Below are 66,786 nucleotides of genomic sequence, written 5' to 3'. Positions count from 1 at the left end.
TTGCATTTCAGATTTTCCCTTCCCCAGTCCCTGGACCGAGCAGTGTAAAAAGGACTATGGCAGATCTCTGTATCTCTGTTTGTGGCCAGCACCCAAAGAGGTGTACGAGAATCTGTGGGAAGCAGACCTGAGGGCAAATTCCTCTCAGTCACACCTCTTTCTCTGCGTGATTGGTGTACATAGTGTGAGGCTTTATACCTCATTGAACAGAGATGTGTGGGCACCTCTACAGGACATGCTCAGATTCTCAGAGTCCTGTCTTAACATGATTTATTCATTGACTCTATCAACTTATCAGTAGGTTTCAACTGAAGTTTCATTTGTGGTAAGTGCTGATGACAAAGCCTAGGATAGTTCATCTAGTTGTTTCCAGAAGATGGGGCATACCCACCACTGACCAGTGGAAAACCCATAGCCAGGAAACAGTTCTTTATAAAGTATGTGGTTCTAAAGTAACCAACTAGCTGACTAAATCTTCATCTGTCTAGCTAGATGACTAATAAATAAACCACCTATGATAGCCAGAATAAGCTGTAGATGGTAACAATTTAGACATACATATATGAATGTTATTAACCCAAGAACCATATACAAACTAATCCCTGATTATCTCTGCAGCCCTATTTCCCTCTAGTCCCTAGATCACTAGCAGCACACACACACAGCAGTCTGTTTCTGCCTTTCATTGTTTTAACTTCTGCTTCAAATGCCTTCTTTTCCTGTCAGCCTATCTAACAATGCTTGATATTTTTATGACCTAGCTTAATCTCTCCCTGACACATGGTTTCATTCTGGTAACTCTGGTTTCTCATACCTCACCTTCCTCTGAACAACACTTATGCCCACATCCCAGAATCTTAAGCTCAACGGTCTTGCCCTGCTTCAGGTTTGTAGTGATGGTGTGATGACTGTCTAGCACTATGATGTTGGACAGGTCACAGAACCTCTCTTGGTTGCTTTTTTTCTTCTTTATTTCTCCTCCTTGGTGCCAGTTTCCTCCATTTCAGTCCTATACTAGAATAATTCTGCTGAAAAAATAAAAGTGATCATGTCATTCCTTATCTTAAATAGCTTCTGTTTTCCCCCTATTGCCTCTGGGATAGAATCCAAACAAGTTTTAGCTTAGCAGTCCGGACTCTTCAAAATCTCATCCCAACCCACCTTTTCATTTTCCCCCCTGATAGCCTGTCTTTATATTTTGCTCTTTGAAATACCACTTTGTTCTTTGCAATTCCTTCTCCCTGTGATATCCTAACCACCCCCTCCCCGTCTTTATTCATCTTTTAGAACTCCAATTCAAAGGTTGCCTTCTCAATATTTATACCATTTTGTTCATATTACTACAATATCTAACAGCATTTAACTCATAACATTCATTAATTTATCAGACATTTACTGGACATTTGTTATGTTTCAGAGATCAGTGCTGAATACTGAAGACACTGATATGAAAAGTATCTCAAAAACTCAAGGAACTTTCAGTCTAGTGGAGAACAGTGACAAATAATGAATAATCACAATGCCATGAGATAAAATCAATGCTATACATATGTATAGGTTGCTATAGGAACATTGAGGAAATCTGCAAGCCTATTTTGAATGCAAAGTGAGGAAGTTAGGAAAGTTTTCAGGGCTGAAATGATAATTATTAACATGTCTATTTCCCAATTCAATAAGGGCAAGTATTATATCTTCATCATTTTGTGTCCCTTGTGACTAGCAGAGTACCTGAAACACAGCTGATTGAATGAATAAATGAATGGATTAATTGTAAATAAAGGAGGTTGGGCCAAAGGAACTTGAAGTAACTTTCAAAATCTAAAACTATGAAAGCCATCTTTGTGGAAGTTACTAATATATTACAAAGATAATGTTTTGCCCAGAAATGGACCCTCAACTCTATGGTCAACTCATCTTCGACAAAGCAGGAAAGAATATCCAATGGAAAAAAGATAGTCTCTTCAACAAATGTTGTTGGGAAGATGGGACAGACACATGCAGAAGAATGAAACTGGACCATTGCCTTACACCACACAATAATAGACTCAAAATGGATGAAACACCTCAATGTGAGACAGGAATCCATCAAAATCCTTGAGGAGAACACAGGCAGCAACCTCTTTGACCTCAGCCGCAGCAACTTTTTCCTAGAAACATTGCAAAGGCAAGGGAAGCAAATGCAAAAATGAACTATTGGGACTTCAAGTTAAAAAGCTTTTGCACAGCAAAAGAAACAGTCAACAAAACCAAAAGACAACTGACAGAATGGGAGAAGATATTTGCAAATGACATATCAGATAAAGGGCTAGTATCCAAAATCTATAAAGAACTCATGAAACTCAACAGCCAAAGAACACATGATCCAATCAAGAAATGGCCAGAAGACATGAACAGACATTTCTGCAAAGAAGACATCCAAATGGACAACAGACACATGAAAAAGTGCTCAACATCACTTGGCATCAGGGAAATCCAAATCAAAACCTCAATGAGATACCACCTCACACCAGTCAGAATGGCTAAAATTAACAAGTCAGGAAATGACAGATGTTGGCGGGGATGCGGAGAAAGGGGAACCCTCCTACACTGTTGGTGGGAATGCAAGCTGGTGCAGCCACTCTGGAAAACAGTATAGAGGTTCTTCAAAAAGTTGAAAATAGAGCTACCATACAACCCAGCAATTGCACTACTGGGTATTTACCCCAAGGATACAAATGTAGTGATCTGAAGGGATATGTGCACCCCAATGTTTATAGCAGCAATGTCCACAATAGCCAAACTGTGGAAAGAGCCTAGATGTCCATCAACAGATGAATGGATAAAGAATAAGTGGTATATATATATATACAATGGAATATTACACAACCATCAAAAGATGAAATCTTGCCATTTGCAATGATGTGGATGGAACTAGAGGGTATTATGCTAAGCAAAATAAGTCAATCAGAGAAAGACAAGTATCATATGATCTCACTGATGTGTGGAATTTAAGAAACAAGGCAGAGGATCATAGGTGAAGGGAGGTAAAAATCAAACAAGACGAAACCAGAGAGGGACCAAACCATAAGAGACTCTTAATCTCAGGAAAAAACTGAGGAGTGGGGGAGGTGGGAGGGATGGGGTGTCTGGGTGATGGACATTGAGGAGGGTATGTGCTATGGTGAATGCTATGAATTGTGTAAGATTGATGAATCACAGACCTGTATCCCTGAGACAAATAATACATTATATGTTAATAAAAAACAACAACAACAAACAAGGATAATGTTTCAAGCTTTAAGGATTAAAATCAAATACAACTTGTTAACAAAAGCTTTTTCGCAACTGGTTTGCCACCAGAACACAGGTGTTGTGAGAATCACTGCTCAACCAAACCAAAATTGGAAAGGAAAAGACTCACATCAACATCGTTGTCATTGGACACATGGATATGGGCAAGTCTACCACTACTGGTCATCTGATCTACAAATGTGGTGGGATCGACAAAAGAACTATCGAAAAATTTGAGGAGGCTGCTGAGATGGGAAAGGGCTCCTTCAAGTATGCATAGGTCTTGGATAAACTGAAAGCTGAACATGAACGTGGTATCACCATTGATATCTCCCTGTGGAAATTCGAGACCAGCAAGTATTATGTAACCATCACTGATGCCCCAGGACACAGAGACTTTATCAAAAACATGATTACAGGCACATCTCAGGCTGACTGTGCCGTCCTGATTGTTGCTGCTGGTGTTGGTGAATTTGAAGCTGGTATCTTCAAGAATGGGCAGATCCGTGAGCATGCCCTTCTGGCTTACACACTGGGTGTAAAACGACTAATTGTTTGTGTTAACAAGATGGATTCCACTGAGCCACCCTACAGCCAGGAGAGATACGAGGAAATTTTAAGGAAGTCAGCACCTACATTAAGAAAATTGGCTACAACCCTGACACAGTAGCATTTGTGCCAATTTCTGGTTGGAATGGTGACAATATGCTGGAGCCAAGCGCTAACATGCCTTGGTTCAAGGGATGGAAAGTCACCCGTAAAGATGGGAATGCCAGTGGAACCACACTGCTTGAAGCTCTGGACTGCATTCTGCCACCAACTCGTCCAACTGACAAGCCCTTGCGTCTGCCTCTCCAGGACGTCTACAGAATTGGTGGTATTGGTATTGTCCCTGTGGGCCGAGTGGAGACTGGTGTTCTTAAACCTGGCATGGTGGTCACCTTTGCTCCAGTCAATGTTGCAACTGAAGTAAAGTCTGTTGAAATGCACCATGAAGTTTTGAGTGAGATTCTTTCTGAGGACAATGCCAGCTTCAATGTCAAGAACGTATCTGTCAGAGATGTTCGTCGTGGGCCATGTGGCTGGTGACAGCAAAAATGACCCACCAATGGAAGCAGCTGGCTTCATGGCTCAGGTGATTATCCTGAACCATCCAGGCCAAATCAGTGCTGGATATGCCCCTGTGCTGGATTGTCACACAGCTCACATTGCTTCAAGTTTGCTGAGCTGAAGGAGAAGATAGATCGTCCTTCTGGAAAAAAGCTGGAAGATGGTCTCAAGTTCTTGAAATCTGGTGATGCTGCCCTTGTTGATATGGTTCCTGGCAAGCCTATGTGTGTTGAGAGCTTCTCTGACTATCCTCCTCTGGGCCATTTTGCTGTTTGTGACATGAGACAGATGGTTGCTGTGGATGTCATCAGAGCAATGGACAAGAAGGCAGCTGGAGCTGGCAAGGTCACCAGGTCTGCCCAGAAAGCTCAGAAGGCTAAATTAATATTATCCCCAATACCTGCCACCCCAGTCTTAATCAGTGGTGGAAGAATGGTCTCAGAACTGTTTGTGTCAATTGACCATTTAAGTTACATAGTAAAAGACTGGTTAATGATAACAATGCATCGTAAAACCTTCAGAAGGAAAGGAGAATGTTTTGTGGACCATTTGTTTTTTCTTTTGTGTGTGTGTGTATGTGTGTGTGTGGCAGTTTTAAGTTATTTTTTTTTTAATATTTTATTTATTTATTTGACAGAGAGAGATACAGCGAGAGAGGGTATGTAAGCAGAGGGAGTGGGAGAGGGAGAAGCAGGCTTCCCGCCGAGCAGGAAGCCCGATGTGGGGCTTGATCCCAGGACCCTGGGATCATGACCTGAGCCGAAGGCAGACGCCTAACGACTGAGCCACCCAGGCACCCTTAAGTTATTTTTAAAATCAGTACTTTTTAATGGAAACAACTTGACCAAAAATCTGTCACAGAATTTTGAGACCCATTAAAACAAAAGTTTAATGAGAAAAAAAAAAATCAAATACAACTAGTTAACAAAAATGAGGGTTCTAGAACACATTTTCCCCTCCAACTTCAAAGCAAGCCTGAAAATAAGGGTAGTATGGCTTTAACCCAGTGCTGGAGAACTGCAAGGCAGAACAGACCAGGAGGAGACCAGTGGGCTTGGAAGTAACTTGATAAAAAAAAAAGGTAAAGGAGAGAGAGAGGAAAAAAGATGCCATCTAGTGAAACTTACTAAGTTCTCTGCTTCTTTTAAGGACACAGGGTGACATGAGACCTTGGGTTATATAGACCTAACTTTCAGCTTACCAGAAATACAGGATTAGAGCAACAAATTGAAACATCACCCAAGGAAACACAGACAAATCCAGAATGTAGGACATTCTGTAAATCAATTTATGTCATCCCATCTGAAAGTCAATTTCAGAAAAACAAAACCACACTACAATGGTGTGGGACTTTTCTAAATTTGAAGAGATTAAATCCTGGTCAAAGGAAATTTAGAAACAACTGGGCAGTTTGGATATTGATGAGAAAGAAGACACTAAGGAATTACAGCTAATGTTTTAGGTGTGCTCATGCTGTTATGTAGGAAAATGTTCTTGTTTTTAGGAAATACCAGCAGAATATGTTAGGATGAAGTGTTAAGATAGATTTACTTTCAGATGGATTCAGGAGAGAGACAGAGATGGAGAGAGATGGAGAAAAATAAAAACAGACAAGCAAGTTTTCCAAAATGTGAACCATTGTTGCATCTGACAGTGTTTACTGAACTAGTTTATCATTTCATTGGCATATTTGAAAATTTATCATAATTAAAATAGGTAAAAAGAAAAAAATTAATAAGGGGAATTTCTTAATGCCAAAAAAAAAAAAAAAAGAAAAAGAAAAGAAAATAAATCAAGTCATCAGCCCATATCCCCAGACTAATCCATTGAGGTTTAGAGCATAGTAACTCTACTAGCCAAAGTTCAAGCCTCTGGGGCTCCTTCTGGCACTAAGTAGGAATGACAGTTTTGTGATAGGGACTTCATTGAGAAAGTTCTGTGGAATTTCAAAGATAAATTGTGAGTCCTGAATTACAAAAATACATACATCTCTGACTGACTTATGGCAAATATAAACAGGTTTTGTAGGCTAAGGTTAATGAGGGAATGTGAAGTATGTATGTGCAGTTTTGCACAAACTGCATGTCGGATATATGGATTATACAGGATTTTCTATTAATTAAACTTGCTAATACAACTCTGGTGAAAGAGTGCTTATCCTAAAGTTTAGAAATTCCTAGGAGTCCTGAAAAATCAGAGAGGCAAGATAAACCAGCCAGCAGTATTCTTGAAAAACAATTACCTTGAAAAAGTTATAGAAATGTATTTGAAAGCGATTTAATGGGTACTCCCAGAACCTAAGAAAAATTAAGTACATGAATTGGAATTAAGTGGTGGGCCCTAAAATTTTTTTTCTATGTTCTTTCATTTGTTTCTTGTTTTCCCTTGAGAAGGCTAACTGCGTGTGTTGGCAAAGCATGTGTACCCTCGTGGTTTCTTATCCTGGAAATGAAGAGTTATGAGTATGAACTTCCCATTGCTCCCTGTTGCATGCTAGAAGATGCTCCACCCTGGAATACTCCCTCATTTGATTTGGGACTGGCTTTGCTAAAATGGGTATTGGAAATTTCACCCCCACAAGAAGCCACCCAGACTTACTGTTCACTGGACATATCCTCCAGAACTGAGACTTATTAGGTCTGCCTGGTTCAGTCAATGTTCCAGCCAGCCAGAGAACATACACTCCATTTGGAAAAAATTACCATAGAGGCTTTTCTCACACCAAAAATACATGTGGTCCCTTATTACCATTGTATCTTGAGAAAGTGGAAGATCAATACATACCTTTGAAATTAGAATGTTCAGGAAAGAGGTTAATGCCCCCACAAGCCAATCCATTAACCCAGGAAGTTAAATCTCTCCCATGCAAGTTAATCCTTCCATTTCAAACTTACTATCAAGGTCAAGGTATTTGGGGTTCTATATACATAGAAAAGTAAAAAACATAAGCTTCTGGTACTCAGGGATTTTTGTCTCTTAAGACCCTTCTGGCCCCAAATTTTGTATCTAGTTGACAAGTATGGCTGCTCCACATTTCAAACAACTAATTTATCCTTAGTCCCTGGAAAAGGGAACAGAGCCTATGAGAAAACCATGCACAGGTTGTACGTACACCATCCAGCACACGTACACAGGTTGTTACAATGGTTTTTAGTCTGGCCTTGCCATTTTTCTCCAACAGCTAGCTCCCTAATTTGAAATTTGAAAGCTGGCCAGACTTCTAAGAACTTCCCTGGGGCCCAAGGCAAGGGAAATAATATCCCTAATTTGCAAATGGCTTCATTTGATCACACAGTGGCTGAATAAGAGCAATGGGCACCATGGAGGCCCTTCAGCTTTGCTGTGATCAGAAAGGAAAAGGTGAATAACCACGTAGGGGTCACTGAAGGTTTGTCCTCCAAAACAAAATGTCTTTGAATTCTGCTTCATGCCCAAACCTCTATCAGATCCAAATTCACTACCCTTGAGCAGCCCAGAGAGTTTGTCTTTATTCATTTTCATGGCTTTCTCTAATTCCTTTATTCTTCTTTCCTGCTTCCCAGGGGATAGACTGAGTTTTCTTCTACTACTTTAAATGCTGTATATTTACCTTTTTCTTATACATCCATACTTATGTTCATAACCCCTTATTGGATGCTTAATGATATCAATACTTTTATCTTACCTTAAAAAAACACTTTACCATGTGTTGTCTCCATATTCATGCACATATGTTGTTTAAATTTTAGTTCTGGGTTAGATACTTCCCTTTTTGCTTTTATTTGCATTCTAGCTTTTTAAAAAAGAGAAGAAACTTCACCAAGATATTTGATCATCTTTATATTCTCATCTTATTAATAGCAGCTCCTGGGTGTGTTTCTCTTATTTAGAACTTTCTCCAAGAGTATATTCAATATAGTATCTTTATGAGGTATACCTGAGGCTGTGCATGCCTAAGAATATTTTTTATTAAGCCATTTTTTAAAATGAAAATGTAGCTGGATACAAAATTCTTAGTCCAAAGGCCTTTCCCCCAATATGTTAAAAATACAATTTTGTTATCTTTTTGTATCCACTACTGCTGTTGACATGTCTGACCACTTCTTCAGGAAGGAACTCATGCTCTTCCCTTGAGCATGATACATCCAGGGGCTCCTTGTCCCTTTAAATGGATTGGGCTGCCAGCATGATCTATGTTACCAGCTACTTAGCCAAAGCTTTGCTCTCACACAAATCCCTCCACATTTGTTAAATGCCTGTTTTGGCAGCTGAATACTGTTTTGGGCCCTTAGCACATGAAAGTTTAAGCTTGTCAAAACAAGCCCAAGTGAGAGAAATTGATGGGCAAAGCTTGCTAATGTGATTTCAGAAAGCAGCGAATTGTTCACATCCAATTCACGGAGTCCTAGCTGGGTAAAACACTTGACTTCTATTTCAGTTTTCTTCCTCAAGCCGATCTCAAGATGCAAGCTGTAGTGATACACAAGAGATAAAACTACTTTCCAAAAAGTTTTGTTTTCCTTCCTGTAAGGTTATGTGGACTCTGAACAAGGAATGTGGATGGTGTGATGCAAGTCAATGACTACTGTCAACAACTTCAATAGTAAGAAGTTCTAGCAATATAGTCAAAATACTCTTCACTCATTCATCTACCTATTCATCCATTCATCTGCTCATTAAAAGCATTCTTAAGCCCTTGCTACATGTCAAGCTCTGTGTTGACAATGTATCAGGCATATGAATGAGAGATTGCCCATGTGGAGCTGATCAAATTGTGGAGGAAATAGGTATCAGTCCAGGAGTGTCCCAGATAAATGCAAGATCACACGTAAAAGGAGAGAGTATTGAAGGAGAGATTATTGTGCTCTTCAAACATGTAAAAGATGGGTGTGACATGGTCAGGAGGTCAGGGAAGGTAGCCTTGTGGAGCTGAGGAATGAAGTGAGATTTGGAGGATGACCAGGAATTAAATAGACAAAGAGGAGGAGGGAAGAGTGTTCTAGGCAGAGGGAACAGCATGTGAAAAGAATGTGGCAGGCAGGATGGCTGGGAGTCCAAGGGACACAAAGGAAGCCAAGGTGGCCAAAGCACAGAACTCACCAGGCAACATCATGTGACACAAGAATGGGGAAGTGGGTTGGGGTCACAATGTGTGGTGTGTCACACCTCCTAAGCCTTGTTGGGGATTTTGGTCTTTAGCCTGTGGGCAAGGAGAAACTTTGAAGTTTTTAAGCCTGGGTATGGATCAGTGTTACATGTGGAAAATTTTCCTTTGGCTGTAACATGAGGATGTATTAGTGTGGGAAAGGATCATGAATTGTAGCAGCTGAATAACACTTCCAGGAACTGGAAATATGTAATCATGTGTCTAAGTAAAAGCAAAGCTTTCTCACATGTGTCTATTTAGCCTACTTTGGAATATTACTGCCTGTGTGCATGAGCACAGAGACAATTTCTTTTCCCTACTTATTTCACACAATTTTGGAAATTTGTAATTATGATGACTTCTAGAATAGATCAATCAATCCACTATCATGTAGAGCTATGAGCAGGTCTTTTTATTATTATTTTTTAAAGATTTTGAGAGAGAGAGAGAGAGAATGAGCAGGGGGGAAGGGCAGAGGGAGAGGGAGAAGCAGACTTCCTGCTGAGCAGGGAATGCTATGTGGGACTCGATCCCAGGACCCTGGGATCATGACCTAAGCTGAAGGCAGAGACTTAATCGACTGAGCCACCCAGGTGCCCTGAGCAGGTCTTTTTAAAACAGGTTTCCTGTGGTTGATCATCTGAAAACTGATGGCATTGTTTCTGATGATTCCCTGATGCAGTGTTTCTCATACTTTAGCCTGCATCAGAAATATCTGGAGGACTGGTGAAAACACACTGCTGGGCCCCACTCTCAGAGTTTCTGATTCAGTTTCTAGGGTGAGGGACCAATAATTTGCCTTTTTAATGAGATTCCAGGTGATGCTGATGATGTCGATCCAGGAACCACATTTTGAGAACCACTGCCCCAGTGCATTAGACCCATCTCTGGCTGTACATTAAAATCACCTGGGGAGTTTTAGCAATAGCAGCTTCAGGGGCTCCCAGACCAAATAAGTCATAATATCCAAAGTGATTGTGACATCTATACATTAGACCAGAGAAACACTGATCTGGTGCCTTACACATTTAGTATTAAGCCTTAAGTTGCATTACTTTGTCTCTCTTTTCCCTTTATTTTTAGTTGACTCATTAAGGCCTAACCATAAAGAAATATGGAGGTTTTCAACAGAAATAATTTTGGGGGGGGGCGCCTGGGTGGCTCAGTTGTTAAGTGGCTGCCTTCGGCTCAGGTCATGATCCCGGGGTCCTGGGATCGAGCCCCACATCGGGTTCCCTGCTCCATGGGAAGCCTGCTTCTCCCTCTCACTCCCCCTGCTTGTGTTCCCTCTCTTCTATGTCTCTGTCAAATAAATAAATAAAATCTTTAAAAAAAAAAAAAGAATTTTGAGATACATACTATTTATAAAATATTTTTCTGACTTTCTTCTATGTGTGTGCAACTGTTTAAACATTTATTTATGAAATAGGATCATATTATTCACAGCATATTTTAATATGTTTTTTTAAAAAAAAATTTTATTTATTTGATAGAGAGAAAGAGAGAGGGAGAGAGCACCAGCTGGGCTCAGGGCAGAGGGAGAGGGAGAAGCAGACTCCCTGCTGATCGGGGAATCTGACAGGGCACTTGATCCCAGAACCCTGAGATCATGACCTGAGCTGAAGGCAGATGCTTAACTAACTGAGCCACCCAGGTACCCCTTTAATATGTTTTAAATACGTTTTTCCTGCTCATTGATATACCTTGAACAGATTCCCACACTTAAATATCAATGAATATGTTCTTAAAAACATCATTTTTAAAAAATTTTTTATTGTTATGTTAATCCCCATACATTACATCATTAGTTTTAGATGTAGTGTTCCATGATTCATTGTTTGTGCATAACACCCAGTGCTCCATGCAGAACGTGCCCTCCTCAATACCCATCACCAGGCTAACCCGTCCTCCCACCCCCCGCCCCTCTAGAACCCTCAGTTTGTTTTTCAGAGTCCATCGTCTCTCATGGTTCATCTACCCCTCCGATTTCCCCCAATTCATTCTTCCCCTCCTGCTACCTTCTTCTTCTTTTTTCTTTTTTCCTTAACATATATTGCATTATTTGTTTCAGAGGTACAGATCTGAGATTCAACAGTCTTGCACAATTCGCAGCGCTTACCAGAGCACATACCTTCCCTAGTGTCTACCACCCAGTCACCCCATCCCTCCCACCCCACCACCCACTCCAGCAACCCTCAGTTTGTTTCCTACAATTAAGAATTCCTCATATCAGTGAGGTCATATGATACATGTCTTTCTTTCTTTGACTTATTTTGCTCAGCATAATACCCTCCAGTTCCATCCATGTCATTGCAAATGGCAAGATCTCATTCCTTTTGATGGCTGCATAATATTCCATTGTATATATGTACCACCTCTTCTTTATCCATTCATCTGTCGATGGACATCTTGGCTCTTTCCATAGTTTGGCTATTGTGGACATTGCTGCTATAAACATCGGGGTGCACTTACCCTTTCGGATCCCTACTTTTGTATCTTTGGGGTAAATACCCAGTAGTGCAATTGCTGGATCATATGGTAGCTCTATTTTCAACTTTTTGAGGAACCTCCATACTGTTTTCCAGAGTGGCTGCACCAGCTTGCATTCCCACCAACAGTGTAGGAGGGTTCCCCTTTCTCCCCATCCCCGCCAACATCTGTCATTTCCTGACTTGTTAATTTTAGCCATTCTGACTGGTGTGGGGTAGTATCTCATTGAGGTTTTGATTTGGATTTCCCTGATGCTGAGAGATATTGAGCACTTTTTCATGTGTCTGTTGGCCATTTGGATGTCTTCTTTGCAGAAATGTCTGTTCATGTCTTCTGCCCATTTCTTGATTGGATCATGTGTTCTTTGGCTGTTGAGTTTGATAAGTTCTTTATAGATTTTGGATACTAGCCCTTTATCTGATATGTCATTTGCAAATATCTTCTCCCATTCTGTCGGTTGTCTTTTGGTTTTGTTGACTGTTTCCTTTGCTTTGCAAAAGCTTTTTAACTTGAAGTCCCAATAGTTCATTTTTGCCCTTGCTTCCCTTGCCTTTGGCGATGTTTCTAGGAAGAAGTTGCTGTGGCTGAGGTCGAAGAGGTTGCTGCCTGTGTTCTCCTTTAGGATTTTGATGGACTCCTGTCTCACATTAAGGTCTTTCAACCATTTGGAGTCTATTTTTGTGTGTGGTGTAAGGAAATGGTCCAGTTTCATTCTTCTGCATGTGGCTATCCAATTTTCCCAACACCATTTGTTGAAGAGACTGTCTTTTTTCCATTGGACATTCTTTCCTGCTTTGTCAAAGATTAGTTGACCATAGAGTTGAGGGTCCATTTCTGGGCTCTCTATTCTGTTCCATTGATCTATGTGTCTGTTTTTGTGCCAGTACCATACTGTCTTGATGATGACAGCTTTGTAATAGAGCTGGAAGTCTGGAATTGTGATGCCGCCAGCTTTGCTTTTCTTTTTCAACATTCCTCTGGCTATTCAGGGTCTTTTCTGGTGACATACAAATTTTAGGATGATTTGTTCCATTTCTTTGAAAAAAGTGGATGGTATTTTGATGGGGATTGCATTGAATGTGTAGATTGCTCTAGGTATCATTGACATCTTCACAATATTTGTTCTTCCAATCCATGAGCATGGAACGTTTTTCCATTTCTTTGTGTCTTCCTCAGTTTCTTTCATGAGTATTTTATAGTTTTCTGAGTACAGATCCTTTGCCTCTTTGGTTAGATTTATGCCTAGGTATCTTATGGTTTTGGGTGCAATTGTAATGGGATCGACTCCTTAATTTCTCTTTCGCCTGTCTTGTTGTTGGCTTAAAAACATCATTTTTAATGCTGATGTATTATCTCATTGTGTGAATAGCAGTTCTAATGATATCCTTAAAAATTCCTAGAATCAGAATTACTGGGTAAGTGAAATTCGTGTTTTAAGACTTTTGGTACATATTGCCAAATTGTTCTACAGAAAAATGTATACAGATTTGTACTCTCTTATTTGAGTCTCCACTTCCCCACACTTCAACCAACCTTTGTTAACTATTATTAAAATTATTTTCTAATTCAGTACTTGAAAAATTACATTATTAAAAAAATTTTAAGTTTATCTGAGTTTTCCTTTAAAAGGCCTTCTAGTCAATATCCACTTTTTTCTCAATCAGCATAGTTAACAAAAACCTATATGCTGTATGTGAGCATCACTTAGATCTTTAAATTACCACCTTTGTGCAGATCTTATGACACTGGTGGGTGTTGAAGATCAGATACTCTTTTAGTTGTCTCTATCATTTTTCCATCTTCTACTATAAGAATGAATGTCTTGAAATGCATGTTCCACAAAAGATATTATTATCTAGATGTGTGTGTGTGTGTGTGTGTTCAGTTATGACTCATGTCTTTGGAGGTGAACAGCACTGACTTCAGTAATCTAGGTGCTGATGAAACCTATTACATAATTTCCTATAGCGTGGATTGTAGTCAGCAGGGCAGGATTTCTCCTCTCTACTCCTTGCTCCAACTTCTTCCCACAAAACGCACAGCTTTCTCCCTACCATCCTGGATACTCCCACAGCCAGTTTCCACCCCCTTTGAATTTGGACCTGCTGCTGTAGGGAGAGAACATTTCCCTTCCTACATGGCCTTGGCATGCCTGAAAGAGAAGGCAGGGAGAAAATCCCCTTTTGTCAGCAATCTCCTCCTCCCAATTCATGAGCTCCAGTCTATACTGCTGTTGCTACATCACACTGTTGAAGACCATGCAAGCAAGCTTCATGTAGCCCAGAGGGTGTTCTTTGGCAGGTGTAGCTCTGGAAGTTGGCTTGGCTTCAAGAGAAAGAGGGCTTGGTCTATGCTGCATCATTAGTAATTTCCAAATCAACACAAAGGGAAAATGTCCTAACTGGGACGAGCTGCAATGCAGCCTCAGAACAAGCTGAGTGACCCAGCTGGGTGTATGACATTACATTCTTGTGTGTGTTATCTTTATACCAGCTCAACTAAAAACATATAAATGATGACATTCAAGCCAAAAACTATATATAAACATATATATGGTATATATATTATATATATAAAAATATATATAGCATATATATTATATATATAATATGTATGGTATATATGTTATATATATATATATTCAAATATGGAGAAACACTCAGTTTGGAATAATCCAGAATTCTACCAGAAATATCTCTTCTCAACTCAGAAACGGTGCTTCTTTTCATAAAATATCAGGGAGGAGTTGGTCACAATTTCCCATCTCCACATGGAACCCGTATTTCAATGTCTTTAATTCTTAAGGGAGTCACTCTTTAAATTTACCACAAATCTGTTTTGCTGTAGTTTATCTCTTGGCTGCCACACCACCATAATTGAAAGAGTCAATCATAATTACATGCAGACATTTAGAAAAGTGATTGACATCCATAGGCACATATCCATACTCCAGTCTGCAGGAAAGCATCTGTGGAAGGCTTCTAGGCTCCTATGGAAGGAATTTGGACTGGACAATCTTTCAATCCTTCATACTGTAAGGTCCTGTGTCCTTAGAACTTCATGTTAGCATTGTGGGAAAGAAATGAAGTTGTCCCTACTCCCTTTTCCCAAATCTTCTAAAAACCCTTCTGTATTGATGTCTGACTTACATATAATGAAGTGCACAGATCTTAACCATATAGTGTTTAAGCATGACCCTGATAAAAATTAGAATAATATCAGTCCTCAAGAGAGGTTTCCTCATATCCCTTTTTAGTCACTATCTTCCCAAAGGCAATATCTATTTTCTACTCTACCACCATAGATTAATTTTGCTTGGTTTTGAATATTATATTAATGGAATGATGAAGTATACACTCTTTTGTGTCTAGCTTTTTTCATGCAATATATCTCTGTGAGATTAATCTATATTGTTGAATGTAGTAGTAGTTCATTGTTCTTCATTTCTTATATTCCATTGTACAAACATACCACAGTTTGTCCATTCTATGGATGGATATTTGAGTTGTTTCTAATTTTTTTACTGTCATGAATAAAGCAGCTATGAACATTCTTATATGTGTTTTATTGCACATAGGCATCCATTTCTATTGCATATATATCACCAGGAGTGGAATTGCTGTGTCATAGGGTCATATAGCTCAGAAGATACTGCTTGTTAATTTTCCAAAGTTGTTTTACCAATTTACATAGCCACCAACAATGTAAATCTCTATACTCTAACCAACACTCGGTGGTGTTGTCCTTTCAATTTAATTCAATCTAGTGTGATATATCTCATTATGGTGTTTCCCTGCATTTTCTTGAAAACTAACAGCTGAAAGCTTTCCATATGCTTCTTCCTTCCTTCCTTCCTTCCTTCCTTCCTACCTTCCTTCCTTCCTTCCTTCCTTCCTTCCTTCCTTCTTTCCTTTTTCTTCTTTTTCTTCTTCTTTTTCTTTTTCTTTCTTTCTTTCTTTTTTCTTTTTTACCATTTCTGCCTTTATTGTATATTAAATTTCCTTATACATTTATTCCTCTTTTGAAATTTGTATCCCATTAGTCTCTCAGCCTATCCATGAGTTAACACAACACTATTTTAATTTCTACTTTTTTTTCTATATACCCTATGCTGTACTTTTCATCTCCATGACTTATTTATTTTATAACTGAACATTTGTGCCTCTTCATCCCCTTCACCTATTTTGCCCAGCACCCCCCACCTCCCCTCAGGCAACCACCAGTTCTCTGTATTTAAGAGTCTGTTTGTTTTTATTTATTTTGTTTTTTAGATTCCACATATCATATGGTATTTGCCTTTCTCTGTCTGACTTATTTCACTTAACATGCTCTGGTCCATCCATGTTGTCACAAATGGGAAGATTTCATTCCTTTTTATGGCTGAGTAATGTTCCATTGTGTATGTATAACACATCTTTATTCATTCATTTATTGATGGACACTTGGTTTGTACCCTATATATGCACTAGATAAATGCACCCCTTTGTTTATTGCAGCATTACTTATAATAGCCAAGATATGGAAGGACCCTAAGTGTCCCATTATTGTTTAAATAACTCTAATCAGGGCTTTACCTCCATCAGTCCAGTGGAACTGCTGCTTTCAAGTAACAAATGGCCTCCATGTTGGTCAATCACTTCTTAGTTCTCATCTCATCCTCTTGATCTCCAAAACCACACATCCCTTGTTTTCCTCCTACATCACTGGTTGTTCTTTCTCTCTCCCTCTTTTTTTTTTTTTTTTTTGCTAGTTCTTCTTACTCTCCCAGTATTTTAACATAGAAGTGACCTATTCAATCCCACCTCTCCCCTGATCCCAGCCTCCTTTTTCCCTTCTCCTACTTTATGTTTCTCTGTATCGATTATGACCATTTATAATAATATGTAGTATGCCAATATTTATTGTTTCACTCCTACTACTATAAGGGATGAAAACTCCATGAAGGCAGGATTTTTGTCTCTTTTGTTTCCTGATATATTTCCTATACCTAGAACAGTCACTGTCACATGGCAAGAACTCAATAAATATTTGATGAATAATTGAGTGATTGAATGAATGAAACAATAGGGAAAAAATGGTCAGAAGCAATGGGAAAATATATTCTGCTAAGAAATATTTAATGGATGACTATTACAGGCATAGCCCTATTTGGACCTAGACACTCTGAACTTTATATGACTTGCATCACCAGAGTTCAAGTTTCAAAGGCAGATGCCTTTAATTTTTTTTTTAAGATTTTATTTATTTACTCGAGAAAGAGAAGGAGAGACAGTGAGAGAGTACAAGCAGGGAGGAGAGGGAGAAGTGGGCTCCCTGCAGAGCAAGGAGTCCGATGTGGGGCCTGATCCCAGGATGCTGGGATTATGACCCAAGCTGAAGGCAGACGCTTAACCGACTGAGCCACCCCGGCACCCCTGCCTTTAATTTTATGAGTAGCACATAAGTAGGTACAGAGGAAATCGAATCCTTGAAAATATTTGGCTTTGTTTTTTTGTGGCAAGTGTCAAGATTTCTTAAAAGAAAACACCCAAAATAACTTTGTAATCAGTTTACACTGTGATGTAAACTGAGGAAGGGTGTGGTTTGGCACACATCACTTCATCCAGTTCTACCAGGAGCTTCCTCAGAACTCAACAGCTGCTGAATTAGTAGCTAAGGTATATCAGCTACCAAATTACTAAATTCTAGGTTATATAATGAAGATAGTTGGTAAGCTTAGACTAAAATCTCTGTGGCCAGAGAAGACATTTCAAACTGAAAATTAGCACAAGAAAAGGGCAAAACCAGCAAGTTTGGTAGTTTTTGTCACAAAAAGCAAAGATCTCTGGGCTTTGGCCTAGGGAAGAGCCAGGGAGTAGACAATAGGTGAGAGATGTGGATTCATGGCAGGTCAAGAACCAGGTGGAAGGCACATGGAGTTTGTAAGCTTGATAGTACTTAGTATATATTTTACATTCTGGGATCTACAGCCTGGATCTCTTAAAGGCATTTATGGTTTCAGGCACCATGTCGCTGGATACTACCAACAGAAGCATATTTCTAAATTCTCACCAGAGACTTAAATTTGAAGACCAAGAACAGAATGAAATGATATGGAAGGCTTTGCTGTAAGAGCTGGAGACTATATCCAAAATAACCTGAGTTTCTTCCTCAGATTCTTGGCTATTGGATAAATTTTTTAAAGGTAGTAGGTGGCTGGTAGCCCGAGTCCTCTTCCTCTAAAAGTACAAAAGATATTTGGGGCAGTAAATCACTACATGACTATTTCTATTCTTGGGTTATTGACTACATTTTCCCCTGTATGATACTATATATATATATATATATATATATATATATATATATATATATATATTCCTGCTTTTATTGTTCCTTCTAGGTATAATTATAAGGAGAATTATGGCTACAGTTTACTAATCTCTAAATCTTCTCTCCTACTGGAATAAAGCTATAGTTTACTCATCTCTAAATCTTCTCTTCCACCACTACCTCTACCTACTCCAGTGTCTTGAACATGGCAGAAACTCAATAAATACTGTTGAATTGAGTGGAATTTCCCTCAAATGTGTGAGAAGTCATATTACCCTTATGGCATATTGAAACTCTCCTACAGTGTGATTTTCTCCTTTCTACCACCAACCAGCATGATTGGACCAAACTTGTTTGCCCACACTTCCTGCCTGCCTGGGTAACTAGAGGTGAACTTTTTGCTGACTTTAAGTATTTGTCATAATCTTATAAGAGATAAGATCCTTGCATTTGCATTCTCCACAAGATTAATGAAAATAAATAAACGTGGGTTTATTGATGATTGATAATTGAGTTCAGAAATACTTGAGTAGTAAACATGGCCAGAGCATTTTCTGTGAATCTCAAACATCTCTCTACAAGGATTAACAATATTCCACTTTGAAAATAAACATGAGGATGCATTCTGGTATTTAGTAATGGTTCGCTACATTTAGTTCAGATTAGTCAATTCCTTCCAAAGTCACTGAGGAGAAAACAACTGTAGGTCACCATGCAATGTAGCTGAACTGGAGCTACCACTTCCTCAATCATTTCTGAGCTGTGAGTCAGTGGTACCAAGTTCATGGCCTGTTTGAGGAAGCAACCCTCAGTTTGTTTCCTGAGATTAAGAGTCTCTTACGGTTTGTCTCCCTCTCTGGTTTCATCTTGTTTCATTTTTCCCTCCCTTCCCCTATGATCCTCTGTCTTGTTTCTTAAATTCCTCATATCAGTGAGATCATATGATACTTGTCTTTCTCTGATTGACCTATTTCGCTTAGCATAATTCCCTCTAGTTCCATCCACGTTGTTGCAAATGGCAAGATTTCATTTTTTTGATGGCTGCATAATATTCCATTGCATCTTCTTTAACCATTCATCTGTTGATGGACATCTAGTTTCTTTCCATAGTTTGGCTATTGTGGACATTGCTTCTATAAACATTGGGGTGCACGTGCCCCTTTGGATCACTACATTTGTATCTTTGGGGTAAATACCCAGTAGTGCAATTGCTGGATCGTATGGTAGCTCTATTTTCAACATTTTGAGGACTCTCCATACTGTTTTCCAGAGTGGCTGCACCAGCTTGCATTCCCACCAACAGTGTAGGAGGGTTCCCCTTTATCCCCATCCTCGCCAACATCTGTCACTTCCTGACTTGTTAATTTTAGCCATTCTGACTGGTGTGAGGTGGTATCTCACTGAGGTTTTGATTTGGATTTCCCTGATGCCAAGTGATGTTGAGCAGTTTTTCATGTGTCTGTTGGCCATTTGGATGTCTTCTTTGGAAAAATGTCTGTTCATGTCTATTTCTTGATTGGATTATGTGTTCTTTGGGTGTTGAGTTTGATAAGTTCTTTATAGATTTTGGATACTAGCCCTTTATCTGATATGTCATTTGCAAATATCTTCTCCTATTCTGTTCGTTGTCTTTTGTTTTGTTTTGTTTTTGACTGTTTTCCTTTGCTGTGCAAAAGCTTTTTATCTTGATGAAGTCCCAATAGTTCATTTTTGCCCTTGCTTCCCTTGCCTTTGGCGATGTTTCTAGGAAGAAGTTGCTGTGGCTGAGGTCCAGACTGCCTTTTGACATGAGCTTCAACATCAACTCTTCTCTGGGTCTGCGGCCTAGTGGCCTACCCTGCTAGCATCTATAATTAAACTTGCTAGCCTCTGTAATTACATGAACCAATTTCATAAAATAGATTTCTCAGATAGATAGATATAGATTATAGAGATATAGATACACACAAACATACACACTTTATTAGTTCTGTTTCTTTGGAGCATACTGACTAATACAAATACATATGCAAAATGTTAGCATTGGACTTCTTGGGGCCAACAATACAGGTGTTCCATGTGAATCAAAGACTGAATAAACTTCAGGTTGCTCAGAAACCATTGCCTTGATTCTGAAAGGAAATGCTAGTGTGTTGAGTATTATTTCCTAAAATGACACTTTCCCTGAGAAAGCTTCTCCTGAGCACTCACTGCTCCAGTTGACAATGGGGAAATCACTTGTGGTGATCTCTGATCCTAGCCCCTTTTTGGTATATGGTTTTCATCTCTCATCTGATTTTTGAGATACTTCTGCATTCAGTTTCTTCAGCTTGGGCATTCTGTTTCAAGTGACCTATGTTTTAAATCAATATATTGAACAAATGCCAAAGGAAAAGTTTTAAAATTTATGTGAGTAGGGTGTTTGTTTTTCCTGTTTACATTTCCCCCAAAGAAACCAATCCATCTGCTTGATAATGGATGCCTGTCTAAAGCAGTTGCTATTTTCTTGTAAAATCATTAGGTGAACAGTTTATTTCCCTGCTCTAGACTTTTAAACTACTGAAAAGTCACTTTTCTTTGCTTGGTTATCCAAAATGGGAAAACAGATACAATTTACATGAAGCAAAGCATATGATTACATTTTACTAGGAGTTTGCAAACCTCTCCAAATGAACTGTGAAACAGGAACATGCCACAGCATTTTGAGGCTCTTTCTGCCTGAAAACAAAATATTCCAATAACTCAATTGAAGTTTAGTCTGTATTGCTATGTTTAGTCTTGGCAATGATCACCAAAAAGTATGGTTGTGCTTAGACTGAACTAATTGCTTTTCCTGGAAATTGTGTTGTTTTGTGGATGTGGCAACTCATAACTTAATTTTGCACTTAGTTTTATATTTCACTCATAACTGAGGTTCTATTACTCAATAATTTTAGTGATATCAATATTACTTAAATAATGGTTCTTTGAACCTGTTTGTCTGTATTCCTTCCTTTCTTCTTTTTTGTTTTTTCATTTCTTTTGGAATTGACATATACTCTCAGTTAAGGAATTAGAGTTTGAAGAAGAGTCTCCTAGTGGGACAGGATATATAAAATTCAATCTTGAACAGCCCCTTCCAACAAGAACATTCTGTGATTCCATTCTGTGCTCCTACCTGGAGGTGGAAATTTCCATGTCTCTAGATAGATAGATAGATGATGATGATAGATAGATAGATAGATAGATAGATAGATAGATAGATAGATAGATGATAGATAGATAGATGATAGGTAGATAGATGATAGATAGATAGATAGATAGATAGATAGATAGATAGATAGATGATAGATAGTGGATGGATGGATAGATGGATAGATAGATATAGATACATAGATAGAGTTGGGTTTACCATACTCCTCAGAATGTACACTATTGTTATAGGTATCTGCTAGTCTCTTGCTTAATTTCTTTCATTCTTTCATTCCTTTTTATTCCTTTTCCACTCCTTCTCTCCATGCCACATACCACATCAAGTATTCTAATGTGTTTAATGTGTATCCTTTTGTGTGTATTTATTCTTACAAAATGTGCATTTTTAAGAGATTTATTTGAGGCTGAGAGAGAGGGAGAGATCACAAGCGGGGAGGAGGGGCAGAGTGAGACGGAGAAGCAGACTCCCGCTGAGCAGGGAGCCTGATGCAGGCCTCTATCCCAGGACTCTGAGATCATGACCTAAGCTGAAGGCAGACGCCCACCAACTGAGCCACCCAGGCGCCTCCAAAATATTCATTTGATGTGCATGACTTTTAAATTTGTGCAAATGGAATCATTTATAGATTTCATTCCTGTTTCTGTCTTTTCTTTTTTTTTTTTAATATTTTATTTATTTATTTGACAGAGAGAGACAGCGAGAGAGGGAACACAAGTAGGAGGAGTGGGAGAGGGAGAAGCAGGCTTCCCACTGAGCAGAGAGCCTGACATGGGGCTCTAATTCAGGACCCTGGGATCATGACCTGAGCCAAAGGCAGCCGCTTAACCAACTGAGCCACCCAGGCACCCCCTGAGCAGCTTTTCATATCCTTGTTAGCCCTTTGGATTTCCTCTTTGTAAATTGCCCAATCATATGCGCAATCAAGATTCCTGTCTTGTTGATTTTCATGTGTTGTTTATTTTAAATATTAGTTTTTTCTAGTTTTAGACACTTAAACACCTCCCAATATGTAACCTGTCTTTAAACTTTATCTATGATGTCTTTTGTTGAATAAAGAACTTAATTATGATATAATCAAATTCATCAATTATTTTATTAATGATTTGTAGGATTATTTTAGGGGAAAACATTAAGGATTTTTCTCCCACCTCCACATTACAAGGATATTCTTTTATATTTTCTGATATAAACTTTATAGACTTGATTTTAACATTTTGTTCTGAATTCGTCTGCAATCTGCCTTTGCATTTACTATTAAAAAAAGGGTCCAGTTTCTTAATGCCATTTACTAAACCATTTGCCTTTTCCCCACTGGTTTGAGGAACTGCCTATGCAATAGATAGATAGATAGGTAGGTAGATAGATGGATAGATAGATAGATGATAGATGGATGGGTCTGTCTCTCTGGGCCTCATGGTCTTGAAACTTTTTATTACTATGATTTTTTTGGTATTCTTCATGACTGATAAGATATATCTTCTCTCATAGTCTTTTCTTTCTGAGATTTTTAGAACGTTTTTTAGATAGAACATTTTTAAGTCCTTATATCCAAGATAATAAAACCTCTCTCTATTTGTTCAGGTAATCTCCTAGAAATTTTGTATTTTCTTGGGTAAGCTAACTTTTGATAATGTTCTTGTTTCTATGTATATCTGTATATAGAGAGAGCATGCGTGCAAGCATTTTATATTTGATTACTAGTGATGAGGAAATATGCAAACACATTGAACTCTTAATAGTTCAAAGAATTGGTCTGTACCTCTGTTGGTTTCTCTAGATAAATAATTATATCACATAAATTTTATCTCTTTTCTTCCAGTCCTTGAATTTATTTCTTTTTCTTTCCAGGTAACATTCATCAGTGTATCTAGTACTATGTAAAATAGTAACAGTGTGTCTTCATATTATTCCCTGTCTTTAAAGGAATGCATCTGAGTTTTCTTCATTAACCACAATGTTTGTTCTAGGATTTTGTCTGTAACTTTTATGTAAGGAATTTCCTGGTTATTCCTAGTTTTCTCAGGATTTTTTTTTCCAATATAAATAAGTGTTGAATCATCCTTACTTGCTTTTGGAATCAAGACTACTCCAAGTTTATAAAATGAGTTGGGCAATACTCCTCCTTTTCTGTTATCTGGGACAGCATAAGTAAATTTGAAATTAAATGGAAAATCAGGGTTCTTTTCTAATACAGACAGTCTGTGCTCCCAGGAAAGACACAGACTACTACATTTCCAGCTAGAAAATATTTGTCTTGTTCAAATTCAGCACTGGTTCTTGTTCAGTGTCTTCTACCTTGGTAGGTGGATGCCTGATCTTTTTAGCCATTGTTTTGCTGGAACCAAGAGGACTCTTAACTAAAGGAGGAATTTGCTTCTGTTTTTCAAACCCAGTTTCAGTTCTCAACGAACAGAAGCAGTACAGAGGGATTCTAAAACCACCTCTTTTTTTTTTATTATTCTTATGTTAATCCCCATACATTACATCATTAGTTTTAGATGAAGTGTTCCATGATTCACTGTTTGTGCATAACACCCAGTGCTCCATGCAGAACGTGCCCTCCTCAATACCCACCACCAGGCTAACCCATCCTCCTACCCCCCTCCCCTCTAGAACCCTCAGTTTGTTTTTCAGAGTCCATCGTCTCTCATGGTTCGTCTACCCCTCCGATTTCCCCCGCTTCATTCTTCCCCTCCCACTACCTTCTTCTTCTTCTTTTTTTTTTTTCTTAACATATATTGCATTATTTGTTTCAGAGGTACAGATCTGAGATTCAACAGTCTTGCACAATTCACAGCGCTTACCAGAGCACATACCCTCCCCAGTGTCTATCACCCAGTCACCCCATCCCTCCCACCCCCCCCACTCCAGCAACCCTCAGTTTGTTTCCTACAATTAAGAATTCCTCATATCAGTGAGATCATATGATACATGTCTTTCTCTGTTTGACTTATTTCACTCAACATAATACCCTCCAGTTCCATCCACGTCGTTGCAAATGGCAAGATCTCATTCCTTTTGATGGCTGCATAATATTCCATTGTATATATATACCACATCTTCTTTATCCATTCATCTGTCAATGGACATCTTGGCTCTTTCCACAGTTTGGCTATTGTGGACATTGCTGCTATAAACATCGGGGTGCACGTACCCCTTCAGATCCCTACTTTTGTATCTTTGGGGTAAATACCCAGTAGTGCAATTGCTGGATCATATGGTAGCTCTATTTTCAACTTTTTGAGGAACCTCCATACAGCTAAAACCACCTCTTGTGAGGTAGTTATTTTTGCTTCTTTGTTGTTCATGAGTTTAATTACCCTGTGGACCAAAGCTAAGAGGAAGAGATGAGCATGTAAGAAAAAGCAGTCAAATTGCACCTGGCAAAATGCCATCACCAAGGAAGCTGGCTTTAATGTTTCCCTCAGCTTGACTAAACTTTAGACAGGCTTCCTCCTAACTCTGGGCTCTGATCTTTTTCTTAGAGATTTTACTTTAGAAAACTTGTAAATTCTTCCTATGACCCTTTGAGATGTAAATCTTTTTGAATGCCTCTTGCTAGTTTTATAATCCAAGAAAGTCTTTATCAAGAACCTGGGAGCAATCCCTTTGAAATATAATCATCAAGGGACATGGCACCACATCTAGTCTTTGTGGGAGAATAGGAGCCAAATGTTAGTGGGTGACTTACTCCAAGTTGCAAAATTATGTCCTGTCGTGACACATGAGAAATGTACTTTTCCTTTGGATAAAGTCAATTAGCAAGCATGGCTGGCCTATGATTTCCCCCTAGCATCTTCTGGTACTTCTCTCCTAGCCCAGCTGAGTTCATAAAAACCCTCTTGCCCTTATTTCAGTGCATTTGAGTTCAGACTGAGTTCTAGCATCTCTCTCCTATTGCAGTAGTCTTGAATAAAGTCTTCCTTACCTGTTTAGATTTGCCTGGTGCAGTTTGTGCTATAACAGAAATACAGATGGTTGAATGGAAATTTTTGGGTGGGAATGAAGGCATTTTAAACCTTCCCTCAGTCTGGAATATTCTCATCTGAGCCCTGTTACCCTCACTTCCCAGCCACTACAGAAATCCCTACCCATCTCTCCAAAATGAGTTCACGCATTTTATCTTCTACAAAGCCTTCCTAGAAACCCTACACCTGATTTTAATCCACCCTGTATATACCTCTATCACCGCATTGCCTACCATATTGTAATTATTTCTTTGTACATCTGTCTCCATGAAGTCCAGGACTATATCTTATTTAGCTCTGTAGCCTGAGTACTTGCCATAGCACTTGACACATAACAGATATTGTTGAGTGATAGATTTATTTCATATCCTGCTTTTCAACCTAAAGAGCAATTAGGTTTGAGGTACATGCTTTGGATTTAATAATTAGGCTTGGCTTGTATTACAAAGTTACTTGCCTATTACTATTGCTCTGTCCAGGAGAAGGTACCTAACACAGTTTAACATTCTATGTGGACCTCTACCACTACACCTACATCCAGTGTGACACCACAGAAAACTGCTCCTGCTCAGCAGTTAGTGGGAGGCTGAGAGTAATGAATTCTGAATGGCCTTCTAGTCACTTAAAATCAAAAAATCAAAATATGACCAATTTTTATTCAGGAGAGTAACATGTTTTGAGTTCTTTCACCATGAATGAGATTAGTTTTCCCTAATGGAGGTAACTTATTGTGCAATTGTCTGGGAGGAAGGCAAAGCCAAAATGCAGAGACAGTTCACTTGTTGGGTGCCATTCTCTTTCTCCCATTGTTTCCCATAGGGAACACCAGGAACTAGCTGATGGATTTTACCATGGCACTCACAAGGCCCAAATCAAGATTTAGGACTTTTTAGAAGTTTTGTTTTGTTTTTGTTTCCTGTCTGCTAAATTCCAGTCCATTACTACATCAGGAATTCTCATCATCATCAAGTATTTGCTAAGTTAGCACCTATGAAGCTAGGCATTAATAACACACAGAGCACAACATGATTTCTGCCCTGTCAAAGCTGAGAGATCCATAAGAAAGACCAATGAATAGATAGACCATGCTGTTCTCTACTTCCAGAGATGCTGATCTTACAGGTTTCTTTTTTGATAATATTCAGGTAATTGATATTGATATCAATTTTGATAATAGTCTGATAACATTCAGATTCAATTTGCAAGAATTTCAGATTCCTCATTGTGATACTGAGGTTGCAGAAAGAAATCCTAAAAGTAGTTAGGATTTCAGCAGTTCTGAAGATGAAGCTCAACATGTAGATTCTAGCTTTAAAAGGTCGTGGTAAAGCATTTTAAATCCCTATGCTCCGCTAAATCTGCACCCTATACATGATGAACCAAAGTGAAATCTTTCTTATGAGCATTTGTTAGTTGGGGCTCACTCTCCCTTTTGGCATTCTGAAGCTAGAAAAGGGCTGCATGCTGATTGACAGTAATGTTGAGGTTAAATTGGGAGTGCCTAGCTTTAGCTCAAGGCTGCCATGTATCTCTTGATATTTTTCTCTAAGTGAGTTTGCCTCCACTCCTTTCTTCTCCTACATCTACCCTCCAGGTAACTTCCTTTACACCACAAGGGAAGTGTGAAAGGGAGGGATAAGGCTGAAGAAACAGTTTCTTTAGGTCATTGCCAGCCCTGCTGAGGCAATAAATGAGGGTAGGTTTCTTAATCCCCAAAACATCTGATCCTGCCAGTTGCCCACACTTGTCTCAGGTGGCTAGACCAGTGGTTAGAACCTGGTATCATTCCGTGAAACAGCTCAGGGATGGGGCGCCTGGGTGGCTCAGTCATTAAGCCTCTGCCTTTGGCTCAGGTCATGATCCTCAGGGTCTGCAGGGAGCCTGCTTCTCCCTCTCCCACTCCCCCTGCTTGTGTTCTCTCTGTCTCTGTCTCTGTCTCTGTCTCTCTCTCGCTGTGTCTCTCTTTGTCAAATAAAATCTTTAAAAAAAAAAAAAAGAAAAGAAACGGCTCAGGGTTCCCTGAGCTTCAGAGCCAAAAAACTCAGTAGAGATCAGTCCTATTGGCAAGAGGGAAAACAACCAAGTATGCATGTTTAAATATTGTGCCTGTAAAATTCCCATGGTCTCTTGTTTTAATGAGTTTCAATGAGAGGGTGTACATAAAAGAACTTAGAAAAATATTAAGCCTACAGGTGGAAGGTAATGTTACTTTTATCTTGTGTTTACTTGGCAATCCCCCACTGTCATTAATTCTCAGCATAGAAATTATCTTTGCTCCACATCATAAATGGGAAAACAAAGAGAGAAAAGGTAAACTTAACATGTTGAAGGTCAAGTATGTGATGATTTCCTCCTTGTTCTTCATCTCTGACTCCCACACTCATTCTTGTACTCATTCAACAAATATTTTGTGAGCCCTGATTCTATACAAAGCACTGATGTCTTAAAAAGTGTCTATTTATCAATTGAATCTGATCTTGTGGTTACATGGTAATTTTTTTTTCCTTTCTCTTGGACAATCCCTTCAGACACTTCCAAACAGAAGGCTAAATAATGTTTTTCTACAGTCACATAGCAAGACAGGAAAGACTTGGGATGTGAACCCAGCCCCCTTGATTCCCCTCTGGACAGGTCTTGCTGCTGCTTATTGTGGCCTTAGATCATCAAAACCCCTTTCCTCTTCTAATAAGTGCATCCACCTTAACAAATTTGGCTGTCATTTGTTTTTTTCCTCTTTCTTCCATGCCTTTCTTTTTTCTCCTTTCAGATAAAACAGATTTGTATGTGATCAGCCAAATTAAAAAAAAAAACTCATTTATCTAATTCACAAGCTCAACAGAGAAATCTAATAAATGTACTTACAGTCTTATTACTGCATCTTTAAAATCCAATTGTTGAAAATTAATATGAAGCAAAAACTTAAAAGTAAACTTTAAAAAAATGGCAATTTGCAGTTTGTTTAACATCGTTCTGTGGAGGACCTGTAACTATTCTCTAATATTAATGACTCACTATTGTACATATTGCACTTAACACATTACAAAATACTTTTAGACACATCCCATTTGAAAACTTCCTATAACTTTTGGAAGATGAAAGCCAAAGCAGGATTAATGCTCTCCATTTTGCAGGAGATTAACAGATGTGGTGAGTTTAGAGACAGATGATCTAAGATCACATAAGTTCTATTTGGCAAATCCAAGTTTTCTTATACTACTAATACATTTTCCAAGAATGCTTCTTTGAGAGAAACTTAGTTATATTAAATAAAACTAAACTTTTTTAATAAATCACACAAAGCAGAGCCATGTCATACAGACACAAATACTTTCATGTACCATTTTCTCATCATTTGATACACACTTGGCCAACCATGAGCAAAAATTAAACATCCAGTAAGTTTGTCATTTGGGATCCTATTATTCTCCTTCATCTTTTACCCTCCATCCCTCCTCCCCTTCTCCCTTTGTACACTCTTCAGCCTTCTGCTTGCTTCATTCTTCTCCATCTATCCAAAAAGAAGAAAAAAACATTTCAAAGATCAACATGTTATCCTTCTGGTTGTGTAAAGTGCATAAGGATATGCCCAGTCAGTAAGGATAGCACAGAAGGGTGAGTTGAAGGATGTTCCTGATATCCAGGAGAAATTATAAGCTTTATACATTTCTATAACTGAAAAAAACAACCATTCATGTATTCATTCACTCAACATTTATTAATGCAATAATTTATTTAATAGCTACTCTAATCTGTTCTATGCTTTACAGACCGAATAGTATTCTCCTAGGCTACTGGTCTAGATATATAGTAGAAAACAATACAAAACAAAAAACAAACAAAAAAACCAAACCCATAATAATGTTAAGTACTATGTATAATAGGGGCACAAAAGAGGAAGTAATCAACTTATAAGACAGAGGTCAGCAAAGACCTCTCAGAGAAGAAGATATTTCAGCTGGAGTTGTAAAGAGAAATAAAACTTAGCCCTCCAGGCCTTCCAGGCAGAGAAAATGGTACTTGCAAAAGCATGAAGGCCTGGAATGGACTAGCACATTCGAGAGACTGTAAGTAGTCCAGAGATAGAAAGGAGTAAAGATGGGGGAGACTAATAGCAATCAAGATCATGGAAAGATACGGATGTCATGGGAAGTTTACCTGTGTTGTTTTTGTAGGACCAACATCTCTTCACCCTTCCAGTGATAGCAGCACCCTGAATTTCTTTGGGGAACCACATTTCCTTGTGGTCTTGGTTGGGTTGTCTTTCATTGCAACCTCCTGGGGACAGACAATGACTCAAGCTACCAAGTCAGTCTTCCTTGGCTACAGTGATTACTTCAAAGCATATGACCTAGGCTAGGCCAATAAGAAACTAAGATTCAGTGTGTGGAAATTGGGATAAAAGGTCTTGTCTTCCTTCCTTTGGAATCTTGAACTGTATAGATCACACAAGCCTGCAGTTGTAAGTAGCTTCCTCCACTGACTGCCTACAAGATGTCTGCCAAATGAATCAAATACACAGGGGAGAATAGAATCCAGGGACACAGAGAGGGCAGGGGAAAGGGAAGAATGGAGCCCTGGTGATAGCACTAGTACCCTGTGCTTGAAGCTTTTGATCAATTCCTGGACATTCTCATTACATGGGTTCCACTTGAGCCACTTTAAATTGAATTTTGGTAACTTATGACCAAAAAAATTCCTGAATGTTAAACTATGCTAAGAACTTTAGGGGCGCCTGGGTGGCTCAGTCAGTTGAGCATCAACTCTTAGTTTTGGCTTAGGTCCTGATCTCATGTGAGACTGAACCTTGTGTTGAGCTCCACACTCAGTGGGGAATCTGCCTGAGGATTCTCTCCCTTTGCCCCTCCTCCCACTCTCTCACTCTCTCTCAAATAAATAAAACAAGGACTTGGAGTTTATTATCTGAGCAGTGACAGCATCTTTGAAAAGTTTGGGGCAGTGAATAGATTTGTGTTTTACAAAGCATATGGTGGCAATAGTTTAAAGAATGGGTGGGTGCAAGGGAGGGATTGTCAGGGAACCCAGCTATGAAGCTAGTCTGACAATCTAGGTAAGAGACCAGAAAGACCTAAACTAAGGTGATGGCAGTAGGTGTGAAAAGAAAAAATCTTTTTGAGGAAGATTTAAGAGGTAATCAACTGGGTAAGTGGTATGAGGGGGAGGAAGAATTCACAGATAATTCTTGGCTTTCTTGCATGGATTTTTAGGTTGAATGGTTTTTTGGTTAACCAGAAGAGGAAACCCAAGGGGAGAGAAATATTGGGGGTGGGAGGAGTTAAGTTTATTCAGGGAACTTCTAAATTAAATATTTCTGTGGCACATCGATATGGAGATGTCTAGGTGTCAGTTAGCTGTACAGTTCTGAAGGTAGATCTTAGTCTAGGCAGGAGATCCAGATTTGAATGTCATTGTTATACAGATAATACCAGAAGTTTTTGATGTAAAAGAGATTACACAGGGAAACTGGAAGGAGTGAGAAGAGAAGAAGACCAAGAACTGAATTTTGGGGAATGACAGCATTTAGGAGGTGGGCCTGCAACAGGAAAAGGAAGGGGAGATGTTGGAGAGATAAGAGAGAAATTATGAGAGTGTAGTGTCCCAGAAGCCAAGCTATCAAGAAGGAGGAAGTAGTCAACTGTCTAAAATACCTCAGAGAGGTCAGGTAAGGTAAAGACTATGAAGTGTACTTTATTTGACTATTTAGAGGTCATCAGTGACAGGAGACTATGCACTTTCAAGAGAATACAGGAGCCAAAAGACAAAACTTTATAAGCAGAGGAAATAGAAGGGAACGTGCTCATCCAACTGTATTTTTAAAAATATTTTCAGATACAATATCGATTATATGTAGAATTTTGCTTCATGTCATATCATATGGAAGGCATAGAAGTAGGATTTTACAGAAAATATTTATTTTTTATTGGGAGGGGTATACTTCAAACATGGGAAATATCTTGTGTACATAAGTATGTCATAGGCAATCCAGAAACCCAAAAGACACATCTTCCAGAATCATCTAGTTACCACATTTGTGTCTATCTAGACTGTTCTTCACCACCTCAGATACCATGTGGCTTTCATTCAGGCTAAGCACTTTCATTCTGCTTAAATAATCAGAGTCAGAGTCAGAGAGGTTGTTTAAAATGACCATTTCCTGTCTTTGATTCAATCTAATTTTGCTTGGGCTGGGAATTAGATTGGGGTTTGTAGCTATGAGTCTTAATACCCTCCTTAGAGAGATCTTGTGTGTGTGAATCACAGAACCATAGAATTAGATGTGAGGACATCACTCTAATATAAAATGAATGGAAAGTGGGGAGAGGAGAAAAAGAAAGAAGATAAAAGATAAAGTATAGGAGAGGGGGAAAAAGGAGAGAGGAAAGGCCAAAACCAAGTGAAAGGCAGTCCTTATCATCAGAGTACGTTCTTAGGATCTCACGTGGAAATGCCGCTGAAACAAAAGCCTTCAGAACAGCAGAAAACTTGGCTGTAATATAACCTGATTGCACAGTTTCCATTCTCTCAGGATTTTTCTAGCATAGGAAGTATAGAAAAGGAAATAAATGGCCTCATTGCCCTTTAAGACCACCTCATGCCAACAGAAGTTAAACTTTCTGCTACCCTGAGTTTAAATATCACCACAGCAGGGGGAACATGTGAAAAGATTAGCCCTGACCATTCTACCATTGATCTATGCAGTCACAAGACACATATTTAATAAACCTCTGTTTTAGCCCAAGAACTGCACAGGTCCTGTGAAGAAAGAAGGCTTAGATTCCAGTCTCTAGAGGCTCAAGGGCCTATTTTTTTTTTCTTTTTCACTTATTTGAACAAAGTCTGGAGCCTGAAACCTACCTCCTTCACTTAATATGCTCTGTACCTTAGAGAAGTCCTTCACACACTCTATGTCTCTGTTTACTTACCTGTAGAAGGGAGGTAATACTAGTGACTGACACCCTTAGAGATCTTCTGTGAAGACTAAATGAACTAGAAAGTGTAAAGCACCAAAACCAGAGTCTAGCACATAATAATCACTCAATTATCTGCTATTGCCTTTATCATTATCACTGTTAATTCTGTCCTCCAAAAGAAAGTAACTTTTTCTTGGAATTTTTGACTGGGACTCTATTATTTTATTTTATTTTATTTTATTTTATTTTGTCCAACCCAATGAAACTGCTTGCATGTTCTGTGATAGAAAGCCCTACACTAAGCCACAGATTCTTGAGAAATCCTCAGCCTGGTCAGGCTCTGGTGAGAATAACTTCCTTTGTACTCCCTGTGGTTGCTCAGGAAATGAGAGAGGATTTGTAGAATGTCTTCCCTACTCTATCCAATTATGGCTTTATTTCTTGTCAAAGAATAAAGTGTCTTCCCACATGCTCACATCCGCAACTTTGAGACATTACCCAAGACAAGTCAGAGCAGCAGCTCTTCTCCAGATGTGAGCTCCTACTTGGGTAGCTGTATGCATTTTTTTGATTCTTGAGGATAGAAAAATCTCTCCAGAAACAATGCTTTGATACACTAAAAACTGTAAACTCATTTCCTCTCTCAGGTGGGTTCAAAGCATTCCCTTAAGTTCACAAGTGTGTTATGTAATGTGGAAAAGCAAAAAACATGTTACATTCTTTTGCATCTCACCAAGATCCATGTGAATGAAGTACACTGACCTCATGCTTTCATGCAAAGTCTTATCAATACCAGAGCTAATTGAGTCAAAGGGTGGAATGCACCACCCAAACGCTGAAGTGGGAAGTGCTTGCAGCGTGGTTGTTGTTGTTGTTGTTGTTTTTTAAGATTTTATTTATTTGACAGAAACACAGCGAAAGAGGGAACACAAGCAGGGGGAGTGGGAGAGGGAGAAGCAGGCTTCCTGCCGAGCAGAGAGCCCAATATGGGTCTCAATCCCAGGACCCTGGGATCATGACCTGAGCCGAAGGCAGACGCTTAATGACTGAGCCACCCAGGCACCCCTGCAGCGTGTTTTGATATCTAGCCTGTCTTTGGCTGAGAACCTTGAAGATCACCCATGCTTATCCTTCTGAACATGGACTTCTTTTCCTTAACAATCTTCTGAAATGGAAACTTCTACAGGACACACATAAGTGAGCTGTGTATTCATAGCTAGCTGGTGGCTCTCTGTGTGTTCTACCCATCATGGTCATCATCCTGGTTATGTTCGCATCTTCTTTCTGTCCTGAGTCTCCATTCCTTCACCCATCCTAGTTATCTATTGCTATAGGCTGCCACAGAATCAAACAATCAAGCATCTATCTACAGAGCCCACTTAAGGGCCAAGGACTATGTACCTTCTGTTGTCCATGTAAAGGAATTCTGTGATGTAGTCCCTTTCTGTGCAGTTTGAAAGACAAAGTGAACACATCTGAAGCAATTAAAAAGCTATAAGGTATCTAAATCATAGTGCATACTTCCCAGATGTTCCCCCAGAGGGACATCCTAAAGTAAGGGAGCTCTAGGTTTGCTTTAGATGTGATGGGAAGGACCCAAGGAAGAGGAATTCAGCCAAACCTTGGAAGACTAGCAGGCTAGAGAAAGAAGGCAGGAAGGCTGTTCCAAACAGTGGGAATTAAAAACACAAAAGCCAAAGTGTACAGAGCAGGTATGTGGGACTGTGGCAACGGGGTGAGGGACAGGGAGAGACTAAATGACAGAGCAGCATATTTTAGGAAATTTAATTGCCCTCCCTGGATTCTAGCCATCCTTCCATGCATTGGAGTGTGTTTGTGAATCCCAGGACTTCCTTTGAAAGAGGTAACTGAGAAAACTGAGAGTCTTGTTCAGGGAGTTACCTAGAGTCAGAGGGGAACCAGTGAGCTAGATACTGTGTTTTCCTTCTCCTTGTTAGGGCTGTAGTGAGGGCCTGGCACAGAAAGCTCTCATTTTCCCATATTCCTTTCTCTCATGCCTACTCCACATCAGCACCACCATCTATCATCATGAAGAGCTGTCCACACCAAGAAAGGCATGGGCAAATCCAGCATGGTGCCAACCAGGAACAAAGCCTGATCCTTGAGTGTTAATTTCATGGCCTCTGTCACACTGGTCTGGGGCCCCAAGAGGGCCTCAACTGCTTTCTAGAGAAGTCTTTACCAATTGCTTTTCTGCTTCAAGATTGTAAAACCAGCACTTTTAGCATTATTTTAGTTCTCTTTTAACACTTGCTCAGTGAAAGAAGGCAAAAGAGAGAATTAACTTTCTCAATATTCCCTCTTCCCAGGAAAAAGCACACAAGCCTTTTTCCCCTCCTCACCAACTCAGAATACAAGTTCTTACCTGCTTCTGGGTCCTCATACGATCTGGTAGTAGGGTTTCTATGTATATTTCTCTGGCTGGACTGTGAGTTCTCTGAGGACAGGACACTGTGCTACACGTACCACATTTATCTTTTCACCCCAATGCTTAACAGAATGGCTGATACCTATAGAGCATTCAATAAATGGAAAAGGAGAAAAGACACCAAAAGAGTTTCTAGCCCTCATCCTGGAATTCTTTCTAGGACAAAGCAGATCATGAATGAATGAATGAATGAATGAATGAATGAATGAATGAATGTTTACTCCACCCAACACAATGCCTTTAAACTCTTTAAGTTTAGGTTAACGCTTCCTTTAAATTGAAAAAGACTGGATGTCCTCATTAAATCATCAAGTCTTTTCCAAAGTGGCAACTAACTATAAGCAAGATCTTATGATCACACAGGGTAATTTTACTAGAGAGGAGAGCAGAGGTTAGGATATAGGATTTCATGTATTTATTGGAAAAATAGAATATGGTGATGTCACACAATGAAAGCTTTATGTATCTTGTGTGATGAGGGAAGGGGTCAGGTTACAGGAAATGTGCTAAGGAGGGAGATGAAAGGGTACAAAACACCACATTACCTCTTCACTTGACCTATAATCAAGTTGCACAATTTTGAAGTTACCTCTTTCAACAACAAATCAAGTTGCCACATTTGAGGAAGAGACCCTGTTACTATCCCTAGAAAACTGTTCTTTCCCTCTAAATACAAAGCTTAGCAATTTTTCCAGAAGTTTTCATGCACATCAGGCTGAAGTCATTTTTCTCTCCCGCAAAAAATGTTCTATAGAGAAGACAGAAAAATGAGCATTTTAAAACTGGCTGGGGGACTAGAGGAGGAAAATAATAAGACACCATGTGGGCATATTAAGAAAATATGTGTCACAAATAAGTTGTAAAGAAATAGCTATTCTGTCTTTGAAGAAATTTCTTCAAGTTCCCTGAAATGTAGTCAAAATAAAGCTGACAATTTGGTGGCCTTTTCTAGAGATCTACTGTGCAAACATTGAGAAAATATCCCCAAGGTTCTTGCATGGCTTTCTCCAACAGGGTCATTACCTTATCTGTCTTTGGACCTTAGTATTTTTTTTCACCAGCTCAGGAGGTAACTGAAAATAATTTATCTTGTTCAAACTTGTCCCAGTGTTTAAAAGGACACATCATATCTCATATTTAGGTCAACTGGCAATTCTGCCAAGAAAACAGCAGACCATCACAGTGGCAAGAGAATATCCCCAAAGCTAGAGACCACAGATGTGCCCTTTGGCTATCATACCACAGCAGAGCCCTGATTCCCATGCTTTTTAATATTGACTTGCCCCACCCCTGCCACACACACACAGTGCATTCATACAACCTGATCTCTACTTCCTCCTGGGAGCCTTCCCCGGCTACCCAGGTCTCACTCATCTCTCCTTTCTGTAAACCACATATCGATGACAATACTCACTTTGTATTTAATTATCTGGATCTTCTAGGGTTTTATATAAGTACTTTCTGTCTCCAACCAAAAAGCAAAGTCCTTGAGGGTCAGGGACTGTGCTTATATAGTACTTCTCTTGAGACCCTCACCTGGTCTTTGCATTGTGTTGAACTTGTCCTAAGCATAGAGAAAGTAATGGTTGGTGAATTGTTCTATTTGGAGCCTCTCATCCTGCAGGTCTGTTTAGCATCCCTGTCATAAGTGAAAATTTTTCAAATATAATGACTTCTGGAGTTACTAAGAGAAAAGATATAGTAGAACTTAGCATCATTTTTTCTAATGCAGCTAAAGAAAAAGTGACAAAACAAATTATACACAGGGGAAACTATGGGGATGTTTCTCATCTGGTTTTATCTTCCTCACTGGATTATACTTCCCATGTCATGGACTGACTATGTCAATGAGACTCAAAAGGCCAACAAGTTATCCTAGGACTTCAGAAAGAAAAGAAAACAAAAACAGATATCCTTCCTCAAAAACTCTGGTGTTAAGCCCCTAGGTGGGAGACTTGATGTCAGAAATCATGTGAAAACTCCATTTCCTGGTGATTGCAGACCTGCTCCATCAATGAGAGATTTCCAAAGGACATATCTACAGCTTGATATCCCTTGTCTTGCCTTCAAATGGCAAGCTCCTTCAGGCCAACACTCAGTTCTCATTCTTTTGCAATTCCCTCAGTTTCTCTCAGAGGCTAGTTATGTGGTACTCAATAAATACTTGATTAAATGACACTTTCAGTTGTGATTTTTATTTCAATTACCAGCATGTATCATAATAGTTACTCTCAGTCTAGGCAATAACTCTTCTCCCACCAACATGGTATCTTTTTTTTTTTTTTAATTTTATTGTGTTATGTTAGTCACCATACAATACATCATTAGTTTTTGATGTGGTGATCCACAATCCATTGTTTTCGTATAACACCCAGTGCTCCATGCAGTATGTGCCCTCCTTAATACCCATCACTGGGCTAACCAATCGCCCCTCCCCCCTCCCCTCTAAAACCCTGTTTGTTTCTCAGGTCCATAGTCTCTCATGGTTCATCTCTCCCTCCAATTCCCCCCCCCCATTTTTCCCTTCCTTCTCCTAATGTCCTCCATGCTATTTCTTATGTTCCACAAATAAGTGAAACCATATGATAATTGACTTTCTCTGCTTGACTTATTTCACTTAGCATAATCTCCTCCAGTCCCAGCCATGTTGATGTAAAAGTTGGGTATTCATCTTTTCTGATGGCTGAGGAATATTCCATTGTATATATGGACCACATCTTCTTTATCCATTCATCTATTGAAGGGTATCTTGGCTCTTTCCACAGTTTGGCTAATGCGGACATTGTTGCTATGAACATTGGGGTGCATATGGCCCTTCTTTTCACTACATCTGTGTCTTTGGGGTAAATACCCACTAGTGCAATTGCTGGGTCATAGGGTAGCTCTATTTTTAAATTTTTGAGGCACCTCCACACTGTTTTCCAAAGTGGCTGTACCAACTTGCATTCCCACCAACAGTGTAAGAGGGGTCCCCTTTCTCCACAACCTCTCCAACATTTGTTGTTTCTTTCCCTGTCCATTTTTGCCATTCTAACTAGTGTAAGGTGGTATCTCAGGGTGGTTTTGATTTGGATTTCCCTGATGGCTAATGATGATGAACATTTTTTCATGTGTCTGTTAGCCATTTGTATGTCTTCTTCAGAGAAGTGTCTTTTCATATCTTCTGCCCACTTTTTGACTTGATTATTTGTTTTCTGGGTGTTGAGTTTGAGAAGTTCTCTATAGATCTTGGATACCAGCCCTTTATCTGTAGTGTCATTTGCAAATATCTTCTCCCATTCTGTGGGTTGCTTCTCTGTTTTGTTGACTGTTTCCTTTGCTGTGCAGAAGCTTTTTATCTTGATGAAGTCCCAAAAGTTCATTTTTGCTTTTGTTTCACTAGTTTTTGGAGATGTATCTTGAAAGAAGTTGCTGTGGGCAATGTCAAAGAGGTTACTGCCTATGTTCTCCTCTAGGATTTGGATGGATTCCTGTCTCACATTGAGGTCTTTCATCCACTTTGAGTTTATCTTTGTGAATGGTGTTAGAGAATGGTTGAGTTTCATTCTTCTGCATGTGGCTGTCCAATTTTTCCAGCACCATTTATTGAAGAGACTTTTTTCCATTGCATGTTTTTTCCTGCTTTGTCAAAGATTATTTGACCATAGAGTTGAGGGTCCATATCTGGGTTCTCTATTCTGTTCCATTGGTCTATATGTCTGTTTTTGTGCCAGTACCATGCTGTCTTGGTGATCACAGCTTTGTAATATAGCTTGAAATTGGGCAACATGATGCCCCCAGCTTTGTTTTTCTTTTTCAACATCTTGGCGATTCAGGGTCTTTTCTGATTCCATACAAATTTTAGGATTGTTTGTTCCAGCACTTTGAAAAATGTCATTGGAATTTTGATCAGGATGGCATTGAAGGTATAGATTGGTCTGGGTAGCATAGACATTTTAACAATGTTTATTCTTCCAATCCATGAGCATGGAATATTTTTCCATCTTTTTGGGTCTTCTTCAATTTCTTTCATGAGTGTTCTGTAGTTCCTAGAGTATAGATCCTTTACCTCTTTGGTTAGGTTTATTCTGAGGTATCTTATGGTTTTTGGTGCTACTGTAAATGGAATTATTTCTTTAATTTCTCTTTCTACAGTTGCATTGTTAGTGTATAAGAAAGCAACTGATTTCTGTGCATTGATTTTGTATCCTGCCATATTACTGAATTACTGGATGGGTTCTAGTAATTTGGGGGTGGAGTCTTTTGGGTTTTCCACATAAAGTATCATGTCGTCTGCGAAAAGAGAGAGTTTGACTTCTTCTTTGCCAATTTGAATACCTTTTATTTCTTTTTGTTGTCTGATTGCTGTTGCTAGGACTTCTAGTACTATGTTGAACAACAGTGGTGAGAGTGGGCACCCTTGACGTGTTCCTAATCTTAAGGGAAAGGCTCTCAGCTTTTCTCCATTGAGGATGATATTCACTGTGGGTTTTTTATAGATGGATTTTATGAGTTTGAGGAATGTTCCCTCTATCCCTATACTCTGGAGAGTTTTAATCAGGAAAGGATGTTGTATTTTGTCAAATGCTTTTTTTTGCATCAATTGAGAGGACCATATGGTTCTTCTCCCTCCTCTTATTAATGTGTTCTATCACATTGATTGATTTGCGAATGTTGAACCACTCTTGCATCCCAGGGATAAATCCCACTTGGTCGTGGTGGATGATCCTTTTAATGTATTGTTGGATCCTATTAGCTAGGATTTTATTGAGGATTTTGGAATCCATATTCATCAGGGATATCGGTCTGAAATTCTCCTTTTTGATGGGGTCTTTGCCTGGTTTGGGAATTAAGGTAATGCTGGCCTCATAGAATGAGTTTGGAAGTTTTCCTTCTATTTCTATTTTTCGAAACAGCTACAGTAGAATAGGTATTATTTCTTCTTTGAATGTTTGGTAGAATTCCCCAGGGAATCCATCAGGCCCTGGACTCTTGTTTTTTGGGAGGTTTTTGATCACTGCTTCAATCTCGTTACTGGTTATTGGCCTATTCAGGATGTCAACTTCTTCCTGTTTCAGTCTTGGCAGCTTATAGGTTTCCAGGAAGGCCTCCATTTCATCCATATTGCTCAGTTTATTGGCATATAGTTGTTGATAATAATTTCTAATAATTGTTTCTATTTCCTTGGTGTTAGTCATGATCTCTCCCCTTTCATTCATAATTTTATTAATTTGGGTCCTTTCTCTTTTCTTTTGGATAAGTCTGGCCAGTGGTTTATCAATCTTATTAATTTTTTCAAAGAACCAACTTCTAGTTTCATTGATCTCATCTACTGTGTTTCTGGTTTCTAATTCATTGAGTTCTGCTCTAATTTTAATTATTTCTCTTCTAATGCATGGCTTAGGCATTGTTTGTTGCTTTTTCTCTAGTTCTTTAAGGTGTAGAGTTAGTTGGTGAATTCAGGATTTTTCTATTTTTTTTGAGTGAGGCTTGGATGGCTATGTATTTCCCCCTTAGGACCGCCTTTGCAGTATCCCATAGGTTTTGGACCAATGTGTTTTCGTTCTCACTGATTTCCATGAATTGTTTAAGTTCTTCTTTGATTTCTTGGTTGACCCACACATTCTTGAGTGGAGTGGTCTTTAGCTTCCAAGTGTTTGAATTTCTGCCAAATTTTTTCTTGTGATTGAGTTCCAGTTTTAGAGCATTATGGTCTGAGAATATGCAGGGAATCATCTCAGTCTTTTGGTATCAGTTGAGACCTGATTTGTGACCCAGTATATGGTCTATTCTGGAGAAAGTTCCATGTGCGCTCGAGAAGAATGAGTATTCTGTTGTTTTAGGATGGAATGTTCTGTAAATATCTATGAGGTCCATCTGGTCCAATGTATCATTCAAAGTTCTGTAAATATCTATGAGGTCCATCTGGTCCAATGGTTTCCTTATTGATTTGCTGCTTAGATGATCTGTCCATTGCTGAGAGTGGAGTATTGAGGTCTCCTACAATTAACGTATTGTTATCAATATGACTCTTTATTTTGGTTAACAGTTGGCTTATATAGATGGCTGCTCCCATGTTGGGGGCATAGATATTTACAATTGCTAGATCTCCTTGTTGGATAGACCCTTTAAGAATGATATAGTGTCCTTCTGTGTCTCTTATTACAAACTTTAGTTTAAAATCTAATTTGTCTGATATAAGAATTGCTACCCCAGCTTTCTTTTGAGGTCCGCTGGCATGGAAGATGGATCTCCATCCCTTCACTTTCAGTCTGGATGTATCTTTAGGTTCAAAATGAGTCTCTTGTAGACAGCATATGGATGGGTCCTGTCTTTTTATCCAATCTGCACTGTGCTGTTTTACGGAAGCGTTTAGGCCATTCACCTTGAGAGTGATTATTGAAAGATATGAATTAATTGTCATCATGTTGCCTGTGAAGACATTGTTTTTATAGATTTTCCCAGTAAATTTCTGTTGTAGATCACTCTTGGGGTCTTTCTCCTTTTATAGAACCCCCCTTACTATTTCTTACAGGGCCGGCTTAGTGGTCACATATTTTTTCAGCTTCTGCCAGTCATGGAAGCTCTGTATCTCTCCATCCATTCTAAATGAAAGCCTTGCCGCATAAAGTATTCTTGGCTGCCTGTTCTTCTCATTTAGTACCCTGAATATGTCTTGCCAGGCCTTTCTGGCTTGCCAGGTCTCTGTGGATAGGTCTGACGTTATTCTGATGTTCCTCCCTCTGTATGTAACTGCCCTTAAGATGGTTTCCTTGGTTCTAACTGCCCTTAAGATGGTTTCCTTGGTTCTAAGATTTGCAAATTTGACTATTACATGCCGGGGTGTTGGCCTGTTTTCCTTGATCTTAGGAGGGGTCCTCTCTGCCTCTAGGACTCGAATGTTTGTTTCATTCCCCAGATTAGGGAAGTTCTCAGCTACGATTTGCTCAAATACATCTTCTAGCCCTCTCTCTCTCTCCACTCCCTCTGGGATTCCAATTATTCTGACATTGGAATGCCTCATGGTGTGACTTATTTCTCTGATTCTATTTTCATGGATTCTGAGTTGTTTCTCCCTGGCCTCCTCTTTTCCCTTTTTATCTATTATATTGTCCTCCAGGTCGCTTATTCTCTCTTCTGTCTCAGTTACCCTAGATGTTAGATTATCTAGATTGGATTGGATCTCATTGATAGCATTTTTAAGTTCTGCCAATTCACCTTTTATTTCTGCCCTTAGAGACTCTATGTTGCCATTAATTGATTTTTCCATTCTAGCCATTGTCTTCACAATTGCTAGCCTGAATTCCATCTCCAACATCTTGGTTATATCTGCATCCATTTGTAAATCTGTGGCATAAGTCATAATCTCTGAGTCTTTTCTGTTTTGGGGGCTCCTCCTCCTAGTCATTCTGTTGATGGGTGTTTGAGGGAATGTATAGAGTTGAAATTATTGACCAGAACCCAAGCAAGAGGCACCTGTTTTCTAGGGACCTTAGGGTTGCTGGCCTCTTGTTTTCCCAGCCTGTCTTCTGGGGGAGGGGCCTGCCACGCTGTCACTCAGGCAACCCTGTTTGGGCGGAGTTGACCTGCGCCCTTGTGGCGGGAGATGGGCTCAGTGAGAATCAGTCTTTGGGGCTTTTGTTCTCTGGCGCCTTTCCCTGGTGGCTTTCCATGTCTCGTCCATGAGTCAGAGCAGAAGAGACCGTTTCCAACCCTCTGCCTCAGAGCAGAGAGACCACAGTCTGTTCTTCAGTGAGCCCTCCAGGCCACACCATCTCCATTTCTGTCTGTGCTGCTATAAACTGCAGCGTCCTGGGTTGTGTGCCCCTCCGCAGTGCACCCAGTCCTGCCTCCAGGTCAGGGCATGTCTCTGCCCTTTGTGCTTCTAAAACCGCCAGCCGCTCCCAGTTCACTGCGTGCGCGACTCCACCGCTCCGGGTTTCCACCCTGGGGGCTACAGTTCACCAGTGAGACCCTGGCGCTCTGGTTTTCCATCTGGGGGGCTGCAGTTCACATGCACGTGACTCCATCGCTCCGGGTTTCTGTCCCAGGGACTGCCCTAAAGTCCTTTCCCGATGCTACCGGTCTGCCAGTCTGTGCCCCGTCCGCAGTGCACGAGGGTGTCACTCACCGGCAGTGTAGGATCCCCATGGCCATGCACCCTCCTGCTGCCGTTTATCCTCTGATATCTGCCCGCAGAATCATGGCTCCCCGCTTTGTACCTCAAAACCAACTGCTGCGATATTCTGTTTGTAGAGATCCAGATCTTCTTACATCTCAGGCTGGTTTCATGGGTGCTCAGAGTGGTCTGGTAGATATCTAGCTCAATTCCGGGGACCAGCTGAAATAGGGTCCCCTACTCCTCCGCCATCTTTCCCCTCCCCCTCAAGGCTTCTTCCCAACGTTTAAAATTAAACAGTTCCTCTCCAGTATGGCTTCTCTCCATTTCTACCACACTGGGTGTTTTCCCCTGCAAAATATTATGCTGAGACACTGACCATTTGGTATTAAGACAAATCTCCCAATCTATTGCAGCCAGACTCTTGTAGTTCTCCAGCATCACATTTCTGCACAGCCTTCTCTGAGTTTGATCCAGCAAAATCCACTTCTCCTGGGTGAATTCCACAGCCACATCCTCAAAGATCACTGGGTCCTGAGAATAATTTGTCAGACACCTGGTCACTATGCTTTCCTCTTCTGACTTCTCCTCACAAAGACAGAAAAAAAAGGTGACCACAAGAGAAAAGATCAATGGCTGGCATCCTGTGGGTATGACAGTAAAACCTCCCTGAACCCTTCTTGTTCCCAAAGTCCTTCAAGACAGTTATCTGAATTTAGTGGAGATAGGTCAATCTCAATTCCTCTTGATTAAGTAGCAGTGGAGTCTTGCCACATACCATCAGTCTTTAAGCAACAGGTAGTAGTCAGCTGTCATGAAGCATCATTCATTAGTCAGCTCTCGAATTTCAATAACTGACATCCAGAAGTGCACTGCGTGCCCGCCGGCAGGAAACACAACTGCCAGGCTGCAGGGGGCGGGGGTCGCAGGAGTCGGAGTCACCACGACCAGAAAAGGCCCGGCCAGCACGGCTCGCCCCGGGGCTACCGTCACCGCCCCCGGGGACCCAGCCGGCCCCGGCCCTTGGAGGAAGGGACCTTCAACCCTGCGCCTCCCCCTTGGGATCCTTCCTTCCCTCGTAGGCACTCCAAGGCCGGCCGCTGAGGGTAGGACTTCCCTTCAGACACGGGAGTCGCGTGCGGCCCCAACATGGTATCTTGAAAGGATTTCATGCCTTAGCTAAGGTTTATAATCTGGATTGATGAGTGAGCTAATATAGCAGAATGGTGAAGTGTTTGGTCTCAAAGTCAAACCACCTGAGCTTGTAGCTTGACTTTGTTACTTATTTCTTGTGTGAATTTGAATGAGTTTTTTGTTTGTTTATCTTCTCTGCATCTCAGTTTCCTTACTTGGCATGGATTTGTTATGAGGATTAGGTGAGATAATCCACATAAAATACTTGAGATGGTATTAGTTATTCTTCTTGTCTAGCTCCAGAGGGTATGTCAGCCACCTAGACATACCTTGTCTGTACTCTGAATTTGGGGCCTCCACTCTGAAACCAGACTCTTACCCACCTTACAGGCTTAAGGAAGGTAAACATCACTCCCTCCCACATAGCCATATGTGGAAGGACAGTGAACACCCTGCTGCACTGTGGAGCTGGAGCAGAAAGCAGTGCATGTGGACCAGAGTTGCCAACTTGCCCGAGTTCAAGTGAACATTGATGAGCCAAGACATTCTGTGACAACATGACAGCAGCTTGTATTTGTTTCCTCTTTCCTTGCTGCTTCCTTTTCAGTGAAACTTTTGTACAAAACAGACCACTGTACAACAAAGAAATTTCCAGGCCCTCAAATGGTTTGTTTCTTAAATGTTACCTGATCAGACCAAAGTTCAGTACAAATACTTGGAATTGTATAGGACTTTGGAATGTGTTGTGATCAACATGACTGATGAGAACAACTTAGGAATTAACTTCTTCAAGTGGGTGTCAAAAAATTATCTTATTTCTAATTCTGAGACTGCTATCTGGAGAACTTCCTTCTTGGATTACTTCCTTCCTGGATTTGGATTTCCCCCTGATAATCTCTGAAAAATAATATTCATCCCCACTCTACTGTCAGAGTCTGTCTAAAAGCACTTCAAGAGTTCCCCCCAAACAGTAGGCAAAGGCAAAGGAATAAAAACCCTTCCTGGTTTGATAGGTTCTCAAACCTGTCTTTCTATGTTTCCATGATAAGCCAATTAACAAAGAAGTTGGATGATTTTCTTGCATCAAAAACAAAGAAAATCCAGAAAGAGAATCTTATTATATGAAGAAAGACATTGTTTAATATGGATTAACTTTTAGGGTAGGATAACTTTAGGTAGGAATTATTTTGTTAAAATTTTTCTGTGACCTGAGTTAAGATTGCAAAATGCAAATCTTAAATTATCCTGAGAACCCTTCATACGGTGTCAGTGATTTTACAACTCTCATCTAAGTCCTTTTGACTGTTTAATCAGAAAAACCTAAATTTGTCCAATCTCAGAAGTCCCCAAGAATTCCAATACAAATATTTACTTTTTAATTGAAATATATTTATCATATAATACTGTGTAAGTTTAAGATGTACAATGTTAGTTTGATATATTTATATATTATAATATGATTGCCATTGTACTGATAATTAACACCTCTATCATGTTACATAATTATGCTTTCCTTTAAGAAGTTGGAATAATTAAGTTCTAGTCTCTTAACAAGTTTGGTGATTTTAATACAATATTGTTGTCTATATTCACTATACCATGCATTAGATCTCTAGGGTTTATTTACTACTCATTGCAAGTTTGTACCCTTAAACATCTGTCCTAATATTTCTCAAGTCATTCTTCACCACAGATGAGAGACTAAGTCTTATTAGTGAGGACACAATAATAATAGCAAGTGGCATCCTCACATATCACTTTATAATTTATAAATAAGTCATTTCATATACATTATCTCATTTAATCCTCACAACACTGTGAAATAATTATGAGAGATATAGTTATCCCAATTTTTATACATGAAGAGGACAGAAAGAAGAGGAATCAATAGAGATGACAGAGAATGGATGGCCACTCATAATTTATCCACCCATTCTTTCAACAACCACTAATGAATAATTATATGTTTCAAGTTACAAGAGGATATAGCAATAAACCAAATATTTATAAAACCTATAGCTTAATGAAAGCAACTGACAGTTAAAGAGATAATAAAATAAGATAAATGTTGGGATATGGATCTCTGAGATCAAAAAGCAGAGACCCCTACTTTAAAGGTTACAGAAAGCCTTCTTAAGGAACTTATATTTCAGCCAAGATATAGGAAAGGTAAGGAGTTAGCCAGATAAAGTGGAAGTGGGGATGAGTAGTCCTAGAGGAAGGAACATCATGTCCCAAGGACCAGAGATGAGTGATGACAAATAACGCTTACCACAAAACCAAAAGAATTTTATCATGATGGAGAAATGCAAGATGGAAAAGGAACAAGATGAAGCTGTAGAGTTAGAAAAAGCATGAAAGTCATATGGGACTTTATTTATTTTAAGACCAATGACAAAACAAAAGCTAAGGCAGCATAAAAAACTAGGAAAGTAAAATATTTTGGAGGTCAAGGACCAAGGAAAGCTTCAGGAATATAGTCAATGATATCCTAAAAAGAAGTCAAAGAATAAGAGAACTGAGAAGAGGCCACTTGAGATATCATGGATGACCTTAACATTTTCAGTTTGGTGGTAGAGGAGGAATACAAGCTCCATGTGTGATTAAAAGACAAGGAAGTAGAAACAAATGTTGTGTAGACTATGGTTTGAAAAGTTCAATTCCCTTATTGCTAGAGTCGGTCGCAGGGTCAAAGAAAGTTTTTCAAGACCGAAAAATTTAAACATGTTTGAAGGCACAGGGAAAAGGTTGAGGATAAAGGTAGAAATTAAAGATGTCATTAATTCATTGAAGATTATGGACGTGGTAATATACAGCATACTAACTATAGTTAATAATATTGTTTTTTAAAAAATATTTTATTTATTTATTTATTTGAGAGAAAGAGAGAATGCACAAAAGAGTGCATGAGCTGGTGGGGGGGTGGTGGAGGGGTAGAGGGAGAGGGAGAAGTGGGGTCCCCACTAAGCAGGGAGCCCCACACAAGGCACGATCCTTGGACCCTGGGATCACAACCTGAGCCAAAGGCAGCTGCTTAACCGACTGAGCCACCCAGGCGCCCCTATAGTTAATAATATTTTATTGCATATTTGGAAGTTGCTAAGAGAGTAGATCATAAAAGCTCTCATAACAAGGACAAAAAGCATTGTAACTCTGTATGGTGATGGATGCTAACTACACTTATTATGGTGATCATTTTGCAATATATACAAATATCAAATCATTATGTCATACACCTGAAACTAATATGTTATGTCAATTTTAAAAAATTAAGGAAATAGGATACATGGGAAGAGTTAAAATGAAATGCTCAGGGGGCGCCTGGGTGGCTCAGTGTGTTAAACGTCTGCTTTCAGCTCAGGTCATGATCCCAGGTTCCTGGGATCGAGCCCCACATCGGGTTTCCTGCTCAGTGGGGAGCCTGCTTCTCCCTCTCCCTCTGCTGCTCCCCCTACTTGTTCTCTCTGTAAAATAAATAAAATCTTAAAAAAAAAAAAATGAAATGCTCAGGTGAGCAAGAAGGCTCAGAAAAATATCTGTGTACATGTTTTTAAAGCCCAAGTACCAAATCCAATCCTACCTATTTCCCTCTCCCTGGCTACTTAAACTATAACATTCCTGAAATGCTGTGTCTTTTTATCATTTGGTCTCTCTGTAGCGGGACACTTTCATGTTGGACCCAACTTACTTATCTTCATCTTTGAGATGATGTTTAAGATGATGTTAAGAATTGTTAAGTCACATATCCTTGAGATATGGAAAGACAACCTAGAAAATAAGTTCTGGCATATGAGGATATTCTTCTCCATTCCCATGAAAAGGGGAAGTGCTCATATGCAATAAATGGGTATGGAAATGTCTTCAGAATTTGAAGTGAGATGAGTCAGGCTGTTGTCTTTCATCACTTTAGTAACCAAAATGGCAAGTTCTCAGATCATCAAAGCATTGACAATCAACAAGGAGAAACCTCTCACAAGCATTTGCAAAGTAAGCCACCCAATGACGGTTGTGCCGTCAACACCCACAACACACACACACACACCCCAAAATTCCAGCAATGGGGTTTTTCTTAGACATTTCAAGGGATTATGGAATCAGATACCCTGGAAGATTGCATCTCAAAGTATTTCAAGACCTCTTACATCTATATGTGTGGATCCTCCTAGGCCGACAATGGAGAAGTAGAGGACAAATCTATCCCTTATGCAGGCTATAGGCAAAGAATATTGAAAAGAAAATTGATCTATTTGCAGATGCTGCAGAGCTGGATAACAGGACTCAACCAGAAGAATCACCTAATATTCTAAATATCCTCAACATATTCAAGCTTTGGGCCAAGACCAACAGTGTGAAATTTAGCTGGCACAAATCTTAATTCCTGCATCTAAAGTAAATACCATGACTGCATTTGAGCAAAGTGGAGGCAAGCTATGAAAAAGATCTGGGTATTTTAGTTGATCACAGGTTTAAGATGACCCAGTATAGCTACTAGAGACATCTAATGACACTTTAGACATACTAAAGAACAGTGTCTTCACTGAGAGAGCAAATTACCTCCCCATAACCTTTACAAATCAGCCCCATTCTGAAGTGCTTTATTCCAGTTTAACAACTGGACTGTGAGCAGGGGTAGGACAGCCATGATCACATTTATATACCAATCTGCAGTATTCACATCTTTAACATATTCTCTAATATTGATTTTGATCCCCATAATCATCCTATGAGATAAATGTTATTACATCCATTTTTATAGATGGCAGAGCTAAAGTTGACCAAGGTAGCATGGTTTATAAGTGACATAGCCAAGTCATTGACTCTTAGACTTCCAGTGTTTCATCTGTACCATCCTATAACAACTGTGATGTTTACCCGAAGGAGAGAGACTTAGTGATTCATGTTAGCACTCTTCAAACATTGGAAGGACCATTATAGGAGTTAATGGATAGATGTTAAGAGAACTGGATATGAGTAAAGGCTAGATGACTGTCACTGAAGGAGTAGAAAGGTGAAGAAGGAGAATGGAAGATAAAGCCCATGTAACTAAAAGGAGTCAGTACACTAAACTGTATTCCCTAGTAAAACTTTCTGTTTTAAAAAACACTTCAAAGAAAATTCCTGAACAAGAGTTTGTGCAAAATTTTCCTTAACTCTCATTTTCTCTAGAAAATTTCCTCTATTTTTATTATGAAAGCAGAAGTGGAAAAATGGGAGGGAGAATGCATTGAAAGTGACTCTAGAAAAGGAACCACTGATGGTACCACCTCCCTAAAACTTTAGGATTACATCAGCAAAGCCTTTTATGAAACATACCAATTCTTCCCACTCCATGTGAAGGAAGACAGAGAGTAAAGTAGAGACGCTAATCTTTTCCCAAGACAGTGTTTGGATCTAGCAGAAGTATATCCTTTCACACTCAAAATTCATTCTAGTCCTTCAAAATATCATATAAAATATCAAGCCAATTTCTGCTATATCTACCTAAATCCAGTAATGGAGAATGTCAAGACATAGTAGAAAGAGCACTGAACCAGTAGTCAGAAACTTTGCTTCTAATTCCAGTTCTGCTAGGTACCACCTGACTGGCCTTGGGCAAGCTTACACTCAGGTTTACATTAGGCAATGGGGCTGTCAAGGTCTGTAGCACCTCATATAGGACTTATGAGCATATACTGTGTAACAAGGATTAAGAGTGCATGCTTTAGCATCAGACAGCCTGATTTTAAAGCAATTCCCTGCCACTTAGATGTCTCGCCTTGAGCACTTCACTAATTTTTTCTAACTTTAGTTCCGTCATATGCTAGTTAAAGTTATAGAAATGAAAATGCATATGAGAGCCGCCTGGCTGGTTCAGTGGGTGGAGCATATGACTCAATCTTAGGGTCATGAGTTCAAGCCTCATGATGTACATGAGATTATCATGTACATTTCCAATGAAGGTAGTCACTGGTCATTATACTTATATTTTTGAGAAGGCAGATTTCAAAAACTTCAAAGAAAGTTAAATAGAATTCAATGAAATATAATTGGGAGAGGGACAGGGAGTGGACCAAGAAAGTTGGGAAACTATGAGAAAGAAATTGCTGACACTACAATAGTGTACCACCCAGATGAGTAAGTAAAGAAAGCCATATGGAAGGAGATATGTGGCTATACAAACAGCTTTTCTGATGGGCTCAGATCCAAAAACATATAAATTAAAGATGAGAGATGGGGCATATAACCAAGACAATTTTAAAACAGTGACACAAACCTCCCAGAATAGAGGCAGGAACACTTGCTTTCGACCAAAATGAACTAAGGTGTGTGAAAAAACATTCTGAAGCAAGAAAAAAGACTGCTTTATTTGTGTTTTGTTTTTTGCTTGTTTAAAGAAGACTAACAAGAAAAGAGTAAGAGCTTGATTCCTTGGGGATAATATTGTCATATTAACTTGCAAGCAGAGGAACCTGAGTTTCTCAGGACCTGTTTTGCTTTCCTCCAATTTCTGTCAGGAATATTTATTGAGCAGCTGCTATGTGTCAAACATCGTTCCAAACACTGAGCGTTTTATAATGATGTGATATAATCGCTCTTGTCAAGAGTTTGAGAGTCCAGTAAGAAGATAGGCATGCAAATAAATAAATATAAATTATATAATTAAATGTGCTAAAGTAATTATAGTAATGGAGGTGAGTATGAAACCCAAGGGAAACATGACTAAAAAATTACCCAAATCTGCCTGGGTTTCTAGAGGACAATTCACAGAAAGAATAGCATTTAGACTGAGACATCTCAGTTAATGAAATGCTGTACAAACTGGAAAGGATAACAGATAAAAGATAAGAATATACTAGAATTTTCTGTCATGTTGAATGAGTTTAGCTCCATTGATCCTGGTGAATTCTTTCAGTTTGCTAAAAAAAATTTACTAAGATTTCATAATGCCTATCAAATTTTGGAAATAGTAGAGAACCAGAGAAATTCCAGAAGACTAAAAATTAGTAAATATTTAGACTTTCAATTTTAAGAGGAAGGATTCAGTGAAAGACAATGTTGTGGATTGTTTGAGAGGACAGGCTCCAAATTTACACTGCTAAGATGGAGTTCTGGCTTTACTCCTTACTGTTGTGTAACTTTAACTAAGTTATTGAATATCTCTGTTTTTCAGTTCCTCATCTATAAAATGGGAGAATAAGAGGTTCTATTCAAAAAGGTTGTAGTGAGAATTGCATGGAAAGTGCTTAGAAGAGTACCTAGTACATGATAAGCTCTCAATAACTGTGAGCCATTTTATAATTCTACAAACTGTAGATGAAATGGTTGGCCTCACTCACAAGAAAGACTCCAAAATATAAGGTTTAAAGACTCTTACCACAGAAAAGGAAGTGATGATATTTTAGGACGAGGGTGGGTTCTCTAAAAACAAGTCGTTTCAGACCCCCATACATTTCCAGTATTGACCCATGTGTCTTGCCGGCATGGGAAAGGGATTTTGTGGACCCAGAACATATGGATTTTATCAAGGAATTTTTCAACCCTTATAAAAAAGATGAGAAATGCATACAGGTTGATGTTCTGATTGGGCATGTCCTTAACTAAGTCAATGAAAGGATCTTGCCCAGTACCCAGGGAAGGAATGTACACGGAAGGCTTTAGTAATACACACAGATGAAGAACTATGCTAGACACCAGAGAAACAAAATAAAATCATATTCCTATTCTCAAGGAGATTATAATAGATTAGGGGAAATAGATGTTTATACAAATGCTTACTATAATAACAAATATATGTCAACTACTATAGAAGGCAGAGTCGTCCATTCTGCTTAAGTGATCATGAAAGGCAAAGAGGTCCCAGCAGGGAAGATACTTGGACTAGTTTTGAAAGCTGGCTTCTTGACCTTGTTAAAATATTTTGAAAAACACCTCGTCATGTTATTTTAACTACCAAAACTTCAAAATATATGATTGTTCTAATGACAATAGTTCTATCTATTTATTGCTAAAACAAAACTATCCAAAATAGTTATAATTAAAACCATCATTAGTACAACCATGTCTTATTGTTCAGGATTGGAGTTTTCTTAATTTTGCTCCTCTGGCAGAGCCTCCCCTCCCCTCTATTGCTTCTATCACCACAGACCCCCTCCTCACCTGAGCTGTCTTGGTAGCCTCTTGGGTGGCTTTGCTCTGCCTTGCCCACCCATCTTTCACATTGCCACCTGAGCTATCTTCTCCAAAACAGATCCCATCAAGTTGTAAACTCCTAAAATAAAAAATAAAAAGTCCCTAAATAGTAAAGCATAGATTCCTTGGACCAGCTCTACAGCTACTTGGGATTTGGCCTCTTGTCCTGTATCAGCTCCCATCTCCTATTTCCACAAGCCACCTTTGCCAGGCCATGGGACCACACCTGCTCTCTTCCACATTTCTATGCCTTTGCTTGCACTTCTCCCTCTGCCTGGAGGGCTACCTCCTACTGTGTCATCACACATAAATTCAAATACTCCACCTTCTCTCATTTGGCTAGAATGTGTTATTCCTTTATTAGAGCCCTATACTTATCATAAGACTTGCTTCTTTCTTTGTTTCTTTTTTTTTTTAGATTTTATTTATTTATTTGAGAGAGAGAGAGAGCACATGTGCACAAGTGGGAAGGAGGGGCAGAAGGAGAGAGAGAAGCAGACTCCCCACTGATCAGGGCAGGGAGCCAATGCAATGCAAGAGCTTGATCCCAGGACCCTGAGATCATGACCTGGGCTGAAGGCAAATGCTTAACCGACTAAGCTGCCCAGGTGCCCCCCTTGCTTCATTCTCTATTGTATTGGGTGAAATAATGGAAAAAGAACTGGGCTAGGATTTGGACTATCCAGATTCCAATTCCCACATTACTTCTTTTCTTCACCGTGTCTCAGTTTTCCCATTTGTAAATGAGAAATGTGGGATTAATTACAGACAGTCCCTAACTCATGATGATTTGACTTATGATTCTTCGACTTTACAATGTGCAAAAGCGATACACATTCAGTAGAAACTGTACTTCAAATTTTGATCTTCTTTGATCCTGGGCTGGTGATATGTGGGACAATCCTGTCTCACGATGGTAGGCAGGGGCAGTGAGCTGCAGCTCCCAGGCAGCCGGGCAGTCAGGAGGATAATCGACTGATATCATTAACAACCATTCTGTATCCATACAACCACTTTGTTACTTTCAGTATAGTATTTAGCAAATTACGTGAGATACTCAACACTTTATTATAAAATAGGCTTTGTGTTATATCATTTTGCCCAACTATAGGCTAATGTAAGTGTTCTTCTAGCAGGACTAAACTAATCACATTTCTCCATGTCAACCCCTAAGCACATGATAAGTTTATAGCAATCAATTCTGTTTAAAGTGTCTTAAGAAACTTGAAGAACTTGACCTACATTAACTAAAGACACCTGAATGATTGCTCGAGCCTGAGTGGCAGCTGTAGCTGATCCCCCCCCAACACACACTTCTCTCCCCTTTTAAAAACTCCTGCCTACATGAACAGGGAAGGTGGTTTTTTGGGACATTAGTTTGCCATCTTCTCAGTTAATTGACTTTCTCAAATAAAGTTGCTTTCCCTGTGCCAACACCTTGTCTCTTGACTTGTTGGCCTATCATGTGGTGGGCAGATGGGACTTAGGTTTGGTAACAATTTTGGTGAGCCTGCCAGGAGAGTTTGCTCATGGTTAGCTAGCCCAGTGCTGGGAAGACTTTGGGAATGGTCCCTATAAACTTCTAGAACTGCTTTCAACCATGGACCCTCCCTTCATTTTTGAGGTCAGTGTAGTTTACCCCAGCTTTCTGTAGGAGCAAGGAGCCAACCTCTGGATGAGTTCACAGACTCAAATACTGGGTGGGTTGCTGCTCCAGTTTGTACAACTGGAACGCCCTTTCTTTGCTGTTTGTTTCTGTTGCTTGAGGTAATTGGCTAGTAAAATTAGTTGTTGGACTTTTTATCCAATTTGGTTTTGGATTGTCAAGTAAGCAGCTTTTTTGTAATTGTGTGTGATAGTCATGGGAAGTTTAATACCTGTTCTACCTTGACAGGCTGTTTGAGTGCATTTTGAAGAAATAGCCCAATTTCAGATAGTCGTCCATGTCCAAGAAAATGACCCTTTATTGTGACACAGCATGGACACAAAATATACCCTGGAATCTGTGAATGATGGATTTTAAACAGCTCCTTGAATTATCATACTGCTTTGAAATTGGAGTTGTATTGCCAGAGATCTGGCAAAGATGATGAGATTCCCCTGTGTGCAAGCTTTTTTGCTCCTCTATCAGGAGGAGACTAAAAGGGAAGTTGATGGCACAGAGACCAGAAAAAAAGGCTATTCCTCTGGTACTATAAGAAGATGGGGCAATTTAAGGGAGGAAGAAGGCAGGATGATGTTATAAGCTCTAAATCCTTTACCTGTCCTTCCACCCTTGCCTCCTCTAGCCAATTTTCCATCTCCTTTGGCTGAAACACTTTAGCTTCTGGAAACTGCTGGGGCTTTAACTCCTCCTCAATAGGATACCAGGGAAGCACCAGGGCCTGGAGTAGTCTCCCCTTATAAGAACATCAAAAGACTCAATTTGGCTAGGAGAAATTCTAGCCAGAGCAGAGCAGTTCCCTGCTGTGGTATAAACCAGCATGGACAACTGGCCAGATACTTATGGACTTACAGTCCCTTTTCTACTTCAGATCTGTTGAATTGGAGGAACAATAATCTCTCTTACCAGGCTGATCCCCTTGAAATGACTGAGCTATTTACCTCAGTATTTGCAACTTACTGACACTCTTAGGCAGATATTCAAACTCTTAAATATGCTTTCATGGTCAATAAGAAATGATTAGTGATAGAGAAGGCTTGTGAAGAGGCATGCAGGCTCCATTATAGAGGAGCTAATAGAACACCCAGGTTGATTTTGTGGTTCCCTTGGTGGAACCAAATTGGGATCCCAATGACAGGGGAATGCCTGGATTTGATTACTGCAAGAAGTACATTTTTGATTGGTTTCAGAAAGGGGGTTCTTAAAAGAAACCCTAATAAAATACAGGAATTCCAACAAAAATCTAATGAGGATCCCTTTGAGTTCTTGGAGCACATTTACCAAATGTACCAAAAGTATACAGATGCTGATCCTGAGGCACCTGAAAATATTCAGATGGCTAATATGACCTTTATCAGAGTGCTCCTGACACTAAAAGAAAACTGCAAAAGTTGGGTAAAGCATTAGGAATGAATCCATTGCAGCTAGTGAATATAGCATTCAAAGTATACTATGGCAGGGACTAGATACCAAAAAAGAGAAGATGCAAAGAGACAGGGTACCACTTTGTGGAAGCCCTGGGTGGCTCTCACAAATCCGGAGCTCTTTGGAAAAATAAGGGAGGTCCTTTAGTTGAAAATCAATGTGCTTACTGTAAGAAAGAAGAACACTGGAAGAAGAGCTGACCTAAATGAAGAAAGAATAAAAAGGCTAAGGAGGGGAAGGAAAGAAGTATCAAATGATCAAACAAGATGCAGGTGTCTATGAAGAATAAAGGGGCCCAGGGGCTCCCATTGATTTAATGAAGCCAATAGTAATTTCCCCACAGGAGCCCTGGGTAAAATTGACAGTGAGGAGTCAACTAATGGACTTTTAGTAGACCCTGGAGCCACTTATTCAGTTGTCAATACTAAAATAGCAAAAAGTTCTAGTAGAAAATCTCCATAATGTGGATTACTGGGGAATTACAACAAAAAACCTTTATGCAAGCTATGAAATATAAATTAGGAGATCAGAAACTATGACAGATTTCTGTACATGCCTGAGTGTCCCATCACCATAGTTGATTGAGACTTGCTCTGTAAATTGAATGCTCAAGTCACTTTTTCTCCAGGAAAAAAAGCAGTGAAGAATCCAAGTACCTCCTGGACAAGCTTAAAGACTGCTGGAAGATGAGGCTTTAAGATGATTCTGCTGGGAGATAAGGCTTCGACTGCTGACTTATTCCCACCTGAGATCTACGAAAAAGCAAGTAAGGCTGTATGGGCAGATGGGAACCAGGTAAAGCTAAGAATGTGGAACCTATTTCCATCATGTTGAAAGAAGATGCCAAAAAAAATATCCTTTGAAAATGTAGGTTCTTGGAGGCATATAGCCAATCCTCCAAAACTTTTTAAAGTATTGGCTCATTAGACCTTGCAGGTCTTCCTATAATATTCCTATTTTAAAAAGTCATGTTCTCACCAAGACAGCATGGTATTGGCAAAAAACAGACACATAGACCAATGGAGCAGAATAGAGACTCCAGAAATGGACCCTTGACTCTATGGTCAACTAATCTTTGACAAATCAGGAAAAAATATCCAATGGAAAAAAGACAGTCTCTTCAATAAGTGGTGCTGGGAAAATAGGACAGCTACATATAGAAGAATGAAACTGGACCATTCCCTTACACCATACACAAAGATAAACTCAAAATGGATGGAAGACCTCAATGTGAGACAGGAATCCATCCAAATCCTAGAGGAGAACATAGGCAGTAACCTCTTTGACATCAGCCACAGCAACTTCTTTCAAGACACATCTCCAAAGGCAAGGGAAACAAAAGCAAAAATGAACTTTTGGGACTTCATTAAGATAAAAAGCTTCTGCACAGCAAAGGAAACAGTCAACAAAACTAAGAGGCAGCCCACGGAATGGAAGAAGACATTACAGATAAAGGGCTGATATCCAAGATCTATAAAGAACTTCTCAAACTCAACACTCAAAAAACAAATAACCCAGTCAAAAAAATGGGCAGAAGACATGAACAGACACTTCTCCAAAGAAGACATACAAATGGCTAACAGACACATGAAAAATGTTCAACATCACTAGCCATCAGGGAAATACAAATCAAAACCCCAATGAGATACCACCTTACACCAGTTAGAATGACAAAAATTAACAAGGCAGGAAACAACAAATGTTGGCAAGGATGTTACACTGTTGATGGGAATGCAAGCTGGTACAACCACGCTGGAAAATAGTATGGAGGGTCCTCAAAAAGTTAAGAATAGAGCTACCCTATGACCCAGCAATTGCACTACTAGGTATTTACCCCAAAGATACAGATGTAGTGAAAAGAAGAGGCACATGTACCCCAATGTTCATAGCAGCAATGTCCACAATAGCCAAACTGTGGAAGGAGCTGAGATGCCCTTCAACAGATGAATGGATAAAGAAGGTGTGGTCCATATATACAATGGAATATCATTCAGCCATCAGAAAGGATGAATACCCACCATTTGCACTGACATGGATGGAATGGAGGGGATTATGCTATGTGAAATTAGTCAAGCAGAGAAAGACAATTATCATATGGTTTCATTCATATGTGGAACATAAGCAATAGCCCGAAGGACAATAGGGGAAGGGAGGGAAATCCAAAGGGGGAGAAATCAGAGAGGGAGACAAACCATGAGAGACTATGGACCCCAGGAAACAAACTGAGAGTTTCAGAGGGGAGGGGAGTGGGGGAGGGAGTAATAGGGTGATGGGTATTAAGGAGGGCACATTTTGTGATGAGCACTGGGTGTTATATGTAACTAATGAATCATTGAACACCACATCAAAAACTAATGATGTACTATACAGTGGCTAACTGAATATAATTAAAAAAAAGTCACGTTCTTCTGAATACTGTTTTGTCCAAGATCTCTGGGCTATTAATGATATTGTACAAGAAATACATCCAATTGTGCCCAATCCAAACACTCTCCCAACTGCTATACCTGGGAGATATGACTGGTACTTGGTCTTGATTTGAAAGATGCCTTCTTCTGTATCCTGATAGATGAGAAGACCCAACTGTTATTTGCTTTTGAATGGTAGGAACAAGATACTGAAACCACCCACCAGTATTGTTGGACAATTTTATCTCAGAGGTTTAAGAACTCCCCTACCATTTTGGGGGAATTACTGTTCAGAGACTTGACAATCTTTCAGTTGATAGAGGAAGTCCTCTTGCAGAATGTGGATGACCTACTGGTGGTTAGTCCTACTTATGGAAGGTATTTAGAGAATACCATCCTCTTATCAAATCATTTGGCTGACTGTGGATACAAAGTATCCCCCCACATGGTGCAAATTTGCAAACAAGAAGTAACTTACCTGGGCTTCAGCCTGACACAAGGGCAAGAAAGCTTATTGCCCGACAGGAAAAAGACTATTAGTGTGCTCAAAGCATCCACCACCAGGCACCAATTACAGGGGTTCCTAGGCATACCTGGATTCTGCCCCATTTGTATTCCAAATTATGGACTGATAGTTCAGCCCTTATTTGAGGTATTAAAAGGAATGGATGCTGAGCATCTAATTTGGACAAAAGAGGGCCAGAGAGCCTTTGATACTATAAAAGAAAGTCTGCTATCAGCCCCTGTTTGGGGTTGCCTGATCTAAAGACAGCCTTTAAATTATATGTTCATGAAAGACAAGGCATTGGATTAGGAGTATTAATCCAAATGCTGGGGGATCTTCCCCAACCTGTAGCCTATTTTTCAAAACAGTTGGAACAGACAGTCAAAGGATGGCCACCCTGCCTCCAAGCAGTCACTGTAGCTTGTGATACTTTACAGGACGCTGAAAAATTCACACTTGGCCAACCTATAACTGTCTATGTACCTCATTAATGCTACTCTGTTGGAACAGAAGGGTGGATTTTGTCTTACTGCTGGCAGAATGGGGAAATACCAAATGATTCTACTTGATAACCATAATGTGAAATTGCAAGTTACTTCTGCTTTAAACCCAGCAACTCTGTTTCCTGATCCCAATGATCATCTTGAATATGATTGTTTAGACATTGTGGACTTAGCATGTTCTGATAGGCCAGACCTTATAGACCAGGCTTTAGAGCATCTGGATTGGAAACTCTTTATGAATGAAAGTAGCTTTACAGAACAAGAACAGCCAAAGCCTGGATATGCTGTGGTGACTCTTGGAGATAATTGAGGCCAAGCAACTGCCCCCAGGAATCTCGGCTCAGAAGGCTAAAATCATTGCCCTAATGAAGGCTCTTCCTTTTGTTTGCTGGTGAAAAGGTAAATATATACACTGACTCTCACTATGCCTTTTTTTTTTAAGATTTTATTTATTTGAGAGAGAGAGAGAGTGAGAGAGCGCATGAGAGGGGATAGGGTCAGAGGGAGAAGCAGACCCCCCTGCTGAGCAGGGAGCCCAATGAGGGACTCAATTCTGGGACTCCGGGATCATGACCTGAGCCGAAGGCTGTTGCTCAACCAACTGAGCCACCCAGGTGCCCTCTCACTATACCTTTTTGATAGTGCATGCTCATAGTGCCATTTGGAAGGAGCAGGGACTCCTGATATTTAACAATAAGTATATTAAGCACTCTATGGAAATTTTAGCTCTACTGGAGGCTATACAACAGACATCTAAGGTGGCAATCATCCAGGACATCAAAGAGAGGAAACCCATGTAATGAAAGGAAATCAGCAAGCAGACATTGTGGCAAAACAGGCTGCTAAAGAAACTATTTTTGGGGTACTCTGATTCCTCATATATATCTCTCCAGTTATCCCTCGTATCCTGCAAGAGACAAGAAACAAGCTAAAGAATGGGGATTTACTGGGCGCCTGGGTGGCTCAGTTGGTTAAGCAACTGCCTTCAGCTCAGGTCATGATCCTGGAGTCCTGGGATCGAGTCCCGCATCAGGCTTCCTGCTCAGCAGGGAGTCTGCTTCTCCCTCTGACCCTCCTCCCTCTCCTGCTGTCTGTCTCTCATTCCCTCTCTCAAATAAATAAATAAAATCTTTTTAAAAAAATGGGGATTTACTAATACAGAGATTACATTCCTCCTGGAGGCCTCAATCTACAGGAAACACTGGAAAAATGAATCACACCTTGAAAAAAACTATAGCTAAAATTTATCAAGAGACTAACTTAACATGGAATAAAACATCGCCTTTGCACTGCTCAGGATAAGGGCAGCTCCCCAAAGCAGGTTGAAATTAAAGGACCTTTTGAAATTGTGCATGGGAGACCTTTCCAGGCTACAGTTTTGACCTCCTTGTCCTCTGAAATCAATCATGAATTAAATGTTATAGGATATGTTCAAAATTTAAGTTAAATATTAAATAGTATGCATGAGTTTGTTTCTGCTAGATTTAGTTACCTGACAAACGATTGCACCCCTTTGTCTCTGGTGATCAGGTGCTACTCATGACCTTGAGGGAACAGGGACCTGATCACCAACTTGCTGTGAAGTGGATGGGACCATATGACATACTGGTGACGACCTAATCATCTCTTAAGTTGGCTGCGGTGATACATCACAGATGGGTGAAGTGAGCCCCACTTGGGGAATCAGAAACACAACCTGAAGCTTCCTCATGGACATGTGAGTCAGTGGAACATGTATTCCACAAACTTACTTAAGCTTTTTATGCTATTTATTTTACTACTAAAATGGGCTTAATAGTACTTATAATAGGAGTTGGCATATATATGTTCATCAAGTTGATTACGATTTGCATAGCTAAGGGATGCTCTAAATGGGAGGAAACTAAGAGACAGTTCCCAGTTTTTAAGTCCTCATCTAGTAAGGGTACAAATTATTTTCTAAAACAAGTTCAGTTGTTTCACTCCATGACCTCCCTCCAATGTCCCAATTCAGCAGGAACTAGTTAGACTCTAGACAGCTTCCTTTTCCCTTTAGTTCTCTAAGGTATGGAAAGAAATAATTGACAGGGAGGGGATTTGTAGCAGGACTAAATTATAATCAGCACATTCCTGCACATCAACCCCTAAGCAAACAGTAAGCTTATAGCAATCAATTCTGTTTAGCGTTTCTCAAGGAACTTGAAGAACCTGGCCTATGTTAACTGAAGACACCTGGCTGATTGTTCAAGCCCAAGCAGCAGCTGTAGCTGGGTTTCTCACACACACACACACATACATAAAATTCTCTTACCCTTTTTAAAATCCCCTGCCTGCACTGAGATGGGAAAATGGCTTTTTTGGGATGTTTGTCTGACATCTTCTAGGTTAGCTGGATTTCTTGAATGCAGTCACTTTCTCTGCCCCAACACCTTATCTCTGCACTGGCTTGTTTTGTGGTGAAGATTGGACCTGAGTTCAATAACATTCTGAGCATATTTAAGGTAGCCTAGGTGAAGCTGTGATGTTTGGTAGATTAGGTATATGAAATGAATTCTCAACTTATATTTTCAACTTATGATAGGTTTATTGAAATGTAACCCCATAGTAAGTCGAGGAAGATCTGTATCTTTGTATAAGATACCTTTTACCTCTATAATTCTGTGGTTTGAATTCATCTATCTCTTCCTAGATGTAGCCTCTTAAATCTCAATGCCTTATAAATCTTCACATTGTCTGTAGCACCTAACTGCACTTTGTACTTGGGAGAACCATGATAAATATTTGTTGAGTAAAATGGATGAATGAGTGAATGAATAATTAAGATATTTTCTTTATATAAAATTGAGTCACCATTATATATGGAATTTAAATACTGTACTTAAATAAAGTATATTCTCCATTTAACTGTGTTTCTAGAAAAGATCTAGACAAGGCAACTAATAAGAATAAGCTATAGAGATTTAAGCTTTTTAATATTCATCATTCCAAGCACAATGCAAATGTCAGTATGCTAATATATAAAGTGTGAAGAGGCTGAATATGTACTTTGTTGCTCACTAAAGCTAAAAAAGAAAACAAATTTAAGATAGAGAAAAGGCTTCCTACCTAATATAGCTAGTTGTAAATTAATAATAACACAAAAATCATTGGTATATATTGAACTTTCTGTTGCCAGAAACTGAAACTATATTATGTAGTATAAATAATTTTCCTTACTTTACTGATGAAAACACCTCCCTCCAGAGAAGCTACACACATTACTCAAGCTCACATAGAGTGCAATTGGCAGAGTCAAGATTTAAATTGAGGCCTGTCTAAATCTAAATGCATCTCCTAACCACAGCACTCGATTCCCTCTCCTGAGATGATACAGCCTAGAAAATAACAGATGTTTTCATATATTTCAAATGTTTTCAAATATATTAAAATATTTTCTAATATTCAAACATCTTAGAGTTGATGGGCCTCATTTTGTTGAAGGGAAAGAGACCCATTTAAACTAGCTCAAGGACAAAGAATGTTTGTTGAGGTGATTTATAAGCTCTAGAACAGGAACTGAATATTGGGTCAGAAACTGCAGCATCTCTGGGCATTGCCTGTTTGCAACTTTTTCTTTGCAGCAAGTTGCATGGTCTCTCCTTCTTTTTCTCCCATTCACATGGCAGCAACTGCTTTTTCTCTTACATCAGTTCTATTCTTCCTACCTGTCAACAGCTCCATGGCATCATTTAACTTCTCCACTGCTAAATGATAGGTTTTCCTTCTATGTTCTAGATCAAATTCCTAAGAAAGGAAATTGGATCCTTCCAGTTCATTTTTTGTGCAAGCCTGGCTTATACTGTGCCTCTCTAGCTCTTTCCTGAAAGAGGACACCCTGACCAGCCAACATTAATACCTGGTCTACTTGCCACGTAGATGCCTCTTTCTATCCATTTGCCTTGAGATTACCTACTCTCTACCATTCCACAGTTCTTTTCACAATCAAGTTTTTACAAAGACTAGTATAACTTACTATCTCACCTTCCATTTACTCCACATCCAGCAACTGTGCTTCTCATTTGTTCATTACTGGAAATCTGGATTTTCCTCCCATTATACCACTGAATGATCTCACTGATGTCACCAACAATTATCTATCAGCAAAATCCAATAGGCAATTTTCAATCCTCATAGTATTTGACTTCTTGGAACCTCTAACATTGTTGACTACTCCGTCATTTTTAATCACTCATGGCCTGTTTCTGTGGACTCACTCCACCAGTTTGACCTCATTTGTTCCCTGGCTTCTACTCTATAGGATTCCTTTCCTATGCCCATCCTCAAATATTGATGCTCCCAGGTCTCACTCACTGGCTCCCTTTTCATTCTAAACCCTCACTGTTGTGATATCATTCACAACAGTGACCTTACCCTAAAGGCTGTTGACTTTCACATATTCATCCCATCCCATGAGACTGCTCCGGAGTTCTAACTGCATACTAGTTATGCCCACTTGGATATTCTACAAACATCTCAAACCATACACTTATAAAGCTGAACTCATTATCTTATCCATTCCAAACTTTCTCTAGAGTCTCCTTCCTATCCCCTACTCTGAAAACACCACCATCTCTTCAGTATCACCAAGAAGGTCCTTCCCTCTTATCCATCCCTCACCTTGAATCAATCACTTTATTAGTTAAGACTCTGATTTCAATTAATAGAAACCAACTTAACCCAGCTGAGGAAAAAGGAGGAATTTGTTACAAAGGTACAGTGATTCTCATAGAATCCAAGGACAAGAATGTAGCTGCGTTTATAGTTCAATGGAGTTTCTTTCCATCTTTCATTGCTGCTTTTCTTTGCATATTCCTTTCATTCTTCTGTCCTAGCCAGATCAGCTTTCTCTGCTTCTCAGAGAAAACCAGAAGGAATATAGGCTACCAAATAGCTCCACATTTTTATCTTGTCCAGTCAATCCTGGGTAGTTAATCCCAGACAGGTCAACCTCAACTAAGAGAATAGGCTTACATGGTAAAAACGAGGCTGCTGAAATCCACCCCTGTGGATAAGAAAGTCTGATAAGGAAACCACTATGAAGTTGGCAGAAACCCCAGTGGTATCTACCACAATAACTACAGTCTGAAGATTCTATGACTTAAATTTTTCTCTCAGTCTATTCCCTATCCCCATGGTTAATGCCGTTGTCCCTGTTTAGGTTCTCATCTTTATTGTGGCTCATTTACAGCCATTAGAGCAATTATATATACAGTCCTCTGATCATTTGTATACATTATTTTTCTGCTAAATTCTGAACTGTTTGAGGACAGGCAATATATCTTTTGATTTTTGTATCCCCTCTGGTACTTAGCATAATACATGGGATATAATTGGCCCCAGGAAGTACTTGCTCAATGAATAAAAGATGTATTCAGTATCTTAAGCCGTTATTCATTTGGGTCCTCTCCTGGCCTGCAAATTATGCCTGACAATACCTTCTGGTTATAATTAGAATTCCCATTCAGTGCTTCCTCAGGGAGGGGATGTGCTGACTAATAAAATTCCACATTTGTTTATATCTCATTCTCTTATGAGTTTGGTTATATGGTCCCTGAGATATTTATAAACTCTAAGACTTGGAGAAAATTCCATTTCTGTACCTATAAATGTGAAGACTGGACTTTAGACATGGTAATTTCACCATTCTGAAATAACCACTCTGAACAGCCTTGTTGAAAAAGCAACACATTAACTAAGGCAGCATCTGTCAACATCTGTGCTCAGAAACTATAGTTCATGTTTATGAAAATATTCATTTGGAGTAATTAGTAACAAATCTAAAGACTGTCAGTGCTTTTGCAGAGGAAATATGTACACATTCCAAAATCTCACATGTTAGTGAGCCCTTTAATTGCTCTATAAAAATATGTGAGGAAAAAATACCCCTAGAGATATGCTTTCAAGTTCATGAGAGATTGATTTTCCTGAATGTGTTTGCCATAAAGAATGATCAGTAACATAAGAAGCATTGTTGTAAGAACCATTTTTTGAGAAGATACCCATGGATGTTCTAATATAAATTTTTGATAAAAGCCAAAGGCACAAGCTTAATTTAAAATTTGGTGAGGACATTACTGTGGTAGAGCAAGCTAATGTGTTCCAGAATACTGCTTCCTAGAGAAACAAGGATAATGAAATGATGACTATCATGATGATGATGGTAGTGTGGACAATGGTGATAGCAGCCAACTTTTACTGAGCACTTGTTATATGTATACTTAGAAGTTTCAATGTATTACTTAGAGGTTTAAAAAACCTAGAGGAATAGAAATGAACATACCATTTTGAGAGGTTGTTTACAACATGTGTATCTTATATCTTGCTGGTCATTCTAACCAAGAACCAGAGTCCCATCTTTTTTGCTTATTCATGTCAGTACATCTTGAAGCCTTTTAATGTTCCAAGCACTATTTTTGGTGCTGCTCATACCACATTAAACAAGTAAAATGCTTTTATCTTGGAACTTACCTTATCTTGGGGAAGAGAAAGAATAAAAGATATGTTAAATATCTCAGCTTGAGAAATGACAAGTTCAGAAACTTAGGAATAAATCCAAATCTGTAATAAAAATCAGTGGCAGCCACCATTTCCGTGTCTATTATGTAATCAAGAATTTTACATAAATTAGTTGGTATTCTAAACCTATTTTAAATTTATTATTTGACTCAACAAATATTTATTAAGCTCCAACTATGTGTCATTGGAGCTTTGGCATTGGATAAGTAATAGCAAGCAAAATAAACAAGAAAGGTCTCCAAGAGGGCAAGTAATTTGTCCAAGATCCAAATAAGTAGTAAATGGCAAAACTGGAATTTGAAAATAAGTTTTTCTGACTCCAAAGGTAGAAGTTATGAAGCTGTTGAAATAATCTTAGTGGCACAGACAAGAGACATAGCAGAAAATAGGTCAGATTCTCTTTGAAGGTAAGACGACATGATTTCCTAATAGATTAAATGTATGAAAGAGAGGAGTCATGAATGACTTCATGATTCAGAGGTTTTTGCTCTATACAACTAAAATAAGGGGGTCTTCAAGAAAAGCTGGTTTGGGAAAACATTTTGGAGATGTTGGATTTGAGATACCCATTATATCTCCAGTGTGAAACTGTTGAATAAACAGCTGGATTTACAAGTCTGAGGTAAAGGAGAGCAACTTAGGCAAAAGATGAATATTTGAGAGTTGACAGTATACAGGCAGATAATGTAGTATTGATTGTGGCCAGGCTCAGATACCTTAGATCGCCAATGTTCAAGTGTCAGAGCTGCCATTAGGTTATGAAAAGTGAAGAGCCTGATCGTTTTTCAGATTCAGAGGTTAGAAGGCCATTTGCTTCTGTGATGAGAGATGGATTATGGTAAGTCTCATGGGCAGCACCAGCACTGGTTTTGTTACTGTTGTTCATTTTGTTTTGCTTATTTATTTATTTTTTTGTTGAGAAGCTTTGAATCTTTTTAAATACTTGGAGAAATATTCAGCTGAGATTCATTATATGCCATAAAACAGCAGTTCTTTTTTTTTTTAATTTTATTTTTTATGTTATGTTAGTCACCATACATTACATCATTAGTTTTTGATGTAGTGTTCCATGATTCATTGTTTGCATATAACACGCAGTGCTCCGTGCAGTACGTGCCCTCCTTAATACCCATCACCAGGCTAACCCATCTCCCCACCCCTGTTCCCTCTAAAACCCTCAGTTTGTTTCTCAAAGTCCATACTCTCTCATGGTTCATCTCCCCCTCTGATTTCTCCCCCTTCATTTTTCCCTTCCTACCATCTTCTTTTTATTTTTTTAAACATATGATGTATTATTTGTTTCAGGGGTACAGGTCTGTGATTCATCAGTCTTACCTAATGCACAGTGCTCACCATAGCACATACCCTCCCCAGTGTCCATCACCCAGCCACCCCATCCCTCCCACCCCCCACCACTCCAGCAACCCTCAGTTTGTTTCCTGAGATTAAGTCTTTTATGGTTTGTCTCCCTCTCTGGTTTCATCTTGTTTCATTTTTTTCCTCCCTTCCCCTATGATCCTCTGTC

General features: G+C 39.3%; 1 protein-coding gene and 1 pseudogene across 1 annotated transcript; one reads left to right on the top strand and one right to left on the bottom strand.

Moving 5' to 3' along the window:
- Nucleotides 1-3,409: 3,409 nt before the first annotated feature.
- LOC118014468 lies at nt 3,410-4,516 on the top strand (annotated as a pseudogene).
- A 31,919-nt stretch (nt 4,517-36,435) lies between these two features.
- On the bottom strand, nt 36,436-58,328 carry LOC118014519 (zinc finger protein 620-like). Its single transcript, XM_035010897.1, has 3 exons — nt 58,198-58,328; nt 43,205-43,614; nt 36,436-36,554 (listed from the first exon to the last, which is right to left on the bottom strand). Exons 1-3 carry the CDS (start codon nt 58,326-58,328, stop codon nt 36,436-36,438), a joined length of 660 nt encoding a protein of 219 aa, XP_034866788.1.
- Between the last annotated feature and the right edge of the window lie 8,458 nt (nt 58,329-66,786).

Source organism: Mirounga leonina, unplaced genomic scaffold (genome assembly GCF_011800145.1).
Source record: "Mirounga leonina isolate KUSES-001 unplaced genomic scaffold, KU_Mleo_1.0 Mir_154, whole genome shotgun sequence".
NCBI classification, from domain to species: domain Eukaryota; kingdom Metazoa; phylum Chordata; class Mammalia; order Carnivora; family Phocidae; genus Mirounga; species Mirounga leonina.
This window is presented reverse-complemented; position numbering and strand designations above follow the sequence as displayed.

Bases quoted from the DNA above. Each gene is read 5' to 3' on its own strand.
- LOC118014519 (XM_035010897.1), bottom strand. From the start codon at position 58,328: ATGGGGCAGAATCCAGGTATGCCTAGGAACCCCTGTAATTGGTGCCTG. The intron at 43,615-58,197 runs GTAAGTTACTTC...ACTGTCTTGAAG, and splicing joins TGTGTCAGGCTGAAGCCCAG to GACTTTGGGAACAAGAAGGG. The intron at 36,555-43,204 runs GTTGGGAAGAAG...CTTTTTCTTTAG, and splicing joins GGAACTGTTTAATTTTAAAC to CTGCATTAGAAAAAATGATG.